At 44.5% G+C, this 72,089-nt stretch overlaps 2 protein-coding genes across 2 annotated transcripts; both read left to right on the forward strand.

The window, feature by feature from the left end:
* The first annotated feature begins 51,711 nt into the window (after nucleotides 1-51,711).
* LOC123426794 (putative pentatricopeptide repeat-containing protein At5g08490) lies at nucleotides 51,712-55,249 on the forward strand. The gene is given in 3 exon segments (XM_045110683.1): nucleotides 51,712-54,445; nucleotides 54,447-54,683; nucleotides 54,927-55,249. Coding segments are annotated over 3 exon segments (2,853 nt in total). The 5' UTR covers nucleotides 51,712-51,848; the 3' UTR covers nucleotides 54,946-55,249.
* On the forward strand, nucleotides 54,967-59,421 carry LOC123426795. The gene is made up of 5 exons (XM_045110684.1): nucleotides 54,967-55,053; nucleotides 55,639-56,565; nucleotides 57,326-58,110; nucleotides 58,378-58,763; nucleotides 58,940-59,421. Exons 3-5 carry the CDS (start codon nucleotides 57,464-57,466, stop codon nucleotides 59,071-59,073), a joined length of 1,167 nt encoding a protein of 388 aa, XP_044966619.1. The 5' UTR covers nucleotides 54,967-55,053; nucleotides 55,639-56,565; nucleotides 57,326-57,463; the 3' UTR covers nucleotides 59,074-59,421.
* Nucleotides 59,422-72,089: the final 12,668 nt, after the last annotated feature.

Raw genomic sequence — 72,089 nt, forward strand, 5'->3', positions numbered from 1 at the left:
TTAATTTGCATCTTGCGGATTCTACTGTCAAGAAACCCATGGGAAGGATCGATGATGTTCTTATTGTTGCAAATAAGAACTATGTACCCGTGGATTTCATTGTACTTGACATAGATTGCAATCCTTCATGTCCCATTATTCTTGGTAGACCTTTCCTAAGGACTATTGGTGCTATCATCGATATGAAGGAAGGGAATATTAGATTTCAATTTCCCCTAAAGAAGGGCATGGAGCATTTTCCTAGAAAGAAAATAAGATTGCCTTATGAATCTATGATGAGGGCTACTTATGGTTTGAGCACCAAAGATGACTATACGTGATTCCATCACCTTTTGCCTAGCTAAGGGCGTTAAACAATAGCGCTTGTTGGGAGGCAACCCAACGAATCTATCCTTTTTCTTTCTGTTTTATGTTTTCCACACTTTCATAATTCTGTTATGATTGTGTTTTTTGTGTTCCTTTTTGCGTTTGTGCCAAGAAAAGCCATTATGATTAGTCTTGGGGATGATCGTTTGGTCATGCTGGAAAAGACAGAAACTTTCTGCTCACGAAAAGAATTTCAGTTTTGTTTCTGTAAGAGCTTTTGAGTTGATTCTTTTTTCTGCTGATTTCAACTCAAATTCTTCAGACTGTCGTAAGTTTTCAGAATTTTTGATGTAATATAAGTGTATGAAGTATACAGATTGCTACAGACTGGTCTGCTGTTAACAGATTCTGTTTTTATTGAGTTGGTTGCTAATTTTGATGAAACTATGGATAGTATCGGGGGATATTAGCCATGGAAGATTGAAAATACAGTAACCCAACATAAACATAAGTAGAATTTAAGTTTTCTACAGTACCTAAGGAAGTGGTGGTTTGCTTTCTTATACTAATGTTACCACGAGCTTCTGTTTAAGTTTCGTGTTGTGAAGTTTTCAAGTTTTGGGTGAAGTTCTTATGGACAAAGAGATAAAGAGTGGCAAGAGCTCAAGCTTGGGGATGCCCAAGGCACCCCAAGAGATTCAAGGATACCGTTAAAAGCCTAAGCTTGGGGATGCCCCGGGAAGGCATCCCCTCTTTTGTCTTCAATCCATCGGTAACGTTACTTGGGGCTATATTTTTATTCACCACATGTTATGTGTTTTTGCTTGGAGCGTCTTGTATCATAGGAGTCTTTTATTTTTGTTGTGTCACAATCATCCTTGTTGCACATCTAGAGAGAGATACATGCACTCACCGTGATTTTATCGAGCTTCACTTATATCCTTTGGTTAGACAATTCAGCTCACATGTGCTTCACTTATATCTTTTGAGCTAGTTGATTTTGCTCTATGTGCTTCACTTATATCTTTTAGAGCACAGTGGTGCGTGGCTTGGTAGTTGATCTATGCTATGATAGTAGTCTCAAAAACGGTAGTTATCCAAAGGGATATGAAAACTTCCACCTTAATGTGCATTGAGTAGTTGGAGAAGTTTGATTCATTTCAATTAGTTTTGAGTTGTGGTTATGGTAATATTGAAGTTATATTAGTGAGGTGTTGTGGATCTAGAAATACTTGTTTTGAAGTTAGTGATTCCCGTAGCATGCACGTATGGTGAACCGCTATGTGATGAAGTCTGAGCATGATTAGTTTATTGATTGTCATCCTTTGTGTGGCGGTTGGGATCGCGCGATGGTTTATACCTACCAACCCTTCCCCTAGGAGTATGCGTTGAATGCTTTGTTTCGATTACTACTAAAACTTTTGCAACAAGTATATGAGTTCTTCATGACTAATGTTGAGTCCATGGTTTAGATGCACTTTCACCTTCCACATCACTATCTTCTCTAGTGTCGTGCTACTTTTGCCGGTGCACCAAAACCACCATATAGCCTCCCTCAAAATAGCCACCATACCTACCTACTATGGCTTTTTCAAAGCCATTCCGAGATATATTGCCATACAACTACCACCATGACATGTGCCACCACTCCTACATTGCCATTGCATGATCGTAAGATATCTAGCATGATGTTTCCATTGATATCTATGCCATGCTAGATCATTGTCACGGTACACTACCGAAGGCATTCCATATAGAGTCATTATCGCTCTAAGTTTTGAGTTGTAAGTGTGATGATCATCATTGATGGAGCATTGTCCCATGTGAGGAAATAAAACAGGCCAAAGATGCCCACCAAAAAAAGAGGCCAAAGATCCCACCAAAATAATGAGAGAAAAAGAGAGAAGGGACAATGCTGCTATCCTTCCACACTTGTGCATATTAAGCACGATGATCTTCATGATTGAGAGTCTCTCGTTTTGTCACCACCATATAGCTAGTGGGAAATTTTCATTATATAACTTGGCCTCTATATTCCAATGATAGGCTTCCTCAAATTTGCCTTAGGTCTTCGTGAGCAAGCAAGTTGGATGCACACCCACTAGTTTTCTTTAAGAGCTTTCACATACTCTTAGCTCTAGTGCAGCATTTCTATGGCAATCCCTACTCATTCACGTTGATATCTATTGATGAGCATCTCCATAGCTCATTGATATGCCTAGTCAATATGACCATCTTCTCCTTGTTTGTCTTGCAACCTCCACCACACTCCACACACACTTATAGTGCTAAAACCATGGCTCACGCTCATGTATTGCGTGAGAGTTGAAAAAGTTTGAGAAAGTGAAGGTGTGAAAACAATTACTTGGCCAATACCGGGGTTGTGCATGATTTAAATTCGTTGTGCAAGGATGATAGAGCATAGCCAGACTATATGATTTTGTAGGGATAACTTTCTTTTGGCCTTGTTATTTTGAAAGTTCATGATTACCTTGCTAGTTTGCTTGAATTATTATTTTCTCCACGTCAATAGCAAACTATTGTTTTGAATCTAATGGATCTGAACATTCACGTCACATAAGAGGAGTTACAAAGGACATATATGTTAGGCAGCATGAAAGCATCAAAAATTCATTCTTTATCACTTCCCTACTCGAGGACGGGCAGGAGTTAAGCTTGGGGTTGCTTGATACGTCTCAAACGTATCTATAATTTTTCATGGTTTCACGTTGTTATGTTGTCAACTTTGGATGTTTTTTTTACCTTTTTTATCTTTTTTGGGACTAACTTATTAATTCAGTGCCAAGTGTCAATTCTTGTTTTTTCTGTGTTTTTGACTCTTTTCAGATCTGATTTTGGAACGGAGTCCAAACGGAATAAAATCCCCGAAATAAATTTTTCCAGAACGGAAGAAGATCGGGAGGCTTGAGGGCCAAGGCAGTGGGCCCACAGGGGGCCCACAAGCCCTGTTGCCGCGGCCAGGGGGAGGTCGCGGCAACCAAGCTTGTGGCCCCCTGGCACTCCCCTGCCCTAGGTCTTTGGCCTATAAATTCCCTAAAAATCCAGAAAAATCAGGGCATCCACGAAAACACTTTTCCGCCGTCGCAAGCTTCCGTTTCCGCGAGATCTCATTTGGAGACCCTTCCCGGTGCCCTGCCGGAGGGGACTTTGGAGTTGGAGGGCTTCTACATCAACATCATCGCCCCTCCAATGACTCGTGAGTAGTTCACTTCAGACCTACGGGTCCGTAGTTAGTAGCTAGATGGCTTCTTCTCTCTCTCGGATCTTCAGTACAAAGTTCTCCATGATCTTCATGGAGATCTATCCGATGTAATCCTCTTTGGCGGTGTGTTTGTCGAGATCCGATGAATTGTGGATTTGTGAACAGATTATCTATGAATTATATTTGAGTCTTTGCTGATTTCTTATATGCATGATTTGATATCCTTGTAAGTCTCTCCGAGTCTTGGGTTTTGTTTGGCCAACTAGATCTATGATTCTTGCAATGGGAGAAGTGCTTGGTTTTGGGTTCATACTGTGTGGTGACCTTTCCCAGTGACAGAAGGGGCAGCAAGGCACACATCGTGTTGTTGCCATCAAGGGTACCAAGATGGGCTTTTCTCGTAGATACGAGATTGTCCATCTACATCATGTCATCTTGCTTAAGGCGTTACTCTATTCTTTTGGACTTAATACACTAGATGCATGCTGGATAGCGGTCGACGTGTGGAGTAATAGTAGTAGATGCAGAAAGTATCGGTCTACTTGTTTTGGACGTGATGCCTATAGATATAATCATTGCCTTAGATAACGTCACGACTTTGCGCGGTTCTATCAATTGCTCGACAGTAATTCGTTCACCCACCGTCTACTTGCTTTCATGAGAGAAGCCACTAGTGAACACTACGGCCCCCGGGTCTATTCAAAACTATCGTTTCCACTTTCTCTTTTACTTTGCTTTGTTTTCTTTGTTGCTTTCAGTTTTCACTTTGCAAACAATCTATAAGGGATTGACAACCCCTTCATAGCGTTGGGTGCAAGCTTTTTGTGTTTGTGCAGGTACTTGTGATTTGACGCAATCCTTTCTCAGGTTCGATACCTTGGTTCTCAAAACTGAGGGAAATACTTGCCGCTGCTATGCTGCATCACCCTTTCCTCTTCGAGGGAACACCAACGCAAGGCTCCAAGGCTGCGGGGGAATCCTTTGCATATTTGCCAAGGAAGTCTCTAAAGGTGTAGCCGTAGCTAAAGGATTCCTGGCGCCGTTGCTGAGGAGTATCAAGACAAGTCTCCCGTCAACACGCTTGTTTCTGGCACCGTTGGAAGATCTTTTGTTGCAGTAGCACCTATCATTGAAATAATTGCCTCCTGATATTGCCATGAAACCCAAACACTTTCCCCTCCTAGCTAATGTTGTATTGCTAGGTAGGCATGCTTTATCTTCTAATGTTAGCATTGCTAGTTGCAGGTGCCAGCTGTCTCATGTGTTAACATGAGAATTGATATCACTATGTTTAAATCTGTTATTTAATTAATGCACCTATATACTTGGTAAATGACGGAAGGCCTAGCCCTTTGCCGAGTGATTTGTTCCGTTGTTGCCGCCTTAGTTTCCGGCTACCGGTGTTTGATTCCATAACTGATCGCTCCTAACACATTCCGGGTTGTTATGGGGACCCCCTTGATAAATCGTGTAGTGTTAAGACTTGTACGGCAGGACCCAACATTGGTTTTAATTTGCTAATCACTTAATAATAATTTGCATAGGGAATAGCTACCCCGAGGAATTAATCAACAACCCGGGCCAGTGCTCCTCATGAGTGTTGGTCCAAACTAGAGCACCGTGCGGGGCCATCCCGGGGCAACTCGGGAGATTTCTGTGGCCACCGTATGCGTCGCTTATCCGGCGTGTCCTGAGACTGAGATACGCGGCTCTTATCGGGGTCGTCGACACGTCGGGAGGTCCTGCTAGTCTTGTCTTACCTTAGCGATATATCTTGCGTATAGGAATCCCGGTGAAGCTTTGGTTCTCCCCAGAGTTGAGGTTTTCCTCTAAGGAATCCGATGAGATCACGAGATTCGTGATAGAGGATTACTTTGCGGCCCATGACCGTTTGTGATGGACTAGTTGGAGCACCCCTGTAGGGTTTAATCTTTCGGAAAGCCATGCCCGTGGTTATGTGGCAACATGGATTATTTGTTAACATCCGGTTCTAGATAACTTGAACTTAATCTAATAAAATTGCCAACCGTGTGCGTAACCGTGACTCTCCCCTTCGAAGACCTCTCTTCGATCGGGAACACGGTGGGGTTATGTTTGACGTAAGTAGGTGTTCAGGATCACTTAGTGCTCACCTAGTATTCGACCGCTCGCGTAGACCACCACATCTATATCTTTGTTCTACGTAAGTTAGCCACCATAAATGCTTAGGATGCTGCAACCTAAATACTGAACCTTCCTCACCTTATAACTTGACTAGTTTCGGTACCAAGGTCATAGATTGTTGAGTCCCTGTTGCTCACATATTACTTCAACACCCCAACAGGTATAGGTACGCCCGACACAGGTGATCCAGATGGCACGCAGTTGGCGTGGCAGTACGATGAGGAGAACGACCGCCTGTACGTGAACTATCCAGAAGACTGAGGCCGTGGTCGTGATACTGGGCAAGCATGCGGGATAGCATAGCCTTTTCTTATGTTATGTAGTCTGTAGCGGAACTACCTTGTCTGAATAGATGTGTGGATGTAAACTCTGATATTATCTATGTGAAATGGCAAACGATTCACTATTTGTCATTCTTTAATTATTTATGTGATATGTTTATCTTGCTTGCGAAACGCATAGATGCGCTTCTTTCCATTTTGGGGCATCGCCCCCTAAATCGGAAAGGACCGCATCTTAGTTGTTGCAAGTTGGTCATCAGAGCCTTACGACCATAGGAGCCTTTGTGTGATCGTATTAGGCCGAGTCGAGTCTAGTAAGATGTTTTGAGTCTTAGTTATATCGGAGAGTAGGTTTCTTTTTCTCCTCTTCCATGCTCTGGTGAGGTTCTCGACTTAGGAAATCTTAATTCTACTCCTCTTCTCGCTCAAAAGTTTTTTTAGGATCACACGGGTATTTTGAAATCTATATGATATCGATGTGACGGAGTTCTATCTTGGTGCCTCCTGTCTGCCTTGATTTCTTCCGGGGAGTTGAGCTCCAGGGGATTCGTGTGCACATCGCCATCATTCAAATTTCTGACTATCTCAGAACGAAGGATGTTCGTAATTACTTCAATACTAGTAGTGGTGAGATAACCCCGATGTCCCCGGTACTGGTGCAGATTGTTCGGGAGTACTGCCATACTTTGTATCGTTGTGATCACGAGGGTCTGTGTTAGATGAAGGTCCGAGATTCTAGTTATGTGTTGACGGATGTGATACATTGGAAGTGTTAGTATAGGAGTTGTGTGTGTATTACAACTTGTATCCGTGTACCAGATTGCATGACCAGAAATTTCGGGAATTCATAGGTGGGATATCAAGTAGTGACTTATAGGACAATCTTCCTACACATGCATGATGTGAGGTTGGGATTCGACATTCAGTGGGTACGTTTGTTCACGGTCGTCTTACAGCGGTTCTCGTTGTGTCTTAAAGAGTCCTTGTAGCTTGCTACGACTCGGGGATAATTCGTAAGTTGTATGCAATACCTTGCACAGGATGGCTACTGTAAATTCGAGCCCGTGCGATCTTATCCACGAAGATATCAGATAAAATCTCGATCATATGTTTGTTCTGAGCAGTTCTAGCTCATACTTGTTTCAAGTGGTCTTAATCAGAATTTTGTCGATAGTCACTTTGAGGAAGTGATACGTCCATTTTGCATCATGCTTTCATGTTGATATTTATCGCTTTTTGGGCTGTTATTTCACTTCACGGTACAATACTTTTGCCTTTTCTCTCTTATACTGCAAGGTTTACTTGAAGAGGGAGAATGCCGGTAGCTGGAATTCTGGCCTGAAATTGGAGCAAGTTTGACATACCTATTCTGCGCAACTCCAAACGCCGTAAAAATCAACGAGGATTTTTTTCTGGATTTATAAAAAATACTGGGCCGAAGAAGTGCCAGAGGGGCGCGAGCAGGTGGCCACAAGCTTGCTAGGCGCGGCCACCCCCCTGGTCGCGCCTAGGGGGCTTGTGGGCACGCAGCTGGCCCTCTGGCCCCCCTCTTCTGCTATATGAAGGGTTTCGTTCGGGAAAAAATTAGGAAGAGGCTTTTTTGAGGATTCGCCGCCGCCACGAGGCGGAACTTGAGCAGAACCAATCTAGAGCTCCGGCAGGACGATCCTTCCGGGGAAACTTCCCTCCCGAAGGGGGAAATCGTCGCCATCGTCATCACCAACACTCCTATCATCGTAGGGGACTCATCACCATAAACATCTTCATCAGCACCATCTCATCTCCAAACCCTAGTTCATCTCTTGTAACCAATCTTCGTCTCGCGACTCGGATTGGTACTTGTAAGGTTGCTAGTAGTGTTAATTACTCTTTGTAGTTGATGCTAGTTGGATTATTTGGTGGAAGAGTTTATGTTCAGATCCTTGATGCTACTCATTACCTCTCTGGTCATGAATATTATTATGCTTTGTGAGTAGTTACTTTTGTTCCTGAGGACATGGGATAAGTCATGCTAATAGGAGTCATGTGAATTTGGTATTCGTTTGATATTTTGATGTGTTGTATGTTGTTTTTCCTCTAGTGGTGTTATGTGAATGTCGACTACATAACACTTCACCATTATTTGGTCCTAGAGGAAGGCACTGGGAAGTAGTAAGTAGATGATGGGTTGCTAGAGTGACAGAAACTTAAACCCTAGTTTATGTGTTGCTTCGTAAGGGGCTGATTTGGATCCACTAGTTTAATGCTATGGTTAGACTTTGTCTTAATTCTTCTTTCGTAGTTGCGGATGCTTGCGAGAGGGGTTAATCATAAGTGGGATTCTTGTCCAAGTAAGGCCAGTACCAAAGCGCCGATCCACCCACATATCAAACTATCGAAGTAACGAACGCGAATCATATGAACATGACGAAAACTAGCATGACAAAAATTCCCGTGTGTCCTCGGGAGCGTTTTTCCTCCTATAAGACTTTGTCCAAGCTTGTCCCTTGCTACAAAAGGGATTGGTCCACTTTGCTGCACCGTTGCTACTTTTGTTACTTGTTTCTTGCTACGAATCATCTCACCACACAATCACTTGTTACCGATAAGATTAGTGCTTGCAGATATTTCCTTGCTAAAAACCACTTGTCAGATCCTTCTGCTCCTCGTTGGGTTCGACACTCTTACTTATTGAAAGGACTACGAATAATCCCCTATACTTGTGGGTCATCAAGACTCTTTTCTTGCGCCGTTGCCGGGGGGTGAAGCGCTTTTGGTAAGTGGAACTTGGTAAGGAAACATTCATATAGTGTGCTGAAATTTATTGTCACTTGTCACTATGGAAGCTAATCCTTTGAGGGGCTTGTTCGGGGTATCTTCACCTCGAACAGAAGCACAAAGAGTTGCTCCTCAACCTGCTGCACCTACTGAAAATATTTGCTTTCAATTTCCTTCGGGTATGCTTGAGAAACTACTTGCTAATCCTTTTACACGAGATGCAACATCACATCGAGACTTGCATCTAATCTATGTAGATGAAGTTTGTGGTTTATTTAAGCTTGCAGGTTTGCCCGAGGATGAGGTCAAGAAGAAGGTCTTTCCTTTATCTTTGAAGGATAAGGCGTTGACATGGTATAGGCTATGTGATGATACTGGATCATGGAACTACAATCGGTTGAAATTGGAATGTCATCAAAAGTTTTATCCTATGCATTTAGTACATCGTGATCGGAATTTTATTTATAAATTTTGGCCTCGTGACAGAGAAAGCATCGCTAAAGCTTGGGGGAGGCTTAAATCAATGTTATATTCATGCCCCAACCATGAGCTCTCGAGATAAATTATCATTCAAAACTTCTATGCTCGACTTTCTCGTGATGATTGCACCATGCTTGACAGTTCTTGTATCGGTTCTTTTATGAAGAGAGATATTGACTTCAAATGGAATTTATTGGATAGAATTAAATGCAACTCTGAATATTGGGAGCTTGAAGAAGGTAAGGAGTCAGATATGAATTTGAAGTTTGATTGCATTAAATCCTTTGTTGAAACAAATACCTTTAGTGATTTTAGCGCTAAGTATGGACTTGACTCTGAGATAGTAGCTTCATTGTGTGAATCTTTTGCTGCTCATATTGATCTCCCCAAAGAGAAGTGGTTTAAATATCATCCTCCTTTAGAAGTCAATGTAGTTAAACCCAATCCAGTTGAAGAGAAAGTCATTGCCTATAATGATCCTATTGTTCCCAGTGCTTATATTGAGAAACCACCTTTCCCTGTTAGGATAAAGGATCATTCTAAAGCTTCAACTGTGATACGTACAGGCTACATTAGAACACCTACACCCCGTGAGCAAATTAGAGTTGAACCGAGCATTGCTATTATCAAAGATCTTCTGTCCGACGATGTTGAGGGATATAATATTCACTTCTGTGAAGATGCTGCTAGAATTGCTAAACCTCACGCTAGAGACAAACATAGGCCTGTTGTTGGCACGCCTGTTGTTTCTGTTAAGATAGGAGATCATTTTTATCATGGTTTATGTGACGTGGGTGCTAGTGTTAGTGCAATACCTCAATCCTTATATGATGAAATCAAAGACGAGATTGCACCTGTTGAGATAGAACCTATTGATATCACTATTCAGCTTGCCAGTAGAGATAATATCTGCCCTGTGGGAATTGTTAGGGATGTTGAAGTCTTGTGTGGTAAAATGAAGTATCCTGCTGATTTCCTCGTTCTTGCTACCACCCAAGATAGCTTTTGTCCTATCATATTTGGCAGACCCTTCCTCAATACCGTCAATGCTCATATTGACTGTGAGAAGCAAACTGTCACTGTTGGCTTTGCAGGTGTGTCACATGAGTTCAATTTCTCCAAGTTTGGTAGACAACCTCATGAAAAGGAGTTGCATAGTAAGGATGAAACTATTTCCTTAGCTTCTATTGTCGTGCCTCCTACTAATCCCTTAGAGCAATACTTGCTTGAGCATGAAAATGATATGCATATGAATGAAAGGGATGAGATAGATAGGGTTGTCTTAGAACTATATCCTATCCTTAAGAATAACTTGCCTGTTGAACTTCTTGGGGATCCACCCCCACCAAACGGTGATCCTTTGTTCGAGCTTAAACAGTTGCGTGATACTCTTAAGTATGCTTATCTTGATGAAAAAGAGATATATCCTGTTATTATTAGTGCTAGCCTCTCAGATCATGAAGAAAAGAAGTTATTAAAAACTCTGAGGAAGCACCGTGCTGCTATTGGATATACTCTTGATGATCTTAAGGCCATTAGTCCTACTCTATGCCAACACAAGATTAAAACTGATCCTGATTTCAAACGAGTTACTGGTCGTCAAAGGATATTAAATCCTAAGATGAAAGAAGTAGTAAGAAAAGAAATACTAAAGCTCCTGGAAGCGGGTATGATCTATCATGTTGCTCATAGTGATTGGGTGAGTCCGGTGCATTGTGTCCCTAAGAAGGGAGGCATTACCGTTGTCCCTAATGATAAGGATGAATTGATCCCACACAGGATTATTACTGGCTATAGGATAGTGATCGACTTCAGGAAATTGAATAAGGCCACTAGGAAAGATCATTACCCTTTGCCTTTTATCAACAAAATGCTAGAAAGACTGTCTAAACACACACACTTCTGCTTTCTAGACGGTTATTCTGGTTTCTCCCAAATACCAGTTGCACAATCTGATCAAGAGAAAACCACTTTCACCTGCCCTTTCGGTACCTTTGCTTATAGACGCATGCCTTTTGGCTTATGTAATGCACCTGCCACCTTTCAAAGATGTATGATGGCTATATTCTCTGACTTTTGTGAAAAGATTGTCGAGGTTTTCATGGATGACTTCTCCGTTTATGGGTCTTCCTTTGATGATTGCCTCAGCAACCTTGATCGGGTCTCGTAGAGATGTAAAGACACCATCCTTGTCTTGAATTGGGAGAAGTGCCACTTTATGGTTAATGAAGGCATCGTCTTAGGTCATAAAATTTCTGAAAGAGGTATTGAAGTCGATAAGGCTAAGGTTGATGCGATCGAGAAAATGCCATACCCCACAGATATCAAAGGAATAAGAAGTTTCCTTGGTCATGCTGGTTTCTATAGAAGGTTCATTAAAGACTTCTCTAAGATTTCTAGGCATCTTACCAATCTCTTGCAGAAGGACATTCCTTTTGTTTTCGACGATGATTGTGAGGAAGCCTTCGAAATACTTAAGAAGGCTTTGATAACCGCACCTATTGTTCAACCACCTGATTGGAACTTACCTTTTGAAATCATGTGTGATGCTAGCAATTATGCTGTTGGTGCTATTCTAGGGCAAAGAGTTGATAAGAAGTTGAATGTTATTCACTATGCTAGTAAAACTCTAGACAATGCCCAAAGAAACTACGCTACTATGGAGAAGGAATTTTTAGCAGTCGTGTTTGCATGTGAAAAGTTCAGGTCTTACATAGTTGATTCCAAAGTCACTATTCACACTGATCACGCTGCTATTAAGTACCTCATGGAGAAGAAGGACGCTAAACCTAGACTTATCAGATGGGTTCTCTTGCTACAAGAATTTTATTTGCACGTTGTTGACAGGAAGGGTGCTGATAACCCCGTAGCAGGTAACTTGTCTAGGTTGGAGAACGTTCTTGATGACCCACAACCTATTGATGATAGTTTTCCCGATGAGCAACTGAATGTCATCAATGCTTCCCGTAGTGCACCGTGGTATGCTGATTGTGGAAACTATATCGTTGCCAAATATATACCACCTAGTTTCACATACCAGCAAAAGAAGAAATTCTTCTTTGACTTGAGACATTACTTTTGGGATGATCCTCACCTTTATAAGGAAGGAGTAGATGGTGTTATTAGACGTTGTGTACCTCAACATGAACAGGGACAGATCCTACAGAAGTGTCACTCCGAGGCCTACGGACGACACCATGTGGGAGATAGAACTGCACACAAGGTATTACAATCAGGTTTCTATTGGCCCACTCTCTTCAAGGATGCCCGTAAGTTTGTCTTGTCTTGTGACGAATGTCAAAGATTAGGTAATATCGGTAAATGTTAGGAAATGCCTATGAACTATTCACTCGTCATTGAACCATTTGATGTTTGTGGCTTTGATTATATGGGACCTTTTCCAAAATCCAACGGGTATACTCACATCTTAGTTGTTGTTGATTACGTCACTAAGTGGGTAGAAGTTATCCCCACTAGTAGTGCTGACCACAACACATCTATCAGGATGCTTAAAGAAGTTATCTTCCCTAGATTTGGAGTCCCTAGATATCTAATGACCGACGGTGGTTCACATTTCATTCATGGTGCTTTCCGTAAAACGCTTGCTAAGTACGATGTCAACCATAGAATTGCGTCTCCCTATCACCCTCAGTCCAGTGGTCAAGTAGAGCTAAGCAATAGAGAAATTAAACTAATTCTGCAAAAGACTGTTAATAGGTCTAGAAAGAATTGGTCTAAGAAGCTCGATGATGCACTGTGGGCTTATAGAACTGCCTATAAGAATCCCATGCGCATGTCTCCGTACAAAATGGTGTATGGTAAAGATGTCATTTACCTCTTGAGCTAGAGCATAAAGCTTATTGGGCAATCAAAGAGCTCAACTTTGATTTCAAACTTGCCGGTGAGAAGAGGTTATTTGATATTAGCTCGCTTGATGAATGGAGAACTCAGGCATATGAGAATGCCAAGTTGTTTAGAGAAAAGGTTAAGAGGTGGCATGGTAAGAGGATACAAAAGCGTGAGTTCAATGTAGGTGATTATGTCTTGCTATATAACTCTCGTTTAAAATTCTTTGCAGGCAAGCTTCTCTCTAAATGGGAAGGTCCCTATATTGTTGAGGAAGTATATCGTTCTGGTGCTATCAAGATCAACAACACGGAAGGTAATTGTCCGAGAGTTGTAAATGGGCAGAGAATCAAGCATTATATCTCAGGTACTCCCATAAATGTTGAGAGCAATATTATCAATACCATAACTCCGAAAGAATACCTAAGGGATGTTTATCAACCTGTTCCAGACTCCGAAAACGAAGAGGTATGTGATTCGTAAGAAAACAGACTCCAAAACTTTTCCAGTAGGAATTTTTCTCTGTTTTGGAATATTTGAAAAAATAGAAAAATTAGAAAAATTGCCAGGCGCGGGCCCACCCCCTGGCCGTGCGTGGGGGGCTTCTGGCCACCTCGTGTGCCTCCCAGACTCCATTTTCACGCGGAGTACTCCTTCTGGTCTAAAAAAATCAATATATATTCTCCCGAAAGGTCTGACCCTCGTATCGCGCAAATTTCCTCTTTTTTCGTTTCGAGCCTGTTTTCTGTCGGAGATTTAGAGCAAGATGTCGTCCTAGGAATCTGTGGGGGAGAACAATCTCCCTCAATTCTATGGATAAGTACATGCTGATCTGAAAAGGATGGAGGTCATGGAGGCTAAGGAAAGGCTACCTAAAGAAACCAAGGGCAAATCAAAGGAGAAGAATCAGGCATGGGATGAAGTGCAATCTTTGCTCAACATGGAAGAAGTTGAAGAAGTGGATTTCCAACAACCCTACATCCACCTAGTGTCTCCATCCTTGATTGAACTCTTGAGGTTTTGTGAAACAACTCGTGCTCGCAATACTTTTATCACTCGTGAAGTTGTTTTGCTGGAGAAACATATCGCAGATCTCCAAGGTAAAATCAAAGATTGATGGCCCTCTTGGAATCAAAGGTTGCAACAACTCCACCACCATCACCTCCAAAGGAAGACAACTGAGCATGGGTATGGGCAATCCTCTTGGCTTGTGCCAAGCTTGGGGGAGTTGCCCCGGTATCGTATCACCATCACATCTTTTGCCTTTACCTTTGTTTTAGTTTGTTCCTTTTCAGTTTTCTTTTTCTCTAGTAGTTTAAAAGTCTTAGTGTTTTAGTCTTGAGTTTTGCTTTGTGTCACCACCGATGTATTCGAGCTCGTGAGCCATATAATAAAGAGTGTCTTAGTTGAAGGGCTTTGCCTCTTGCCATGATCAAAATAGTGAGAAAAGAACAAAAGCATGAAAGATCATGTAATGATCTTATGGGAAGTGATGTCTTCACATATAAAAAGAATGTTGATTGAAACTTGTTGAGGGTAGACAAACGTAGACCTTGGTCATTTTTGCAATTAATAGGAAGTGATAAGGAAGGAGTGGTTCACATATAAATATATCATCTTTGACACCATCTATGATTGTGAACACTCACTAGACTATTGCATGCCTAGAAGTAGATGTTGGACAAGGAAGACAACATAATGAATTGTGTTTGCTTGGTTCCAAACAATGTTATATGATTAGAGATCCCTTAGCATGTGACGATTGCTTCCACCTCATATTAGCCAAAACTCCCGCAACAAGTAGAGATACTACTTGTGCATCCACAAACCTTCAACCCAGTTTTGCCATGAGAGTCCACCATACCTACCTATGGATTGAATAAGATCCCTCAAGTAAGTTGTCATTGGTGCAAGCAATAAAAATTGCTCCCTAATATGTATGATCTATTAGTGTGTGGAAAATAACCTTTGTACGAACCTGTGATGAGGAAGACATAAAAGCGACAGACTGCATAATAAAGTTCTTTATCACAGGAGGCAATATAAAGTGACGTTCCTCCGCACTAAGAGGACACGCATCCAAACCTCAAAAGCGCATGACAACCTCTGCTTCCCTCTGCGAAGGGCCTATCGTGTACCTCTACTTTTAGCCCTTGAAAGAGTCAAGGTGATCTTCACCAATTCCTTATTTTTCCTTTATCTTGGCTAACGTCATATGCTAGGGAAGGATCTATATTCATATGTCAACTTGGAGGTGAGTATTCATGAATTATTATTGTTGACATTACCTTTGAGGTAAGCAGTTGGGAGGCAAACCTATAATCCCCTATCTTTCTCTGTGTTCAGCTGAAACTTTGATCTCATGAGTATCACGTGAGTTGTAGCAATTGTAGAGAACGAAAAGATGATTGAGTAAGTGGATTTTCTTTACAAGCTCTTATTTGACTCTTTCTAATGTTGTGATAAATTGCAATTGCTTCAATGACTAAAGGCTATCGGTTGTTACTTCTTGGTAAGGTTCTTGATCCATGCTTTACTTTGTGAAGGAATTATCACTTTAGCATGAGAGATTATATGTTGGTTTTGCTGTTCTGATCTTGATCATGATGCCTGCATGTTCGTATCTTGTATTGTTGACACCTCTCTCCGTAAACATGTGGTCATATTTATTGAGTTCGGCATTCGCTTGAGGACAAGCGAGGTCTAAGCTTGGGGGAGTTGATACGTCCATTTTGCATCATGCTTCCATGTTGATATTTATCGCTTTTTGGGTTGTTATTTCACTTCACGGTACAATACTTATGCCTTTTCTCTCTTATTTTGCAAGGTTTACTTGAAGAGGGAGAATGCCGGCAGTTGGAATTCTAGCCTGAAATTGGAGCAAGTTTGAGATACCTATTCTGCGCAACTCCAAACGCCGTAAAAATCAACAAGGATTTTTTTTCCGGATTTATAAAAAATACTGGGCCGAAGAAGTGCCAGAGGGGCGCCAGCAGGTGGCCACAAGCCTGCTAGGCGCGGCCACCCCCCTGGCCGCGCCTAGGGGACTTGTGGGCACCCAGCTGGCCCTCTGGCCCCCCTCTTCTGCTATATGAAGGGTTTCATACGGGAAAAAATCAGGAAGAGGCTTTTTCGAGGCTTCACCGCCGCCACGAGGCGGAACTTGAGTAGAACCAATCTAGAGCTCCGGCAGGACGATCCTGTCGGGGAAACTTCCCTCCCGGAGGGGGAAATCATCGCCATCGTCATCACCAACACTCCTCTCATCGGAGGGGACTTGTCACCATCAACATCTTCAACAACACCATCTCATCTCCAAACCCTAGTTCATCTCTTGTAACCAATCTTCGTCTCGCGACTCCGATTGGTACTTGTAAGGTTGCTAGTAGTGTTAATTACTCTTTGTAGTTGATGCTAGTTGGATTATTTGGTGGAAGAGTTTATCTTCAGATCCTTGATGCTACTCATTACCTCTCTGGTCATGAATATGATATTGCTTTGTGAGTAGTTACTTTTGTTCCTGAGGACATGGGATAAGTCATGCTAATAGTAGTCATGTGAATTTGGTATTCGTTCGATATTTTGATGTGTTGTATGTTGTTTTTCCTCTAGTGGTGTTATGTGAACGTCGACTACATAACACTTCACCATTATTTGGGCCTAGAGGAAGGCATTGGGAAGTAGTAAGTAGATGATGGGTTGCTAGAGTGACATAAGCTTAAACCCTAGTTTATGCATTGCTTCGTAAGGGGCTGATTTGGATCCACTAGTTTAATGCTATGGTTAGACTTTGTCTTAATTCTTCTTTCATAGTTGCGGATGCTTGTGAGAGGGGTTAATCATAAGTGGGATGCTTGTCCAAGTAAGGTCAGTACCCAAGCGCCGGTCCACCCACATATCAAACTATCAAAGTAACGAAGGCGAATCATATGAACATGATGAAAACTAGCATGATAGAAATTCCCGTGTGTCCTCGGGAGCGTTTTTCCTCCTATAAGACTTTGTCCAGGCTTGTCCCTTGCTACAAAAGGGATTGGGCCACTTTGCTGCACCGTTGCTACTTGTGTTACTTGTTGCTTGCTACGAATCATCTCACCACACAATCACTTGTTACCGATAATTTCAGTGCTTGCAGATATTTCCTTGATGAAAACCACTTGTTAGATCCTTCTGCTCCTCGTTGGGTTCGACACTCTTACTTATCGAAAGGACTAAGATTGATCCCCTATACTTGTGGGTCATCAGGAAGCATTCTTACTATTTTGTTCGAGTGCAATTGCTAATATTCCAGTTCAGATATTCATGCCTTTTTGATTCAGCTTTACCTTCAATTTATTCTGTGGGCTAATGTGTTGTCCATCTTCAGGATGGCTCCACCTACTCGTCAGAATCCGGGTCGTGAGGGTGCTGAGATGCCGCCACCACCCCCTCCTCCAGAAAATCCTCCGCCACCGCCGCCTCCTACAGAGGTTTGGCAAGCGGTGATGGCTGCTACAAATGCAAACACTCAGATGCTGATACAGTTGTTGCAAGAGAGGACTAATCAGAAGCAAGGCAACTTCAACCATGGTGGCAATCAGTTTGCTAATCTGAGTCAGTTCTTGTCAAATCAGCCGAAGACCTTCACGTCGTGTGACCAGCCGTTTGACGTTGAGGATTGGATTCGGGACATGAACAAGCACTTTGAATGCAGCAATGTTCGTCCAGAGGATTTCATTAAGTTTGCAACATTCCAGCTGAAGGGGCAAGCATCTATCTGGTGGTAGTAGTTGAAGGATTCCAGGGGTGCCAGAGTGATCACTTGGGATGAGTTCTGCAGAGACTTCAGGTCCCACTACATCCCATCTAGCTTTGTGGAGGAGTTGTGTGAGAAGTTCAGGCGCTTGAAGCAAGGTGGTAACTCCGTGTACAAGTACAACGTCGAGTTCCACGAGCTAACCCGATATGGCTTGCAGGACATTCCAGATCAGAAGAGCAAGATCTATCAGTTCAAAGGTGGTTTGAAAGAGGATTAGCAGCTAGCCCTCGCTTTGCACGATCGTGAGGAGTTCGATAAGTGTTAGGGCATATTTCTCGTAAGTGGTTTTAGTGATTGATGACAATTGTTGTGCGGACTAATCTTGTGTCCTGAGCATTTCAGAATATTCTCTTCTAGGCACAAGATGAATCGACGCCCCTCGGAGGTTCTCGAAGACGGATTTTCTTCTACATTTCTCTTCCTAGTTTGAGTCATAGGAAAGTCTTCTTACCAAGAGGGGGTCCGCGTCGGAAAGGTTTGGGTGGAATCCTCACGCACACACCTCATGCACCCACCCATATTTTGGCTTCAATGGAGCACCAATGTGTTTTCTATGCCTATGCGAAAAAGGGTAAGCGGTAGTACCGCTGATAGTACCGCTCTCAGATCGGTAGTAAAATTTTACTACCGCTCCAGGAGCGGGACTACCGTCCCTGGTGCGGCAGTAAACTTGTACTACCGCTCCAGGAGCGGTACTACCGCCCGAAGTACGGTAGTAGTTTTTTACTACCGCTCCAAGGGCGGTACTACTGCCCTCAGTGCAATAGTATTAATTTACTACCGCACCGACGGGCTTTTTTCTCGCATACTTTTCCACGGAGGTGGTGGTGGGTAGTATCCCGGTACTATCGTGGTTGGTAAGAAGCTGAGCAGTAGTACCGCTCCCAGGAGCGGTAGTACCGCTATGGGTAGCGGTAGTACTGCTCCAGGAGCGGTAGTACCGCTCGTGCATTTATGTGGTAGGTGGGTAACGGGTGGATCTGCCCCCCCCCCCTACTATATAAAGGCATCTTCTTCTTCCTAGAGCTTACCTTCAACCCCTCTAAGCTCCATTGTTGCTCCACAAGCTCATTTTAGCCCGATCTCTCTCCCTAGCCAATCAACCTTGTTTATTTTCTAGGGATTGCTTGAGAAGGCCTTGATCTACACTTCCACCAAAGGATATTTGATTCCCCCTACTAATCCCTTGCGGATCTTGTTACTCTTGGGTGTTTGAGCACCCTAGACGGTTGAGGTCACCTCGGAGCCACATTCCATTGTGGTGAAGCTCTGTGGTCTTGTTGGGAGCCTCCAAGCTTTGTGTGGAGATTGCCCCAACCTTGTTTGTAAAGGTTCAGTCGCCGCCTTCAAGGGCACCTATAGTGGAATCACGGCACCTTGCATTGTGTGAGGGCGTGAGGAGAATACGATGGGCCTAGTGGCTTATTGGGGAGCATTGTGCCTCCACACCGCTCCAACGGAGACGTACTTCCTGTCAAAGGGAAGGAACTTCGGTAACACATCCTCGTCTTCATCGGTTCCACTTGTGGTTATCTCTTACCTTTACTTTGTATTTGTTGGTGTTGTAGAGTATCTCCTACGTGCTTCTTTACTCGTTGCTAAGTAGCATCATATAGGTTGTCCTCCTAGTGTCATGTTAGTGAACCTTTATGATTGCTACTCCTTATTTATTTAGAAAAGCTAAAAATTGGTAGTTGCCTATTCACCCCCCTCTAGTCAACCATATCGATCCTTTCAATTGGTATCAGAGCCACGTCTCTTTATTAAGGGTTTCACCACCCAAAGAGTATGGAAGGCGAAGAGGGAGTTCCCCATGGGCAACCCGAGGCCATGGACTTGACTTCGGTCACAAGGGACGACTTGAATACGGCTATGGCCGCCCTCAAGACGTCCTTGACGAACGAAGTCAAGACCATGCTTAAAGAGTTAATTGAGGGAATTAAAAGTTCACCCGAACCGGCATTGGTGGTTAAACCCACCAACACCGATTCAGAGGCCAATTCCTCTAAGGAAGCGGCTAAAGGTATGCGACCTTCCTCATCTCTCTAAAAGGATGGGACTGGAACCTATGCCTCAGTTCCACCTCCCATTGTCTATGGAGGACCTGTTCCCACACCGCGTCTTAACCCTGTTGGTCCTCCTCCTAAGCTTGTTAAGGGTGATTTTGATAACTGGGTGTTTTCTATTAAGTCTCATTTGAATCACAGCTCAACAAATTTATGGAGAATCATCGAGCAAGGCTACTATCCTCATGACCCAAGCAACCTCACTCCAAGAGAAGAAGCGGACAATCAATATAATCACTTCGCATTGTTTATTCTACAGTCCGCAGTACCGCCTGAAGATCTTCCTCACTTGTGCCCCTTCTCTCTGGCCAAGGACTGTTGGGAGCACATTATGGTGCTATACAAGGGAAGCTCTAGCATTCAACGGTCAAACTATGAAGTGGTACATGATAAGGCCGATGAGTTTGTAATGAAGGAAGATGAGGATCCTCGTGATCTCTATTGGAGGGTGACTGCTATTGTTGTTGCTCTCAAGGATCATGGGAGCAAGGATGTGGATGACACATGGGTCAAGCGCAAGTTTCTCAAGGCCATCATGCCTTTCAACAAAGCCATGTCATCAGTTGTTAAAGCATATATCTCCATATGTGGTTTTGGTACTTGATGACAATTCCTATGGACTAATGGTTGCCTTAAGTTACATTGATAGGATTTGTCCATAGGCACTTCTTGAAGTCCATCTGTTGGGTTCAAGGAGTTTATATGATGACCAATATGGTATTCAAGGTATTATCCAAAGAATGGTCATAGAGACACATGGTTGATCAAGATCTCAGACAAAGAGTAAATCAAGATGATCAACACACAAAGCGTACAAGATGTACCGAGAGGGATCAAGTGATCCCATGGTATGGTAAGCATTGTCCATTACATGTTTTTGTACTAACCCATGGTCTTCGTGAGAGTTCTATGTGGGGGTTAGGTGTGTTTCCATGGGCTTGCGTCAAAGGGAAGATCTCATACAACCCATGAAGTATAACGTCAAGTTGTGATCGTCATCAAGATTGCGATGTGCAAGTTCAAGTGGATCAGCACGAAGATATCATGCTTGAAGCTTGCCGTCCATTGTGGTGGCAATGGACTTGTGAAGATATGCTGAAGAGTGGCTCACCCATAGTGAGTATGGGGGAGCAATCAACTAGTCTTCATCAAGCCAACACAATCAAGAAAGGTGGTCCATCTTGAGGAAGCCAAGATCATCATCATCTAGCTCAAGAGGACGAGGTGCAAGGTATAGGTTTGCCCTTGATAGGTTTTCTGGTTAGGATAGATTGATGTACTATCAAGGGGGGCTCTCAAGTGAGTAGCTTGATCGTATCGTTCGTTGAGAGCTCAAACCATTTGCATCCTTGCATCATACTTCTTGGTTCTTGTTTGGTGTTTCTCTTTGTGAGTTTTAGAGCTTATGGTCATCTTCATGACAAGCTCGAGTTCATCGAAAACGGAGTCCATATGCATCTACTATGATGTTTTCGATGTTGGAGTTTTTGCCGGTTCTTCATCCATAGAGATCTCACATCTCTATATCTTTGGCATATTCATAACCGCATGGTCTTGAGATAGCCCTTGTCGTCCTTCTCGCTGTTTGGATAGCCCTTGTCGTCCTGAATCCAACAAGCTTGGGTTTGCTCGATTCGGAGCTCGTATGCGAAAGTTATGGCTGTTTCAGTGGCGAGCGGTAGTACCGCTGGACCTAGCGGTAGTACCGCTAGAGTTGGCGGTAGTACCGCTAGAGTTGGCGGTAGTACCGCTGGCCCTAGCGGTAGTACCGCTGGCTGGCGGTAGTACCGCCCCTGGTCAGCGGTAGTACCGCTCCAGGAGCTTAGTACCGCCTGCCTAGCGGTTGTTCGTGGACGGACCTTTTTGCGAAGACTTTCTTGGCGGTGGTAGTGCCGTTGCACTACTAGGGGCCCAGCGGTAGTACCGCTGGAGTGCCAGCGGTAGTACCGCTGCAGCCAGCGGTAGTACCGCTAGCTGGCGGTAGTACCACTGGAGTGCCAGCGGTAGTACCGCTGCAGCCAGCGGTAGTACCGCTGGAGCTCGGGCAGAAAGTGGGGGTAACGGTCTGATTCCTTCCCCCACTATATAAAGGGGGTCTTCTTCCCCCTTGGTCTTATCCATGCGTTGAGCTCTTGTTCTACCTCCATTGTTGACATTCTTAGAGCTTGATTACTCTCTATCCCTCCAATGATTCTTGCTTGTTCTTGAGGGAAAAGAGAGAGGAGATCTAGATCCACATCTCCACCAATCACTTTCTCCTCTATGTGAGGGGAACCCCTTGGATCTTGATCTTGGAGTTCTTTGTGAGCTCCTTGTTCTTCCTCTCATATTTCTCCATAGCTTTTGTTGTTGTGGAGGGATTTGAGTGTGAGGGACTTGACCACTTCGTGTGTTCTTGCCATTGCATTAGTTGCATCGGTTTGAGTTCTCCACGGTGATACGTGGAAGTGAGAAGTTGAGAAGCTTACTACCTTTGGTACTTAGTACCCTTGATATTGTTCTTCGTGGATGCTTTGGCGTCCTAGAAGCTTGGTGGTGTCTCGAAGCTCAATCATTGTGGTGTGAAGCTCCGGGAAGCGTCGGGGTCTCCAATTAGGTTGTGGAGATTGCCCCGAGCAATTTGTACGGGTGCCGGTAACCGCCCCCAAGGGTTGCCACGTGTACGGGTTCGGTGACCGCCCCCAAGGGTTGCCATTTGTACGGGTTCGGTGACCGCCCTCAAGGGTCCCTTAGTGGAATCACGGCATCTTGCATTGTGCGAGGGCGTGAGGAGATTACGGTGGCCTTAGAGGCATCTTGGGGAGCATTGTGCCTCCACACCGCTCTAACGGAGATTAGCATCCGCAAGGGTGTGAACTTCGGGATACATCATCGTCTCCCCGTGCCTCGGTTATCTCTTACCCGAACCCTTTACTTATGCACTTTACTTTGTGATAGACATATTGTTTATTGTAATATATCTTGCTATCACTTAGTTGTTTATCTTGCTTAGCATAAGTTGTTGGTGCACATAGGTGAGCCTAGTTGTTTGTAGGTTTTGTGCTTGACATATTAAACGCTAGTTTTATTCCGCATTTGTTCAAGCCTAAACCTTCACTATTTTAAAGCGCCTATTCACCCCCCCCCCCCCCTCTAGGCGACATCCACGTCCTTTTCATCAGTCATTCGCCAATGACGAGATTTCCACTCCTTGTCTTCCAGTGAGGTGTTGGATGAATTCATTGCAATGTCAATCATGAATGAGACCGCTAACAATGCACTTGCTCGAGTTCGGTCAAAGACAGCTTCACCTAACCTTGCTTTGAAGGCAAAGGCTTCTTCTGAAGAAGAAGGGGAGGATGACGAAGAGGAGAGCTGCCCTGAAGACACTAAGTATGCTTATCATGAGCACATGGCTCTTGCGTCAAGGCAATTCTGGGGCAACAAGAGGAACTCAATGTTGGGGAACGTCGCATGGGAAACAAAAAATTTCCTACGCGCACGAAGACCTATCATGGTGATGTCCATCTACGAGAGGGGATGAGTGATCTACGTACCCTTGTAGATCGTACAGCAGAAGCGTTAGTGAACGCGGTTGATGTAGTGGAACGTCCTCACGTCCCTCGATCCGCCCCGCGAACAATCCCGCGATCAGTCCCACGATCTAGTACCGAACGGACGGCACCTCCGCGTTCAGCACACGTACAGCTCGACGATGATCTCGGCCTTCTTGATCCAGCAAGAGAGACGGAGAGGTAGAAGAGTTCTCCGGCAGCGTGACGGCGCTCCGGAGGTTCGTGATGACCTTGTCTCAGCAGGGCTCCGCCCGAGCTCCGCAGAAACGCGATCTAGAGGAAAAACCGTGGAGGTATGTGGTCGGGCTGCCGTGGAAAAGTCGTCTCAAATCAGCCCTAAAACCTCCGTATATATAGGTGGGAGGAAGGGGAGGAGGCAGCCTCAAAACCTAAAGGTTTGGCCGAAATTGGAGGTGGAGGAGTCCTACTCCAATCCTACTTGGAGTAGGATTCCACCTTCCCACTTGGAAACTCTTTCCACCTTGTGTTTTTTCCTTCTCAAACCTTATGGGCCTTAGTGGGAACTTATTCCAGCCCACTAGGGGCTGGTTTATCTCTTCCCATAGCCCATGAGACCCCTTGGGGCGTGACACCCCTCCCGATGGTCCCCGGCACCCCTCCCGGCACTCCCGGTACACTACCGATGAGCCCGAAACTTTTCCGGTAATGCACGAAAACCTTCCGGTAACCAAATGAGGTCATCCTATATATCAATCTTCGTTTCCGGACCATTCCGGAAACCCTCGTGACGTCCATGATCTCATCCGGGACTCCGAACAACATTCGGTAACCAACCATATAACTCAAATACGCATAAAACAACGTCGAACCTTAAGTGTGCAGACCTTGCGGGTTCGAGAACTATGTAGACATGACCCGAGAGACTCCTCGGTCAATATCCAATAGCGGGACCTGGATGCCCATATTGGATCCTACATATTCTACGAAGATCTTATCGTTTGAACCTCAGTGCCAAGGATTCATATAATCCCGTATGTCATTCCCTTTGTCCTTCGGTATGTTACTTGCCCGAGATTCGATCGTTAGTATCCGCATACCTATTTCAATCTCGTTTACCGGCAAGTCTCTTTACTCGTTCCGTAATACAAGATCCCGCAACTTACATTAAGTTACATTGCTTGCAAGGCTTGTGTGTGATGTTGTATTACCGAGTGGGCCCCGAGATACCTCTCCGTCACACGGAGTGACAAATCCCAGTCTCGATCTATACTAACTCAACGAACACCTTCGGAGATACCTGTAGAGCATCTTTATAGTCACCCAGTTACGTTGCGACGTTTGATACACACAAAGCATTCCTCCGGTGTCCGTGAGTTATATGATCTCATGGTCATAGGAACAAATACTTGACACGCAGAAAACAGTAGCAACAAAATGACACGATCAACATGCTACGTCTATTAGTTTGGGCCTAGTCCATCACATGATTCTCCTAATGATGTGATCCCGTTATCAAGTGACAACACTTGCCTATGGCCAGGAAACCTTGACCATCTTTGATCAACGAGCTAGTCAACTAGAGGCTTACTAGGGACAGTGTTTTGTCTATGTATCCACACAAGTATTGTGTTTCCAATCAATACAATTATAGCATGGATAATAAACGATTATCATGAACTAAGAAATATAATAATAACTAATTTATTATTGCCTCTAGGGCATATTTCCAACAGTCTCCCACTTGCACTAGAGTCAATAATCTAGTTCACATCACCATGTGATTCCAACGAATCCAACACCCATATAGTTATGGGGTCTGATCACGTTTTGCTCGTGAGAGAGGTTTTAGTCAACGGTTCTGAAACTTTCAGATTCGTGCGTTCTTTACAAATCTTTATGTCATCTTATAGATGCTGCTACTACGTGCTATTCGGAAATGCTCCAAATATCTACTCTACTATAGGAATCCGTTTCACTACTCATAGTTATCCGGATTAGTGTCAAAGCTTGCATTGACGTAACCCTTTACGACAAAATCTTTAACCACCTCCATAATCGAGAAAAATTCCTTAGTCCATTAGTTACTAAGGATAAATTTCGACCGCTGCTAGTGATTCAATCATGGATCACTCTCTGTACCTCTCAACATACTTTGAGTCAAGGCACACTTCAGGTGCGTTACACAGCATGGCATACTTTAGATTCTACGGCTAAGGCATAGAAGACGACCTTCGTCTATTCTCTTTATTCTGCCATGGTCGGGTTTTGAGTCTTACTCAAATTCACACCTCACAACGCAACCAAGAACTCCTTCTTTGCTGGTCTATTTTGAACTCTTTCAAAAACTTGTCAAGGCATGCATCTTGTTGAAACTTCTATTAAGCGCTTTCGATCTATCTCCATAGATCTTTGATGCTCAACGTTCAAGTAGCGTAATCCAGGTACTCCTTTGAAAACTTCTTTCAAACAACCTTGTATGCTTTACAGAAATTCTACATTACTTCTGATCCACAATATGTCAACCACATATACCTATCAGAAATGCTATAGTGCTCCCACTCACTTCTTTGGAAATACAAGTTTCTCATAAACCTTGTACAAACCCAAAATCTTTGATCATCTCATCAAAGTGTATATTCCAACTCCGAGATGCTTGCACCAGTCCATTGAAGGATCACTGGAGCTTGCATACTTGCTAGTATCTTTAGGATCGACAAAACCTTCTGGTTGTATCACATACAGTGTTTGCTCAAGGAAACCATCGAGAAAACAATGTTTTGACATCCTACGTGCAATATTTCATAAATAATGCATCAACAACTAACATAATTCTAACAGACTTTTAGCATCGCTACGAGTGAGAAAGTCTCATCATAGTCAACTGTTTGATCTTATCGAAAACATCTTTGCGACAAGTCGAGCTTTTCTTAATAGTGACTTATCACCATCATCGTCTGTCTTCTTTTAAAGATCCATTTTTACTCAATAGTCCTATGACCATCAAGTAGTTCTACCAAAGTCTACACTTTGTTTTCACACATGGATCCTCTCTCGGATTTCATGGCTTCCAGCCATTTGTCAGAATCTGGGCCCACCATCGCTTTCTCCATAACTCGTAGGTTCACTGTTGCTCAACAACATGACCTCCAAGACAGGGTTACCGTACTACTCTGCAGCAGTACGCGACCTTGTCGACCTACGAGGTTTGTAGTAATTTGATTCGAAGCTCAATGATCATCATCATCAGCTTCCACTTCAATTGGTGTAGGCGCCACATGAACAACTTCCTGCGCCCTGCTACACACTGGTTGAAGTGATGGTTCAATAACCTCATGAAGTTCTACTACCCTCCCATTCAATTCTTTCGAGAGAAACCTTTCCTCGAGAAAGGATCCGTTTCTAGAAACAAACACTTTGCTTTCGGATCTGAGATAGGAGATGTACCCAACTGTTTTGGATATCCTATGAAGATGCATTTATCCGCTTTGGGTTCGAGCTTATCAGACTGAAACTTTTTCACATAAGTGTCGAAACCCCAAACTTTCAAGAAACGACAGTTTAGATTTCTCTAAACCTCAGTCTATACTGTGTCATCTCAACGGAAATACGCGGTGCCCTATTTAAAGTGAGTGCGGTTGTCTCTAATGCATAACCCATAAACGATAGTGGTAATTCGATAAGAGACATCATAGTATGCACCATACCAGATAGTGCGTGGCTATGACGTTCAGACACATCATCACACTATGATGTTCCAGGTGGCATGAACTGCAAAACAATTTCCACATTGTCTTAACTGTGTACCAAAACTCGTAACTCAGATATTCATTTCCATGATCATATCGTAGACAGTTTATCCTCTTGTTACGACGAACTTCACTCTGAAACGGAATTGAACTCTTCAACATTTTAGACTTGTGATTCATTAAGTAAATACTCCTGTATCTACTCAAATCGTCAGTGAAGTAAGAACATAATGATATCCACTGCGTGCCTCAGCACCCATTGGACTGCATACATCAAAATGTATCACTTCCAACAAGTTACTATCTTATTTCATCTCAATGAAAACAAGGCCTTGCTCATGTGGTATGATTCGCATGTCACTAGTGATTCGAAATCAGGTGAGTACAAAGATCCATCAGCATGGAGCCTCTTCATGCAATTTATACTAACATGACTCAAGTGGCAGTGCCACAAGTAAGTGGTACTATCATCATCAACTCGTATCTTTTGGCACCAATATCATGAACATGTGTAACACTACGATCGAGATTCAATAAACCATTGAAGGTGATTATTCAAGAAAATAGAGTAACAATTATTCTCTTTAAATGAATAATTGTATTGCAATAAACACGATCCAATCATGTTCATGCTTAACGCAAGCACCAAATAACAATTATTTAGGTTTAACACCAATCCCGATGGTAGAGGGAGCGTGCGACGTTTGATCATATCAATCTTGGAAACACTCCCAACACATATCGTCACCTCGCCTTTAGCTAGTCTCCGTTTATGCCGTAGCTTTCATTTCGCGTCACCAATCACTTAGCAACCGAACCGGTATCCAATACCCTCGTGCTACTAGGAGTACTAGTAAAGTACACATCAACATCATGTATATCAAATACACTTCTTTCAACTTTTGCCAGCCTTCTTATCTACCAAGTATCTTGAGTTGCTCCGCCTCAGTGATTGTTCCCCTCATTACAGAAGCACTTAGTCTCGGGTTTGGGTTTAATCTTGGGTCTCTTCATTAGTGCAGCAACTGTTTTGCCGTTTCACGAAGTATCCCTTCTAGCCCTTGCCTTTCTTGAAACTTTAGTGGTTTTACAAACCATCAACTATTGATGCTCCTTCTTGATTTCTACTTTCGCAGTGTCAAACATCGCGAATCGCTCAAGGATCATTGTATGTATCCTTGATATGTTATAGTTCATCACGAAGCTCTCACAGCTTGGTGGCAGTGACTTTGGAGAACTATCACTATCTCATCTGGAAGATTAACTCCCACTTGATTCAAGCGATTGTCGTACTCAGACAATCTGAGCACATGCTCAACGATTGAGCCTTTTCTCCTGTGCTTTGTGGACAAAGAATCTTGTCGGAGGTCTCGTACCTCTTAACAAGGGCACAAGCATGAAATCACAATTTCATCTCTTTAGAACATCACTTATGTTCCGTGACGTTTTACAACGTTTTCGGCGCCTTGCTTCTAAGCCATTAAGTATTTTTGTACTGAACTATCGTGTAGTCATCAGAAACATGTATGTCGGATGTTCACAGCATCCACAGACGACGCTCGAGGTGCAGCACACCGAGTGGTGCATTAAGGACATAAGCCTTCTGTGCAGCAACGAGGACAATCCTCGGTTTTACAGACTCAGTCTGCAAAGTTTGCTACTATCAACTTTCAACTAAATTTTCTCTAGGAACATATAAAACAGTAGAGCTATAGCGCAAGCTACATCGTAATTCGCAAAGACCATTAGACTATGTTCATGCCAATTAGTTCAATTAATCACATTACTTAAGAACTCCCACTCAAAAAGTACATCTCTCTAGTCATTTGAGTGGTACATGATCCAAATCCACTATCTCAAGTCCGATCATCACGTGAGTCGAGAATAGTTTTAGTGGTAAGCATCTCTATGCTAATCATATCAACTATACGATTCATGCTCGACCTTTCAGTCTCATGTGTTCCGAGGCCATGTCTGCACATGCTAGGCTCGTCAAGCTTAACCCGAGTGTTCCGCGTGCGCAACTGTTTTGCACCCGTTGTATGTGAACGTTGAGTCTATCACACCCGATCATCACGTGGTGTCTCGAAACGACGAACTGTAGCAACGGTGCACAGTCGGGGAGAACACAATTTCGTCTTGAAATTTTAGTGAGAGATCACCTCATAATGTTACCGTCGTTCTAAGCAAAATAAGGTGCATAAAAGGATTAACATCACATGCAATTTATAAGTGACATGATATGGCCATCATCACGTGCTTCTTGATCTCCATCACCAAAGCACCGGCACGATCTTCTTGTCACCGGCGTCACACCATGATCTCCATCAACGTGTCGCCATCGGGATTGTCGTGCTACTCATGCTATTACTACTAAAGCTACGTCCTAGCAAAATAGTAAACGCATCTGCAAGCACAAACGTTCGTTATAAAGACAACCCTATGGCTCCTGCCGGTTGCCGTACCATCGACGTGCAAGTCGATATTATCTATTACAACATGATCATCTCATACATCCAATATATCACATCACATCGTTGGCCATATCACATCACAAGCATACCCTGCAAAAACAAGTTAGACGTCCTCTAATTTTGTTGTTGCATGTTTTACGTGGTGACCATGGGTATCTAGTAGGATCGCATCTTACTTACGCAAACACCACAACGTAGATATATGAGTTGCTATTTAACCTCATCCAAGGACCTCCTCGGTCAAATCCGGTTCAACTAAAGTTGGAGAAACCGACACTTGCCAGTCATCTTTGAGCAACGGGGTTACTCGTAGCGATGAAACCAGTCTCTCGTAAGCGTACGAGTAATGTCGGTCCAAGCCGCTTCAATCCAACAATACCGCGGAATCAAGAAAAGACTAAGGAGGGAAGCAAAATGCACATCACCTCCCACAAAAACTTTTGTGTTCTACTCGAGAAGACATCTACGCATGAACCTAGCTCATGATGCCACTGTTGGGGAACGTCGCATGGGAAACAAAAAATTTCCTACGCGCACGAAGACCTATCATGGTGATGTCCATCTACAAGAGGGGATGAGTGATCTACGTACCCTTGTAGATCGTACAGCAGAAGCGTTAGTGAACGCGGTTGATGTAGTGGAACGTCCTCACGTCCCTCGATCCGCCCCGCGAACAATCCCGCGATCAGTCCCACGATCTAGTACCGAACGGACGGCACCTCCGCGTTCAGCACACGTACAGCTCGACGATGATCTCGGCCTTCTTGATCCAGCAAGAGAGACGGAGAGGTAGAAGAGTTCTCCGGCAGCGTGACGGCGTTCCGGAGGTTGGTGATGACCTTGTCTCAGCAGGGCTCCGCCCGAGCTCCGCAGAAACGCGATCTAGAGGAAAAACCGTGGAGGTATGTGGTCGGGCTGCCGTGGAAAAGTCGTCTCAAATCAGCCCTAAAACCTCCGTATATATAGGTGGGAGGAAGGGGAGGAGGCAGCCTCAAAACCTAAAGGTTTGGCCGAAATTGGAGGTGGAGGAGTCCTACTCCAATCCTACTTGGAGTAGGATTCCACCTTCCCACTTGGAAACTCTTTCCACCTTGTGTTTTTTCCTTCTCAAACCTTATGGGCCTTAGTGGGAACTTATTCCAGCCCACTAGGGGCTGGTTTATCTCTTCCCATAGCCCATGAGACCCCTTGGGGCGTGACACCCCTCCCGATGGTCCCCGGCACCCCTCCCGGCACTCCCGGTACACTACCGATGAGCCCGAAACTTTTCCGGTAATGCACGAAAACCTTCTGGTAACCAAATGAGGCCATCCTATATATCAATCTTCGTTTCCGGACCATTCCGTAAACCCTCGTGACGTCCATGATCTCATTCGGGACTCCGAACAACATTCGGTAACCAACCATATAACTCAAATACGCATAAAACAACGTCGAACCTTAAGTGTGCAGACCTTGCGGGTTCGAGAACTATGTAGACATGACCCGAGAGACTCCTCGGTCAATATCCAATAGCGGGACCTGGATGCCCATATTGGATCCTACATATTCTACGAAGATCTTATCGTTTGAACCTCAGTGCCAAGGATTCATATAATCCCGTATGTCATTCCCTTTGTCCTTCGGTATGTTACTTGCCCGAGATTCGATCGTTAGTATCCGCATACCTATTTCAATCTCGTTTACCGGCAAGTCTCTTTACTCGTTCCGTAATACAAGATCCCGCAACTTACATTAAGTTACATTGCTTGCAAGGCTTGTGTGTGATGTTGTATTACCGAGTGGGCCCCGGGATACCTCTCCGTCACACGGAGTGACAAATCCCAGTCTCGATCTATACTAACTCAACGAACACCTTCAGAGATACCTGTAGAGCATCTTTATAGTCACCCAGTTACGTTGCGACGTTTGATACACACAAAGCATTCCTCCGGTGTCCGTGAGTTATATGATCTCATGGTCATAGGAACAAATACTTGACACGCAGAAAACAGTAGCAACAAAATGACACGATCAACATGCTACGTCTATTAGTTTGGGCCTAGTCCATCACATGATTCTCCTAATGATGTGATCCCGTTATCAAGTGACAACACTTGCCTATGGCCAGGAAACCTTGACCATCTTTGATCAACGAGCTAGTCAACTAGAGGCTTACTAGGGACAGTGTTTTGTCTATGTATCCACACAAGTATTGTGTTTCCAATCAATACAATTATAGCATGGATAATAAACGATTATCATGAACTAAGAAATATAATAATAACTAATTTATTATTGCCTCTAGGGCATATTTCCAACACTCAAGACCCAACTTCACCAAGAACAACTCAAGTGGGTTCAAACCCAAGCAACGATTGAGGACATGCTATAACTGCGGTAATGTGAGCCACTTCGTGGTGGAATGTCCCTATGAGAAGAGGGAAGAAAACGGAGGCAAGCTCATTCGCAAAGACAAAACAAAGTCATTCCCAAGCAAGAACAACTTTGTCAAGAAACCCCATCCAAAGGGTATGGTGGCACTTGAAGAGTACCCCTTCAATGATGATGATGATGATGATATGGTGGCAACTGCGACTGTCGCTATCGCCACCCCTTCTCCCAAGAATGTGTCTCTCTTCAACGCCCCCAATGATAATCACATCGCCAAGTGCCTCATGGCCAAAGGTATCAATCAGGTAACACCCAGCATTAAGACCAACATCACTAGTGCTCCCTCATTGTTGAATTGTGTTGATGATAGTGATGTTGTGGAACTTAATGAGCATGATCTTGACAAATTTATGTGCACTATCAAAGGAGACACCAAGAGGCACTTTGTTGCCCTTTTGGAACAACTGGGTGAGGCTAATGACCTCATCGAGTCTCATGAGGAGACCATCTCCGAGATGCAAGGTCATAGTCGTGACTATGCCGATGAGATTGCTGAACTTTCTATTGCACTAGAAAAGGAGCGCACTCTTCATTTGGCTCCTGAGGAGTCATACAACGATGATTGCGCTAAATTGCAAAAGAAACTAGATCATGCTATTGTTCTTACTCGTATGCTTAAGTCTGAAAAGGATGCTCTTGGGGTTGACCATGACAGACTCAAAATGGAGTTTGACACACTTGACAAGGCTCACAAGGTCTTGAAAGGTAGTAATTCCTCCGTGAAAGAGTCTCATGATCAACTCCAAGCAAAGCTTACCAAGGAAATCTCTACTTGTCCTCCTTTTGTTTTAATTGATAATGCTTGTACAACTAACCCTTGTTGTGAGCATGTACATCTTGTGGAGGAAAATGCCAAGTTGAAGGATAGACTTGAGAAGGGCCTTGTGTCATGCATCCAAGGCAAGAAGAGCATGAACGACCTTTTGAGCAATCAAAAGGGTGTGGTAGGAAAGGAGGGGCTTGGACTTACATCTATGTCTAGAAGAAAAAGGAAGAACATGAACAACCGATCCCCCACCCTCATGGACATCTTTGTCAAAGAGGGCGAAGGGACTCAGGAGGTGAATAGGAACAAGGTGGAAAACGGGAGCATCGAGAAGGGCAAAACCATTCCTACCAACACAGCTGGCAAACTAAATCCTTCGTATGTTTTATGTCGTGCTGGTGATGGGCATGTTTATGCCAGATTTGTTGGTTCTTACTATGAGTACATTGAATGTGCTATTTGGGTTCCTAAGACCCTTGTCTCTAACATTAAAGGACCCATTCAAAAATGGGTACCTAAAACCAAGCCTTGATCTATTGCAGGAGTTTGCTTCCAGTGGGGTGTCATGGTTGCTCGATAGTGGGGCAACAAATCATATGATCGGAAGCAAGGACTTAGTGGTGCATGTGCATCCTTCCCCATCTATGCCCACCCATGTCCAATTCGCCGATGCATCATCGTCAAAGGTATTGGGATTTGGTAAGGTGGTCATCTCTCAAGAGTTATCTATTGAGAAGGTCATGCTTGTTGAGTCCTTTGCTTATAATTTACTTTCAGTTCGTCAACTTGCAATTATGGGCTTTTCCACATTCTTTAATCTTGATACTGTGGTCCTTTTGTGGAGCAAGACTCTTAAAGTAGCTTATGTTGGACATGTCGAAAATGGTCTCTATGTGGTGAACTTTTCAAAGCGACCCACTAAGACTGCGACGTGTCTAATGGCTAAAGTTGATGTGGGCTGGCTTTGGCATCGCCGACTAGCTCATGTCAATATGAGATCTTTGCAAAGTCTCCTTAAAGGGGACCATATTTGTGGACTAACAAATGTAAGTTTTGCCAGAGATCATGCTTGCAGTGCCTGCATTGAAGGAAAAATCCATGAAATTGCTCATCGTCCAACGACTCTCATTTACCCTAAGAGACCGTTGGAGCTCCTTCATATGGATCTCTTCGGTCCCCCATCATTTGATAGTCTTGGGGGCAGAAAGTACTGCTTGGTGATTGTTGATGATTACTCAAGATACACCTGGGTATATTTCTTCAAGAGGAAGAGTGAGACTCAACAAACTGTTATCAACTTTGCTAATGAAGCTCAACGACAACATGAAGCAAAGATTTTGATGATCAGAAGTGACAACGGCACCGAGTTCAAGAACTACACCTTGGATGAGTTTCTAGGTGATGAGGGAATAAAACATCAATATTCGGAACCATAAACCCCTCAACAAAATGGTGTGGCGGAAAGGAAGAACCGGACACTGATGGACGCTGCGAGAACAATGGTGGCGGAATTCAAATATCCATATAACTTTTGGGCCGAAGCCATCAACACAGCATGTCATGCGTCCAATCGGCTCTATATCCGCAAAGGCTTGAACAAGACCCCATATGAGATTCTCACCGGAAACAAACCCAATCTCAAGTACTTCCGGGTATTCGGGTGTAAGTGTTTCATTCTCAAGAAAGGTGCATGTTTAGCTAAATTTGATTCTAGAGCACATGAGGGCATCTTTGTTGGTTATGCTACAAACTCTCATGCTTACCGTGTCCTCAACAAGTCCACTAGACTCATTGAGGAGACGTGTAACATGGAGTTTGATGAAAATAATGGCTCCCAAGTGGAGCAAAGTGGTCTTTGTGATGTAGGTGATGAAATTCCTCCCCAAGCCATAAGAAGAATGGGGATTGGTCAAATACTCCCCATTGAGGAACCCCTTGTGGCCGAAGGAGAAGGACAATGCTCCACTCAAGTGGAGCCATCATCTTCACAAGTCCCACACGCTTCCGATGAACAAAGAGAAGACCATCAGCAAGTTGAACAAACTCAAGAACAAGACCAATTGCCTAAAGATGGTGACGTGTCCCATGAGGTACAAGCACTCACCCAAGGTTCCGAACCTGCTCAAGATCAAGATCAAGTGCAACCACATGATCTAGACCAAATAGAAGCACAAGATCAAGACCAAGAGCAACCACAAGAACAAGGACAAACTAGTGAACCTGCTCAAGTCAAAGATCAAGTTGATCAGGATGCTGTCTCTCAATTCCCTTCCACGGCGCCTAAAAATGGTACTGGTGCCAAGGGAGGATCAAAACGCAAGGGCAAGCAAAGCAATCAAGTCTATGTTCCCCAGTTATCCAATGAAGAACTCTTGGAACGTCGCGCATCCAAGATTGCGAACAAGCTGAGAGTCAAGTCACATCTTATGAAGAATGTACTTGGTAGTTTGAAAAGGGGAGTATCCACCCATCAACAAATTTGGAATTATTGTGAGCATCACGCGTTTGTTTTGTATTGTGAACCTCAATAGGTACAGGAAGTGCTCGATGATGAGGATTGGCTTATGGCCATGCATGAAGAACTCAACAACTTCGAGCGCAATCAAGTCTGGGATTTAGTGCCAAGGCCAAAGGAGGAACATAATGTCATCGGGACCAAATGGATCTTCAAAAACAAGCAAGATGCCAATGGGATTGTGATTCGAAACAAGGCAAGATTGGTGGCTCAAGGCTACTCCCAAGTCGAGGGTATCGACTACGGTGAAACCTTTGCCCCTGTTGCTCGTCTAGAATCCATTCGCACGCTGCTTGCATTTGCTTCTCATCATAATTTCAAATTACAACAAATGGATGTGAAAAGTGCCTTTCTTAATGGTCCTTTAAATGAGTTGGTCTATGTCAAACAACCCCCGGGGTTCAAACATCCCAAGATCCCCAATCATGTGTACAAACTCAATAAGGCACTCTATGGCCTTAAACAAGCCCCACGTGCGTGGTATGAGTATCTTACTGAGTTGTTACAAGATCGTGGGTTTGAAATTGGGAAGATTGATCCCACTATTTTTACTAAGAGGGTCAAAGGGGATTTGTTCATATGCCAACTATATGTTGATGATATCATTTTTGGTTCTCCTAACGAATCTTTTAATGAAGAATTTGTTGCACTGATGACCGAGAAATTTGAGATGTCTATGATGGGTGAGTTGAAGTTCTTCCTCGGGTTCGAGATCAAACAGGCTTAGAAGGGACTTTCATCAAACAAGCCAAGTACACTCAAGACATGCTCAAGAGGTTTGAGCTAGAGGATGTCAAGCCGGTCAAGTTTCCCATGCCAACAAGATGCAAGCTTGACAGTGATCCCAATGGTAAAGCAGTGGATCAAAAGGTATATCGCTCCATGGTTGGATCCCTTCTTTACATTTGTGCATCTAGACCAGATATCATGTCGAGTGTAGGGATTTGTGCACGGTTTCAATCCACACCAAAGGAAAGCCATTACATGGCTGTCAAACGAATCTTTCGATATTTGGCTCATACCCCAAACTTTGGTCTATGGTATCCCAAAGGAGCAAACTTTAACCTAGTGGGCTATTCTGACTCAGATTGGGCAGGAGACTGTGTGGAGAGGAAGTCAACCTCTCGAGGATGCCAATTCCTTGGTCGTTCACTGGTAAGTTGGTCTTCAAAGAAGCAGAATTGTGTCTCACTATCCTCCATCGAAGCTGAGTATGTAGCAGTTGCAAGTTGTTGTGCCCAGTTGCTATGGATGAGGCAAACTTTAAAGGACTACGGTGTCACTTGTCACAAAGTGCCTCTCCTATCTGACAATCAAAGTGCTATCAAGATTTCTCTCAATCCGGTTCAACATAGTAAGACCAAGCACATTGATATTCGCCATCACTTCATTCGTGAACATATCAAGCTAGGTGATATTGAGATTCACTTCATCAACACTGAAGAGCAACTTGCAGATATTTTCACTAAGCCCCTAGATGAAGCAAGGTTCCGGGAGTTAAGGCATGAGCTAAATATCATTGATTCAAGTAATGTGGATTGAAACTAGGCACTTTGCACCTCACTCTACATTACATCTTGCTCTAGATGTAGGCATGGACATAGGGGGAGTGTTATTCTCTCAATGAACTTTCCCTCCCCCCATTATGCATAAATCAATCGAGTCTTTCACTTTGGCCATTACCAAATGGCACTTGTGCTTCAAAGACGAGATATGGTCATGAACCCAAGGATAATTCTTCGCGGTGTCATACCATTTGTCTCAAACATAGGTGGCCTCGGCCACCGCCCTCTCTGCTGGAGACTCTGTGTTGTTTCTTTTCTTTCGGTGATTCTTTCTTGCTTCCTTGTTTTGTTTTCTCTTGGCTTGATCAAGTTTTTCCACCACCTAAGGAGTAGAGAGTTCATTTTGTGGCTATTTTGTGACTTCGAGCACGGTACTACCGCCCCCAGCACGGTAGTAAAAATTTACTACCGCTGGGGGAGCGGTACTACCGCTCACCAAGCGGTACTACCGCCCCCAGCACGGTAGTAATTTTTTACTACCGCTGTGGGCGCGGTACTACCGCATGTGGAGCGGTTCTACCGCGATGACTGTGGTACTACCGCGCCGCCTTGACCAGGGGACTATTTAAAGGGCTGGGAGGCCTTTCTCTTTTTCCCTCAGCCCCAAGTTCTCTCTCTCTCTCTCTCCTCTCCTCAAAAACTGTCCTAAGGCATCGCCGGATCTCCCTATCCGGCCATCGTCCTCCGATTCCGACCGATGGGACTCTTCCCCACGAGCCATGGACACTGCTACTGCCCCTCATCTGTGCTCTTATGCTTTGTTGTTGATTCAATCTAGGGTTAGGGCATATGGTCTCATGGCACCATGATTGGGATTTAGTGGCAGCTTTTTGGTAGTATGATTCCATGCATAGGCGGTGTGTTTGTCTAGGCGTGCATAGGATCCAGATCTGAGGCTTTAAATCTTCCTTCACAAGTTTTTCCTTTCAAATATGCATAGATCTGTGATTAGGCCGCCCCGTGCGGTACTACCGCCCCTCGTGGCGCGGTACTACCGCTCGTAGAGCGGTAGTAAAATTTTACTACCGCCCTCAGGGCGGTACTACCGCTCCCAGAGCGGTAGTAAAATTTTACTACCGCTCCCCTTTGTGCACACACACTTCTCTCTTGTGTTTTATGGGTTTTCTGGTCCTTCTTGATCTTTGCCTTGACTTGTTTCTCTTTCGTGGTTCCCGATGTTCCAACATGTCTCGCACTGCCAGCTCCAAGCGACCTTCCTCCGATCCGTCTGAAGGCTCCAATGCCCCCAAGCGCACTTTCAAGAAGCCTACTCCAAAGAAGCCCTCAGTCAACTGGAACACCATGCCGCTTGCTGAGTTCCAACACCGTCGCAAGCTCAACCCCTATGCCAACAATAGGGAGACTTTCCCTGGCGGTGAACTGTTTTGGAATCGCGATCAATCTTAATCTATGAAGACGTTCTCAGATCGAATAAGAACCTATATGTCCTGGTGTAGTGGATTGATCTTGATCACTTGAGGAAGGACATGTCTTACTTTGGGGAGGCCATTGCTATGGTGGAACAACTCCAGATTGCGGACCTCATCTCGTTTCACCAGGATTTTGATATTTCCATTGTGGCTCACTTCTTTGCTACAGTGCACTTTCACCATGATGAGGCTCGTACTATGACTTGGTTGACAAATGGAGTGAAGCTGACTGTTACCTGGAAAGACTTCATGGATCTTCTTCAGGTCAGGGATGAGGGCCTCACTACTCATGTTGGCTTGCGCCCCCATGCCAAGCCTCAAGCTGCTCCAAAGGAGAAGCTGCACCCTTACCTCGCTGTGAAGCACACCCCAGCTGGCGAGGTATCCTATGTCATGAACCCCTTCTTGGATGTGATGCACCGGATTTTTTGCAACACACTGTTTCCCAGGGTTGGCAACAAGGACCAGGTGCACTCTTACCTGGTAGACATGCTTCTCATGTGTCAGAAAGCGAAGAATCGTCAGTGTCAGCCCCTTGATGTTTCTCATGTCATGTGGACTGAGCTCTACTCTGCAGTCATTAACCCTAAGGTCCCAATCTACGGTCCCTACATGTTCTACTTCATCAAGGCCACTTGGACCAAGACCTTCCATGGGGCTGAGTTTCTTGCTCCTGATTGGGTCCGCCATGAGCCCATCAGGCTGCGTCAGAAGGACAAATGGGCTAACACCTCCTCTCATCCTGCTGCCCCAAGGGATTCTGATGACGATCTGCCAGGCGCTGAGGATGAGGCCCCTCCAGAGGCTCACCGACAGGGTGAGGGTTCCCACACCTCTGCGGAACCATCATGGGCCACACGGCTCACGGACAGGATGAAGACCTTGTTCTGCATGCAGGCCAAGGGCCAGTACAGGACACATGTTGCTCAGAAGGAGAGTCGCCAGCGCGACAAATTGATCATGAGGAAGCTTGACCTGCCCTTCTCCAGTGGTTCTGAGCGCGAGATCACCCCGAGGCTGAATGGATGGAGAAGCACCGACTTCAGTGGGTTGCATCTGAGGACGACACCGACCATGACTCAGATGAGGAGTATCGTGATGAGGAGGACACCGACTGATGTTTCTACCACCTGGGTCGTAGGGCTCCTCTCTGCCTTTTTGTTGTTCCGATGCCAAAGGGGGAGAGAGTGTAGGATTTGCTCGTTCTCTAGTTTTTCTGGTTATTTGGTTGATAAAACTTTGTTGCTTTCGTTCGCTGCTTTTGCTTTATGGTTGAGACTATGAGTCGTCAGACCCTATCATGATGTGAGATATATGTTTTATCTTCCTTATCTTTTGTCTCAGTATTATCAGTTTTATCCATATTATTATTAACCTGTGAGACATAGTATCTTGTGCCAGTATTCCTTTGCTCACATGTTTTGCCATGCTTCAATATTCTTCATCTCTCGTATGTATGTAGTAAGGATGGCTTAGTCTATATAATCTAGGGGGGTGTTCTCTCTATGGTTAGTTGTTGGTATGCACATACCTAGAGGAAACTAGTCCCCTTGTGATATCTTTGGAGTTTGCATATGCCTATCTCTATTATTCTGTGCAAATCCAACATTGTCATCAGTCCACCAAAAAAGGGGAGATTGCTAGGGCATATTTCTCCTAAGTAGTTTTAGTGATTGATGACAATTGTTGTGCGGACTAATCTTGTGTCCTGAGCATTTCAGAATATTCTCTTCTAGGCACAAGATGACTCAACGCCCCTTGGAGGTTCTCGAAGACGGAATTTCTTCTACATTTCTCTTCCTAGTTTGAGTCATAGGAAAGTCTTCTTACCAAGAGGGGGTCCGTGTCGGAAAGGTTTGGGTGGAATCCTCACGCACACACCTCATGCACCCACCCATATTTTGGCTTCAATGGAGCACCAATGTGTTTTTATGCCTATGCGAAAAAGGGTAAGCGGTAGTAGCGTTGTACCAGCGGTAGTACCGTTGTACCAGCTGTAGTACCGCTGGCACAGCGGTAGTACCGCTCCAGGAGCGGTACTACCATCCCATATGCGGTAGTAAACTTTTACTACCACTCCAGGAGCGGTACTACCGCCCGAAGTATGGTAGTAGTTTTTTACTACCGCTCCAAAGGCGGTACTACCGCCCTCAGTGCGGTAGTATTAATTTAGACCGCACCGACGGGATTTTTTCTCGCATACTTTTCCACGGAGGTGGTGGCGCGGTAGTATCCCGGTACTACCGTGGTTGGTGAGAAGCTGAGCGGTAGTACCGCTCGTGCATCTGTGTGGTAGGTGGGTAACGGGTGGATCTACGCCCCTACTATATAAAGGCATCTTCTTCTTCCTAGAGCTTACCTTCAACCCCTCTAAGCTCCATTGTTGCTCCACAAGCTCATTTTAGCCCGATCTCTCTCCCTAGCCAATCAACCTTGTTGATTTTCTAGGGATTGCTTGAGAAGGCCTTGATCTACACTTCCACCAAAGGATATTTGATTCCCCCTACTAATCCCTTGCAGATCTTGTTACTCTTGGGTGTTTGAGCACCCTAGACGGTTGAGGTCACCTTGGAGCCACATTCCATTGTGGTGAAGCTCTGTGGTCTTGTTGGGAGCCTCCAAGCTTTGTGTGGAGATTGCCCCAACCTTGTTTGTAAAGGTTCGGTCGCCGCCTTCAAGGGCACCTATAGTGGAATCACGGCAACTTGCATTGTGTGAGGGCGTGAGGAGAATACGGTGGCCCTAGTGGCTTATTGGGGAGCATTGTGCCTCCACACCGCTCCAACGGAGATGTACTTCCTGTCAAAGGGAAGGAACTTCGATAACACATCCTCGTCTTCATCGGTTCCACTTGTGGTTATCTCTTACCTTTACTTTGTATTTGTTGGTGTTGTAGAGTATCTCCTATGTGCTTCTTTACTCGTTGCTAAGTAGCATCATATAGGTTGTCCTCCTAGTGTCATGTTAGTGAACCTTTATGATTGCTACTCCTTATTTATTGAGAAAAGCTAAAAATTGGTAGTTGCCTATTCACCCTCCCCCCACTAGTCAACCATATCGATCCTTTCAATAAGTTCTACAACTTGGCGCTCAGGGCTGAGGCAGCTTTGCTCAGGGTGGAGAATTCTAAGAAGCGCTTCAGAGATTCCAGCTTGTCTTCCTCAACTCAGGTGGTTCAGAAGCAACAGAAATATTGGGTGTCTCCTCCTCCTCCTCGGCACACGCAACAGTTCAAGCAATTAGGTGGTCGTGGTTCTTCCCACCCACCCAACCAGCTTTCCAGTAGAGGTTTCAGCAGCAGAAGCAAGGGCCTCCTCAGACACAGTACCGTCAGCCGGCAAATGTTACTTGTCACAAGTGTGGGTAGAAGGGTCACTATGCCAACAAGTGCACTTCTCAGCTGCATCTTCCGCCTCCTCCTCTAGGCAAACCTCCAAGCAATGCTATCGTGAAGTTCAACCCCAGGTCTGCTAGAGTCAATATGGTGAATGCAGCTGAAGCAGACAACTCCTCAGACGTGATTATGGGTAACCTTTCAGTCAATGATTTTCCTCCTAAAGTCTTGTTTGATTCTGGTGCTTCGCATTGCTTTATGTCAAAGTCATTTTTCATCAAGCATGATTTCTCCTCGACAATTTTGGATAAACCATTGGGTGTTGTTTCTCCGGGTGCGCAGATGAGGTCAAATTCTGTAGTTCCTGATATCTCTATCAAGATGGGTGATTATGCTTTTCTGGCCTCTTTGTATGTCTTGGGCAATTCCGACATTGATTTGATCCTTGGTATGGACTTTGGCTATGAACAAGGCATCTATTGATTGTGAAGCTAAGGAAGTGAAGCTAACTCACTCTTCAGAGGACGTGATTATCTTCGCGGTGCGCGATGACACAATCCGTCTATTTTCCTTGAATGAAAAGGGTGAGATTTCTCCAATTTCGCAAGTCCCAGTGGTCTACGAATATGAAGATGTGTTTCTAGAAGAACTGCCAGGAATGGCTCCGCACCGAGAAGTCGAATTCGTTATTGAGCTTGAACCGGGTACTGAGCCTGTGTGCAAACGGCCGTACAAGTTGGGTCCAGAAGAGCTGAAGGAACTTAAGAGGCAACTCGATTAGTAGGAGCGTCTGGGTCTGATCAGACCAAGCTCTTCTCCTTGGGGCTGTGGAGTGTTGTTTTTCAAGAAGAAGGATGGCACGAACCGATTGTGTGTCGATTACCGTCCATTGAACAAGAAGACAATCAGAAACAAGTATCCACTTCCTAACATTGATGAGTTGTTCGAGCAGTCGAAAGGGGCTAAGGTCTTCTCCAAGCTCGATCTCGGGATGGGATATCATCAAATACGCATTCGCGAAGAGGATATTCCAAGGACTGCTATCAGGACAAGTTTTGGCTCCTACGAGTATACGGTGATGTCTTTTGGTCTGGCAAATGCTCCATTGACATTTTGTCGAATGATGAACTACATATTCTCCCCGTTCAAGAATGAATTCGTCTTGTTGTATCTAGATGATATTCTGGTCTTTTCGGAAACTGAGGAAGAGCATGAAAAACATCTCAGACTGGTGCTTGATAAGCTGAGAGACCGTAAGTTATATGCCAAGTTTTCCAAATGTGAGTTCTGGTTGAAAGAAGTTGTCTACCTTGGGCACATCATCTCTGTCGAGGGCATCAAAGTTGATTCGTCGAAGGTGCAGGCCATTGTTGAGTGGGAGCCTCCACAAAATGTGAAGCAGCTTCGAAGCTTTCTCGGGCTTGCAAGCTATTGTAGAAGATTCGTTGAGAACTTCTCCAAGATTGCTAAGCCTCTCTCAAGTCTTCTTCAGAAGGGTGTGAAGTATGTCTGGTCTCCAGAGTGTCAGTTGGCCTTCGACACACTCAAAGAGAAGCTCACCTTTACTCCAGTCTTGGTTCCTCCTGATGACTCCAAACCTTACCAAGTGTTCTGCGACGCCTCTCTTCAATGTCTTGGTGTTGTGTTGATGCAAGACAAGAAAGTGGTAGCTTATACCTCGAGGTAGTTGAAGCCAAGTGAGAAGAATTATCCTATGTATGATCTTGAGTTGGCGGCAGTGGTACATGCTCTGATGACTTGGAGACACCTCTTGTTGGAACGAAAGGTTGAAGTGTTCACCGATCACAAGAGTCTCAAGTACATCTTCACCCAGCCTAACCTCAATCTTTGGCAAACTCGTTGGGTGGAAATGCTCCAAGATTTTAATCCGAGCGTTGAGTACACTCCAGGCAAAGCTAATGTCGTGGCAGATGCTTTGAGTAGGAAGGCTTACTGCAATAGTCTCATTCTAAAGCCTCTCCAGCCTGACCTTTGTGAATCTTTCAGAAAGCTCAACCTTCAGTTAGTACCTCAGGGATTTCTTGCAAATCTTCAAATCTCTCCTACCTTGGAAGATCAGGTCCGAGCAGCACAACTTCTTGATGCAATGGTGAAGAAAGTCAAGATTGGCTTGGCAAAGGGAGTTCCCAAATATAAGTGCTTCAGTGTTGATGCCATAGACATGTTATTCTTTGAGGATCATCTTGTCATTCTGAAAGGTGATCTCAAAAAGGTTATCACGGAAGAAGCTCATAACTCTGTGCTCTCAATACATCCAGGAAGCTCCAAGATGTATCAGGACTTGAAACAGACCTTCTGGTGGACTCGCATGAAGCGTGAGATTGCTCAGTTCGTAAATGAATGTGATGTATGTCGAATGGTGAAATCAGAGCATCAACGTCCAGCAGGTCTTTTGCATCCATTGCCCATTCCCGAGTGGAAGTTTGACCATATTGAGATGGATTTCGTCACCGGGTTTCTGAAGTCCAAGAAGGGTAACGATGCCATGTTCGTCGTCATCGACAAGTTGAGTAAAGTGGCTCATTTTCTTCCAGTCAAGGAATCCATCTCGACAGCTCAGCTTGCAGAGCTGTACACTTCCAGGATAGTGTCTTTGCATGGCGTGCCTATGTTGATTTCTTCGGATCGCGGAAGTATCTTCACTTCCAAGTTTTGGGACTCTTTTTAGTCTACGATGGGTACGAAGATACGATTCAGCACAACTTTTCATCCTCAGACTAGTGGGCAAGTGGAGAGAGTCAATCAGGTCCTTGAGGATATGTTGAGAGCCTGTCTCATTTCTTTTGGCATGAAGTGGGAAGACTGTCTGCCTTTCGCTGAGTTCTCGTATAACAACAGTTATCAAGCTAGTTCAGGCAAAGCTCCGTTTGAGATTCTCTATGGCAGGAAGTGTCGTACCCCGCTCAACTGGTCTGTGACTAGCGAGCATCAGATTCTTGGGAATGACTTGATCGAAGAAGCTGAAGAGATGTGTCGGGTCATTCGGGATAATCTCAGAGTAGCGCAGTCCCGTCAGAAGAGCTACTACGATAGCAAGCATCGTGACATGTCTTATGAGCTCGATGACTTCGTCTATCTCAAAGTGTCTCCTATGAAGGGCACACAACGTTTTGGCATCAAAGGCAAGCTTGCTCCTCGTTTTGTTGGTCCTTTCAGAGTTGTTGGCAAGAGAGGCGACCTTGCGTATCAGCTTGAGCTCCCTTCAAACTTTGCAAATGTGCATGACGTGTTCCATGTCTCTCAGCACCGGAGATGCTTCAAGACTCCCGAGCGCATATTTCATCTTCAAGATATCGACCTTCAACCCGACCTATCCTACCGTGAGCATCCAGTTGTGGTTCTCGAGGCGACTGAGCACAAGACCCGCAACAAGTCCATCAAATTTCTCAAGGTGCAGTGGTCACATCATTCCGATAAAGAGGCCACTTAGGAACGCGAGGATCACCTCCGTTCCGAATTCCCAGAGTTCTTTCAATCCTAGATCTCGGGGCGAGATATTTTTGTAGTGTGGGAGAGTTTGTAATGCCCTAGAGTGTAACTTGCCATATTTGGAACCTTCATGTGTGGGTCCATGATGTCATTGCCTTGTGAGATATATGCTTGTGTTATTTCATGTGATATTACCTTGCCTCCCCTTTGCATTCATGCATCCATGTCATCCATGCCTTCTTGGTGTTTGTTGTTGTTGTGGATCTATGTATGTGGTATGCGTTGTTGATGTGCATGTGATGATGAAGTGGTGTTTGAGATTGGGTTGCAACTATGTTAGCTTTCAACTAGGTTTCAAAACCCCCCTTCTCTATTTTCTCAAGCTCAATTTTATTTGCTCTAACCCTGGTTCAAAAATGTAGATCATTTAGAGTGTTTTCTTGTGGATGTGGTGCTATGCCTAGGGTATTTTAAATCTTTGCCCTAGTGGGGTGTTTATTCACAAAACAGATCATTTAATTCTGTTTTGAAAATATTTAAGTGCTCCAAAAATCCTCTTTTCATTTTATTTTATTGGGTCATAATTCCCTTATGACCAGGGGCATTTTGTTTTATTTTAGGGACATCAGTGTTGGCTGTGTGTTTTAATTTGTCTATGTTTTGTTTTTAAATAGAAAAACCCTAGTGGGTTTTTCCTTTCTTACCTGGCGCCTCCGAGTGGGCCTCCTCCTCCTCGCGCAGTCCACTCCTTTCCCTCTCCTGTGACGCCATCTTCTTCTTCCCCCTCCTTTCCGTCAGTTCGTCAGAGAAAGCGCGAGACAGAGAGCCAATGTCATGGCTCACGGACGTCGAGGCGGCTTCCCTCGCCCTCTATTTAATCCTTGGCGTGTGTGCCCTGGCTAGGGTTCCTCCAAGCCCCCGCCACCTCCTTTCCCATCTTCCTCCTTCCTCTCCCTCGTCAACAGAAGGTAGGCGAGCTCCTCCTCCGCCATGGCCAATCCGTGATGAGCTCGTCGTCGTCGTTGTCGTACCCCTCCGTCCTCTCCAAGCAGTCCAGGAGCACACGAGACCTCAGGGGAGTCCGTTCCCGCAGCTAATCGTCGCCGATCGCCCCTGCTTCCACTACTTCCTCGTCGACCCCTTCCGCTCCGACGACCACCTCCGCAACGGCTTCTTCCTCGACGTCCCCTGCTTCCTCTCCGACAGGCGTGACCTCCTCGACCAGTGGGTGAGCAGAATCACTCCTCCCCCTTCCCCTGTCAGCAGATCGCGCGTAGAGTCGTAGCAGCGCCGCCGTGTTTCTCTCTGTCGCCGGCGCCGCTGCGTGCTTGTGGAGCAGTAGATGTAGGGGATCTCTCGACACGTTTAGGTGTGGAATGGAGTAGTGGGTGATCCCTCTTCCTTCCAGCAACGAGCCCATGTCCAATTTGAAGCGTAGCGCCGGCGGTGACCTTCCCCTGTTCCGGCCACCGTTGGGCTGTAGTAGATCCAGAGGGGGTTGCTCAAAAGCGCAAAGCCCCCCTCTCTGTTAAGTATCGATAGCACAGCGCAGTGTCAGTGGTGTGTTTTACCTTAGCGCAGGTCATGGGTTCGAGCCCCCGCAGCGCACCCCTTTTGCTTAATTGGTTTTTGTGGCACAGTAGCAACACGGGAGAGCATACCCTATTTACCTCATCTGTTCTGTCGAGCCAGAGGTGATAGCCGAGTGGTTATGCTTGCGTGTGGTGTGCAGAAGGTTGTTGGTTCGACCCCCCAAGCCTCCCCTTTTAATTTTGTGTTTTTCTTCTTTGCTGTTCATAGTGTTATTCCTGTTGCTTGCTTGGGCAGCAATATTTTGTTGCCTAAAATATCTAAACCAGTGGGTTTTCCCCTTGCTTAGTTAGTGTGCATGTGTAGGGATTAGTGGTGCTAGTGTATGTATGTATGAGGTGTGTGCTTGTGTGGTGCAAGCACCCAAGTGCTAGTGTAGGTGTGTATGCTTGATGTATGTGTGTGTGTGCATGTGTGTGTGTGACACACACATGCCGAGGGCATGGTTTTGCCCTAGTGAGCACTTGTGTGCAAGCATGCATGTGTGTGTGTTAGAAACTAGCATGTGTAGGAGTGTGTGCTTCAGCACTTGTGATGCTAGCATGTATGTGTGTGTGTGTGGTGGTGTTCTAAGGCACATCAACATGAGGTCTACCCTCATGTGCACCATTGGAGTGGTGAGTGTGTGCAAGTGCATGTGTATGTGTAGAACTAGTGAGTATCACATATGCTATGGCACTATTTGAGACTTTGTGATTCCATGTTGTTTTTCCTTTCAACTTTGTGCCTATTTGTTCTATGCAAGTACCTAGGTATTATATATGTTTTTGGGGTAGAATCATCCCAAGAATCCATTGGTGAAACCAGATTTCACTTTTGGACACTTTCTGGAAATGTCATTTTTCTGTTTTGATCTATGTTTAGAGCTTGGTGCCATGTGGTGTGATGAGCCTAAGAGGATGATTCCTTGATGTGGCAGTAGTGGGTGAACCCCTCTACATCATGGTGGTTTTGTTTCATGATTAGGAGTTTATATGTGCAACTTGTGTCTTGTCAAAGTAGGCATGTGGCTGAAATTGTCAGCTTGGTGAAAATCTGTGATTTTCACTAAGTTTGAGAAACTGCTGTTATTTTCTTCCCTTGTAGTTGTGGTTGCAAAAGTTCATGTGTTGGGAATCAGCCCTTGCAATCAACTAGAGAGTTGGAGCTTTTGTGTTTGTCTAGCTCTTTGTCAATTTTCATGCACTTTCACTTCCTGTAGATATTGTTTTGGGGGCTGTCAAAATGCTTCAGAGCATAAACAGGTGGTGGGAATCTGAGATTTTCACCAAGTCCCTGAAATCTGTTATTTTTGTCCAAGTTAGCACCTGTAGATCTTTCTGTGTGTAACTCCTTTGTATTATCTTCTTGCTCATGCTTGTAGAGATTTTGAATAGCGTTTGCCACATATCTTGTTTGACACATTTGGGTGGTTGTAGGTGCTTTGCATGTTGCTCTCAAACTGTTATGTTGCTGTTTAGGACAGATTGCATAGTTTTGTTGTTTTGAAGCTTGTGAGTTCATAGTTGATGGTGTGGTGAGTTTCTTTGCACCACCCCACCTATACTTGTTTGTTTGATCATGTGGCAACCTAGGAATACCATAAGTGTGCCATTGGAGTGTGCTTGTGATGGATTTGTTCCGTAGGACTCCATTTCTTGTTTCGTAGTTTCCGGTTGATCCGTAGCTCCGTTCTCAACGTTCTTTATATGTTTTTGCATTGTTTTCTCGTGATGCACCTGTTCATGTCATTTTCATGCATGTCAAGATAGCTTAGAGTGAAGTTCTGTCTAGAAGTTTGTCTTTTCTTCTCATGCATATGCAAGTGACTAGATTAGAGATGCATGCTTCATCCTTATCTCACGCATCATGTGTTTGTTGCATCATGTTGTGTTGTTGTTCATTGGCTGTCATTCTTATCTTGGGTAGCACCGGGATCGGAGAGAGAGTACGTGGATTCGGGAGAGTACGTGCAGGACGAACAAGAGCAGTTCCAAGCTGAAGACATCACAGGCAAGATGACCGTGACCTTGATACCGTATCTAGCCTTGTTATGCATAGATTCACGTTTTCCTTCGTTTATGCTCGCTGCCTACCACTGAAATAATTGCCTCCTGATATTGCCATGAAAACCAAACACTTTCCCCTCCTAGCTAATGTTGTGTGGCAAAGTAGGCATGCTCAGCTTCTAATGTTAGCGTTGCTAGTTGCACGTGATAGCCATCTCATGTGTTAACATGAGAATTGATATCATTATTTTTAAATCTGTTATTTAATTAATGCACCTATATACTTGGTAAATGACGAAAGGCCTAGCCCTTTGCCGGGTGATTTATTTCGTTGTTGCCGCCTTAGTTTCCGGCTACCGGTGTTTGATTCCATAATTGATCGCTCCTAACACGTTCGGGGTTGTTATGGGGACCCCCTTGATAAGTCGTGTGGTGTTAAGAATTGTCCGGCAGGACCCAACATTGGTTTTAATTTGCTAATCACTTAATAATAATTTGCATAGGGAATAGATACCCCGAGGAATTAATCAACAACCCGGGCCAGTGCTCCTCATGAGTGTTGGTCCAAACTAGAGCACCGTGCGGGGCCATCCCGGGGCAACTCGGGAGATTTCTCTGGCCACCGTACGCTTCGCTTATCCGGCGTGTCATGAGACTGAGATACACAGCTCTTATCGGGGTCGTCAACACGTCGGGAGGTCCTGCTAGTCTTGTCTTACCTTAGCGATATATCTTGCGTATAGGAATCCCGGTGAAGCTTTGGTTCTCCCCAGAGTTGAGGTTTTCCTCTAAGGAATCCGATGAGATCACGAGATTCGTGATAGAGGATTACTTTGCGGCCCATGACCGTTTGTGATGGACTAGTTGGAGCACCCCTACAGGGTTTAATCTTTCGGAAAGCCGTGCCCGCGGTTATGTGGCAACATGGATTATTTGTTAACATCCGGTTCTAGATAACTTGAACTTAATCTAATAAAATTGCCAACCGTGTGCGTAACCGTGACTGTCCCCTTCGAAGACCTCTCTTCGATCGGGAACACGGTGGGGTTATGTTTGACGTAAGTAGGTGTTCAGGATCACTTAGTGATCACCTAGTATTTGACCGCTCGCGTAGACCACCACATCTATATCTTTGTTCTACGTAAGTTAGCCACCATAAATGCTTAGGATGCTGCAACCTAAACACTGAACCTTCCTCACCTTATAACTTGACTAGTTTCGGTACCAAGTTCATAGATTGCTGAGTCCCTGTGGCTCACAGATTACTTCAACACCCCAACAGGTACAGGTACGCCCGACACAGGTGATCCAGATGGCACGCAGCTGGCGTGGCAGTACGATGAGGAGAACGACCGCCTGTACATGAACTATCCAGAAGACTGAGGTCGTGGTCGTGATTGTGGGCAAGCATGCGGGATAGCATAGCATTTTCTTATGTTATGTAGTCCGTAGCGGAACTACCTTGTCTGAATAAATGCGTGGATGTAAACTCTGATATTATCTATGTGAAATGGCAAACGATTCCCTATTGTCATTCTTTAATTATGTATGTGCTATGTTTATCTTGCTTGCGAAACGCATAGATGCGCTTCTTTCCATTTTGGGGCATCGCCCCCTAAATCGGAAAGGACCGCATCTTAATCGTTGCATTTGTGGGAGGTGATGACTTATTTTGTGTGATTGTGCACAGTATGATTATGAAGGATGATGACAATGGGGCGTCCAATACTTCTGATTTTGAGAGGCCTGAGTAGATGCCCGACTCTCGGAAGAATATGCAAGTATGTTGTCAAATTCTTAGGGTTGCATCGACAACTTTGAGATTGAGCGCATGTGCAACTACAAATTTATCTTGTGGAGCATATTCTCATTTACACTGAAAACTATTAAATTGGTGATGTCATATTTATTTTATGTTTAAACTATGTATTCCATATAACATATATGTTTGAACCATGTATTTTTTATTCAAATCATTTTTTTGTTGAATTGTTGTGTGCTATTGTATAATTAAATGAAATGATGTGTTTGAAAATGAAGAGAACAATAAGCAATTATCGGTCAGGTCTCTAGATCTTTGCAAAATGGGGTCCACCCCCATGAGATCCGCGGAATGGTTAGTGAGAAAGTTTACTTGAAACTTTTGTAGCTTGTCCATAGATGTAGAATTATTTTGACCATCATAGATGTACTATTATTGTGATGTTAAAAATCGAACTTCAGACTTTTAACCATGACAAATCCTGGTAAAAAATTGAACTTGGCAAAGATTTACCATAATTGCTAGGACATTGCCATCATGCGTGATAATTAAATTTGGGAAAATATTACCTTCTACCAGCCGATCGCGCGTGCTCGTCCGTCGGCTTCGTGGCCGTCCGATCGTGTGGCTCATCTGGCTGGGAGGGCGAGCGGCTGGATTTAAGTTTTTCCTGACACATAAATTCCTGAAACAACAAACCAGTTTCAAAAACAACGGCCGCATTCTAAAAATAATTTCTGAAATAACGGACGCGTTACATAAACAATTACTAAAACAATGATGATGTTGCATAAACAACGACCATGTTGCAGAAAATTATATTGCAAAAATTACGGCATGTTGTAAAAATTACGACATATTTTGGTCAATGTTACAAAAATTACGGCATATTGCAAAAATTATGACATCTTCTCATCCATATTAGAAAAATTATGACATGTTATAAAAATTACGACATGTGATCGAACGGCTGCGGATGGCTGCACACGAAGATATGACGGTTATCTTGATGACGAATGTACATATCAATAGGTAGATCGGATGGCTGCAAGCGCGTCATTCGGGTGGTGGCGGATGTTTAATACTGATCCCGCCTAGCAGCCCCAATTTGCCATAAAAATCGTTAGTCTGAGTTCGATTTGTTTGGGTCAAAATAGCCCGTTATGATGATTGGAGATGCTCCGTAACGCTAGGCTCATCCCCTCTCAGGCCCATCATTTCCTCCCTTTGCCAGAGCGCGCGGCTGCGGCCCGCGCCGTGCCCACCTACGTCGCCGCGCCGCAGCAAACGTGCGAAGGCCTCCCATGCCCACGCCGGCACCGCGGCACGCCATTCTCCACACTGGACCTTCCGCTGAGCTATGCTCCTCCTCACAAGGCTGGCCAAACGCGGATGCTGCTCTCCGACGACCTCCCCGCGTGTCGCTCATGCCGCTCTCGGCTGGAACCGGTTTTTCCACACCGGCGACGCGCACAATGTGTTCGGCGCGATGCCTGCACCGGACCACAGGCAGTGCAGTGCGCTGCTCAGGTCGCGCACCGCGAGCGGGGATCACCACGGGTCCGTCTGTCTCGTCCGCGGGATACTCGGGCGGGGCCTCCGGCCCGACAGGCTCGCGTTTGCTGCGGCGATCAAGTCGGCGTCGGCGCTCCCCGACGGCGGCGCCCTGGGGAGGTGCCTCCACGGGTTTGTTGTCAGGCTCGGGAACGCTGCGGGCGTGGCGGTGGCGAAGGCGATCATGGACATGTACGGGAGGTGTGGGGCTCTCACGGACGCCCGCCTGGTGTTTGATGAAATGGGCTGCCCTGACGCGGTATGTTGGAACATCCTGATCACTGGGTCCTCCCGGGCTGGGTTTTTTGACGACGTATTTGCCTTGTTCCGGTCGATGCTTGCGTGTGGTGTAGATGAGAGCATGCCAACTGCGGTCACCGTGGCTGTCGTCATTCCGGTATGTGCAAAGTTGAGAGATTTGACGGCTGGGAGGAGTGTCCATGGCTATGCCGTCAAGACTGGGTTGGAATCTGATACTTTGTGTGGGAATGCATTGGTGTCCATGTATGCAAAATGTGGCGCAGGTGGAATCACGGATGATGTGCATAGAGCCTTTTCTTCAATTCATTGCAAGGACGTTGTTTCGTGGAATTCGATCATCGCAGGATACTCCGAGAATGGGTTGTTCGAAGAAGCACTTGTACGATTTGGTCAGATGATCTCTGAGGGATGTCTTCCGAATTATTCAACAGTAGCTAACATTCTTCCTGTATGCTCGTTCATGGAGTATGGGAGGAACTATGGCAAAGAAGTGCATGGTTTCGTGTTCCGGTTTGGCTTATATATGGACATATCTGTTTGTAACGCGCTGATGACTCATTACTCCAAGTTGTGTGAAATGGGGGTTGTGGAATCAATATTCAGAAGTATGAATTCGAGAGATATTGTTACATGGAACACAATAATTGCTGGATATGTGATGAACGGGTGCCACTCTAGGGTGTTAGGCCTGTTCCATAGGCTTCTGTCTACAGGAATGACCCCTGATTCTGTTTCTTTCATTAGTCTGCTCACTGCTTGTGCTCAAGTAGGTGATGTGAAAGGTGGGATGGCGGTCCATGGTTATATTTATCGGCATCCAGTACATCGCCAGGACACATCCTTAATGAATGCTCTTATTAGTTTCTATAACCAGTGTGACAGATTTGATGATGCTATTCATTCTTTCGCTGATATTTTGGACAAGGATTCAGTATCATGGAATGCAATTCTATCAGGCTGTGCTAACAGAAAAGAACATATTGAGGAGTTCGCCGAACTCTTCTGTGAAATGTGCCGCAAGGTAACTCGTTGTGACCCAGTCACAATCTTAAATTTTATCCGCATGAGTACCTTCTGTGGTGCTAAGAGGGTTCGGGAAGCTCATGCATATTCCTTGCGAGTTGGTTACATTGGGGAAATATCAGTTGCAAATGCTATTCTAGATGCATATGCAAAGTGTGGTCAGCCGCAGGATGCAGATATACTTTTCAGAAACCTAGCCGGTCGGAACATTGTAACAGGCAATACTATGATTTCTTGCTACATGAAAAATAACAGTGTAGATCAAGCTGAGAGAATCTTCAACCAAATGCCTGAGAAAGATAGGACAACATGGAATCTCATGATCCAGTTGTATGCACGTAATAATATGTGTGATCAAGCTTTCAGTCTGTTTCATCAGTTGCAGTGTCCTGATACTGTTGGCATTACAAATATTCTCCTGGCTTGCATCCATTTGAGTTCGGTACAACTTGTGAAACAATGCCATAGCTACATGCTCAGAACATCCCTAGAAGACATCCATCTTGAAGGAGCACTTCTTGATGCATATTCAAAGTGCGGGAATATAACCAATGCATACAACCTATTTCGAGTTAGCCCTAACAAGGACCTGGTCACATTCACTGCCATGATAGGAGGCTATGCAATGCATGGAATGGCAGAAGAGGCAGTGGAGCTGTTTTCTGAAATGCTTACGCTTGACATTAAGCCAGACCATGTAGCTCTAACTGCTCTGCTGTCAGCCTGCAGTCATGCTGGGCTTGTTGATGCAGGAATCAAGGTTTTCAAATTTGCCAGAGATATTTACAGAGTTGAACCGACAGCAGAGCACTACACATGCATGGTTGACCTTCTTGCCCGCGGCGGGCGTCTCCAAGACGCATACAGTTTTGCATTGGATATGCCCCCTCACATGGTCAATGCAAATATATGGGGTTCTCTGTTAGGAGCATGCAAGGTCCATGGAGAGGTCAGAATCGGCCAGCTCGCAGCTGATCACTTGTTCTCCCTGGGGGTTGGGGACATTGGGAACTATATCATCGTGTCAAACATATATGCGGCTGATGAGAAATGGGATGGTGTGGAGCAAGTCAGGAAATTGATGAAGTCCAAGGCTATGAAGAAACCTGCAGGATGCAGCCAGGCACTTGTTTATAGCCAGTGATGTTAGGCACCAAGATGGTTATTTTACCTACGACATGGTTAGATTTTTGTATCAGCAAATCAAAGATGCACAAGCAGGCAAAGAACATTCAGTGACAAGTTTCAATATTAGTGCAATTGACCTGGTCACAGGATTGCAGAAACTTGAATTGGAGTTTTTCTTCTCAAACATTTCTTTGGAGATCTTCCCATCCATAGTATTTATCCTTCTGAGGTATGCAAATACGAAATTACCTAACCACATTACTTGCTTGCATTTTGGTCATTTGCGCTACCATACCGCTTTTGTAAACAAAATGGCATGCTGCCAGACGTGTCCAAGAAAGCATTACTAGATTGAATTTTGTGCACTCACATTTGTCTCCTGACATCCGGCCTGGTTGAACTGTGGATGAACTTGATAACTTTGTATCAATTTCTTCTTATGTTTATGCTAACAAATTCATCCTATTGGCAGAGTTGAGACAAATAAGTAACATGGCTACGGGCCATGACATGCATCTTGGAGTTGAAGCAAGCATCAAATATATCATGTGCCACTTCCATTGGAATTTTCTTAGGCTTTCTACCCAGTACCAATCAAGGTTCAGTCACATCTCATTTTTCATGCCTTACATCACAACAATGTTGTTTGTTTCTGACATTTTGTTGTCTTGTTAATGTTGTATTATGACCCTGAACTACAAAATATGGTTGCTGCTGATTAATTTTACCTCCAGAGGAAAAAGTATTGCTTGTTTTGCTTTGGGTGAGACTTGCAAGAAAGCATTCTTTTTCATATGGGCTGCTGTAACCTTATCCTTAATACTCCCTCCGTCCCGAATTTCTTGTCGGAGAAATGGATGCATCTAGATGTATTTTAGTTTTAAGTACATCCATTTTTATCCATTTCCGCGACAAGTAATTACGGACGGAGGGAGTACTTGTACCTAAATCCTGCATGTATGCCTTACAATTTACCTTTCTGACGATCCTTCCTCTGGTAAACTAGTAAAACTATAATGGCAATCATAGTGGGCAATGGAATTGTTTGCTTTATAAAGTTGTATCAGCATGCACTTTCTGGCTGTCTGGCACGGCTCTTGTCTTAAGAACAGGAGTCGAGATTTGATTAATGAAAGGTGCCCAATGCGACTCCTGAAAGAAGTTTTTTTCTTCTTTTTTTGCAGAAGGACTCCTGAAAGAAGTTGGAACTAATAAACTTAACTCCTTGATGGCAGGTTCACTACTCTGGAGATCTTGGTGACAGTTGCTGACTCACTGGAATTAGGAATTTCAGCAATGTCATTTTTTTTCGGGAAATCTGATTGGAGGTCTGTTAACAGCGTCAACCTGGCCGATGAAGCAACATAAGTAGCTGGAGTGAGGGTGAGAACTCTCATCCAGCTCGCTTGTTGTACTAGGCTGCGGCAGTGCGGCGGGTCGAGATCGTCTGTAGTAGTGCATGGTGCACTAGTGCAGATGACGTGTGGGGTCGGGTCCACTGCACCCACGCCTCTTTGACAATGCAAAGCTCTTTCCGCTGATCTGCTCTTCTGCAGGTACACCATCTTTCTGCTGATCTGCAGATGACGTGTGGCTAATGAAAAAAAAAAAGGACTGCATACACACGCTGCATTCCCAGCCCGTCACGGCCCAGAAGACCTAGGCCCAACCGCGTTTCTGTAGTCAACTCCTTGCCGGGAACGGAAACGCGTACCAAGTCCAGCACGAACTTTCCTTGCCATGGCACGCGCTTTTTACCTCCACCGTCCGAATCGGAAAGAGGACACATCACCACCTACCCTGGCCTGGCCATATATAATGACGGCCTTCCCCTCCCCGCCCACGAGTTTGTTTGTTACCCTTCGCGACCTCGCGGACAGCAGCAGCAGAAGAAAAAAAAGAGATTCCCCCCGCGTTCGCTCTCCGGAATCCTCCCGCCGCCGCCGCCGCAGTTTATGGATTTCGGAAGGAACGCTGCAGCCCGGACTTGTGAAGCGAAGAGCAGCGTCTCCCCCCGCCCCTCCGGTCTGCCCTTCTCACCGGCGCCCTCCACGCCGTGGTTCCGTGAGCTCTGGGTCAACGCCCCCAAATAACAACACCCTTTTGCAGAGGTACGTACGTACGTGCGCCAGCTGGTCTATCTGAATAGTGAATAGCGAGTAGAGATCACGGGGGAAGCTTTAGGCTGCGTGCGGCTGGAGCTTGCGGGGTGGGTTGCCTGTGTTATCAATCTATGCGAATTTCTATTGGATAGCTGTTAAATTTGTGAGGGCTTGTGTCTGGGGGAAGCGAAAGAGGGTTGGACTACCAGAAAAGAAGATTCAGTAAAGGATGGCAGTTTTAGTTTGCAAGCAAGGCAAATCCTGGCGAAAAACTGAACGGAAACGGAGTTGCCCTGCTTGCTAACTGAATTTGACAATCAGTAGTACCAGCTGTGTCAAAGAAAATAACCTCAAGGCTATATTTTAAACAGGACACTGGTTTGTACGGTGCAGTGTGACAGTTTGTACCTTAAACGGTTACTAGAAACAAACATACACAATCATAGGTCTATTTGGAACTTATAAAATCATAGGGCTTACTGTTAGACATTCAAGTCAATTAGTCAAAGGTCCACTTATTTGTATTGTAACTTTTTTCTGTAACTCATGCAAAGACTCGTTGGTACTAATAAGGTTTAATGTGACAAACATGTTAAGTTAAACAGAACCTTGTTATAAAAAGGCAAAAAAAATGGTGTCGAATGTGTAGATCTTGAACTTATTTATTTACTGTTAATGATATGTTGTGTTCCAAGTTTTGCCACTTTTGAACGTTTTATTACAAGGTTGTATTAGATGAAGTGGGTTGACATCTTTGCCCACGTTCTAGGTGGAAATTGGTGGATTTCTTGATTGGTTGAAGGAAGTAAAACGAAGGGGACCCACTACCCAGCATCCTTCCGGCGAGCGTTGGGGTCTTATCTATTTAAGCTAAAACAAGGCCATTCATTGGCTGTCAACTGTAAACATGTATAGACCGAAGATCCCCAATTCGGGGTGGGCTGCTTTCGATCGCAGGTTGCGTGGCACAGCTGATGGAAGGGATGATGTTGATGTCAACTCATTTCCTGCTCTCTCGGGGTCTAGAGGCTTCAGTTCTGCCAGCAGCTCAGCTATAGAAAATAATAATATTCCAAAGGCAAAGCCTTTTGCATCAGTGATTCGCCCCCCTGTTGAATTTGCAGTTGTTGGTAAGGAAAACGGAAATAAGCATTTGACTGATCACACGGTGCGAACAAATTTTGGTGTAAACTCTTCATCTGATAACAAAATTAAGCTCCTGAAGGATGCTCATAGTTGGGCTGACAGTAACTTAATTGAGGACATATTGGCTGGCGTGGATAATGATGTTGGCCAAGCATCTGTTTTGCTGAAATCCATGGTCGCTCCTGACTTTCTGCCAAAGGAGAGTAGAACAACTGTTCAACCAGCTTTTGAGATGAATAAAGCACATGGTTCAGTGTCAGGATACGCTATAGCAGAGAATAAACATTCAAATGAATCACAATTGTTGCCACTGCAAATGAATGTAATCTCTATACCCCAGGAACCTGAATTAGAAGAGTTTGATGATGATTACTTAAACCACCGGAAAGATGCATTGAAGATGATGAGGTATATTCCAAATCCTTGTTTATGTTATGGGTTTCACTAGCTTATGCATACCAAAGTAGGCTGCATTCATGCAAACCCAGACAAATGTAGGTTGAATAAGTGCAAACTTTTGTAGCAACATACTTCTGTAACTCATATCTTGCATGAGCATGATGGTCAGAATTTGAGAGACAGGATTAGCTAACTTTGACCCCTTGAATGTGCTCCACTCTCAAGGTTGAGTCTTTTCATGCGAAACTGACCCATTGTGTTTCCTTTTGGTCATAGGGCTGCCACAAAGCATTCTCAGGCTGCCAGCAATGCATTCTTCAGAGGGGACCATGCTGCTGCCAAGGAACTCTCCCTCAGAGCTCAAGAAGAGCGGTCGGCTGCTGAAAAGTTAAATAATAACGCAGCAGAAGAAATATTTCACCTCAGGAACAGCAATAATAACATTTGGAAGATAGACATGCATGGTCTACATGCATCAGAGGCGGTAACTGCATTGGAGAGGCATCTGCACATGTTAGAGTTCCAGCCACCAGGGAATAATCCAGCTTCAACTGATGAATTATATAAGTCTGAATCCACAATTGCTGTCCGAAATGAGGTTGCACCGGAGAAGGTGGTGGTGTTTCTTCGCCCTAGACAGTCTGTCTTAGAGGTGATCACAGGTAATATATTGTCCCTCTATTACCTTATTTATTAATCATCAAGCTTTGTGATTTATACTCATAACTTCTTGTTACCACAATCATTGCCACATGAGGGCATTGCTACTCTTTTGTAGCTGTACCTTGTGTAAGCAACACCAGATTTAGTGAAATCTTATTTGCTTTGCATCTTACAGGGATTGGCAGGCACAGCAAAGGACAGGCTTCACTGCCTGTTGCAGTTAGGGGCTTCCTTATTGAAAATGGATATCGATTTGAGGAGCTGAGGCCTGGTGTTTTCTCTGTTCGTCCTAAATTTCGCCGCGGGTAAACCTGTGAAGTCTGAACCATTATCAAGTTCTGTTGTTCGGCGAATAAATTTCTATGAAATGTGCTGTCAACGAAATAAAATATAGAAATTTGGGCAACTCGTAGTTCATGTATATTGAATGTGGGAACTAGGCCGACCAGTTGGCTAGTGCTGCGCGACCAGCCTGCCACCCGTGTTCGAGCCTTGTGCTCCGCAGGATATGTTCCTGGTTTATTCTGAATAAAATGTAACAAGTTTTACAGATACTAATATTATTGTGTAGCCACCTGACAAGACATGCATAACTGTATGTAACTGTACAGGATGACAATAATGGTCACAGTGTATTATTATTTGCTTACTGCTGAACCATGGTTTGTGGTTACTCTATGATTTGGATGCCTGGAATTTCTCTTGCCAATTTTTTCTATCTTTTGCTTCATGCAAACATTGCATTGGAGCATGTGCACTGCAAGTGCTTGAAGTGGTGATTATATATAACAAGATATATCCTTTTCGTTTTCTTGCCCCAGCGGTAGGGTGATATTGGATTAATTCGGTACAAATGCTTAAGAGTAGCATTTTTCATGCCCTTGGCAGTTTAGCACTGGATCCAGCTGTCAGACAACTTTATTTTATTCAATTATTAGTTTTACTTAAAATTTGTTTAGTATCGACAATGGACAACATCGAGAAATTCAACTACCCAAATACCAATTCTAATATATTAAAGAAAACAAAAACTGGAGATCATCAAAACTAAAGTGCTTCTACGCGTCCGTCGTTGCGTCTTTTTGTAGAAAACCTCCTGCTTTTTCTTAAAATCAACCTGCAGTCTTAGTTTAAATGATTCCAGAGATAATGTTTTACTGTTTGCGGAAAAAAACTGCAGTTTCCTCGAATCAATCCATAGCCTGGGTTCACTTTTTCTTAAAATCAACCCGTAGTCCTGGTTTAAGTGATTCCAGAGATAATGTTTCACTATTTGCGAGAAAAAGTTTTATAGTTTCCTTAAATCAACCCGTAGTCTGGGTTTAAGTGACTCCATAAAAATTATTTGTTGTTTGTGGAAAATAGTCAAAATACCATGACATTTGGTTTACCACGGTACATATCATACTTTTTTTTAAATAGTAAATAGTAATATCTTTTAAACCGTAACTTTGATTTTTAACATGTTATATATGAAAATTGATTTTTTTGGTAGAATCTGAATACGATGTTATTTCACATGTTAGCCATTTAAAAAATGCCATTTAGGATGTTGCCTTAATCAATAATTCACAATCCGCCTCTCTTTTGTATCGGTGTAGATCCGGATTGAAAACGAACACCTTAGTAAAAATAGATTGAATACGAGAGAAATCATCTGTAACAACGCATGAACGCGTCAGCAAAAACTTGCATGGAAAAAAGGAAAGCAGATTTTTCATCTTATGCGGAGAGACATACGCCTTAGGATTGATCACATTCAAGTATATTGTGATTGTGTGAGCACTGAGACCACCGTCAACGAGTTTAGGAGGAGGATAAGCGGCAACACAGATGGAATGTCGTGTTTGAAAAACTAGATGATCCCCCGCGCGTTGCAGCGGAGAATTAGCCTATAAATTGTTGTAAATAATGTACTTGTCTTATCATGAACATTTTAACTCATTTACCAATTAATTAAATTATTTGATAGAAAATTTTATGAAATGTTATTTTTAAGTATCTGACTAAAATATATGAACTAAACTAAATGAAATCCAACGGATACATGTTGTTCATCAAGATAACATACAATCATGGGTGCCAACCAAAAGTTTACTAATAGCGGTAAATAGTTAACCAACATTGCGTTCTTTTCTAGTGAAAAAGCTTAGCTCATTCGTAATCAATTTGTATTCGGCTAACGGAAGATATGGGACATGTTCATCCTCTATAGTGGAACATGATTTTAGCTCAAAATTTGTACTTCAAGAGGACATGTCATAGGAAGTATGAACAAGTGAGAGTTGCGACTATCTATTTGTTTGATCTGACCTGCACAACTAATACGTCCGTCAAACCAACAACATGCCATGAAAAATACTACTCCCTCCGTCACGGTTTAGAAGGCGTGCATGAAAATTCTCTAGAACCTACATGGTTATTGATTGGCTGTGAAATGAATTAAAAAATAACATGCACACTACGCATGCTATAGAAGTAGTACACCATTGTATTAATTAGATGCTAGGAGTAAATGCAATGCGTCTTAAACCTTATCTATTGTGAAAATGCACGTAAATTTAACCGTGACTTCTAAACCGTGACGGAGGTAGTACCTCTGTTCCTAAATAATTGTAGTTGGAGAAAACTAGATTAGTTCTCTTTAACTATAATTATTTAGGAACGGAGGGAGTATACATTATTCCATTTTTGTATTAAAGAATCGATACAAATTCATGCTATAGTAAGAGGATATAAGAAAGCAGTTTGACCTTGTTCTTTTATTTGTTTTTGGATGAGAAAGGAGAGCGGTGTGTAACTTGATCTTCATCGCCACATCCGGCTATTGCCTGAAACACAACACAATTAAAAGACAACGAACAGTTCATTTTCTCCAAATGAATTTGCACCAAACCGTCAAATCATTAATTATACTATCAACCATAAAATTGCAAAAAGTAATTGGGAGAATGATGAATGTTAATACAAAAATAGAAAAAAGTCAACAGGCTCATCGCTTCTTGTTATGACCGGCGTGCATTATAGCCGACGGAGGCCCATGGGCTCTGGCAGAGCATGACCCACTTAGCGTTACTTCTATTAGCATCTAAAGGGATTATATATACCCATGTAAAAACTCGTTTTGAGATTAAGAAGTAGCAAACATATTTGCTCGACTTTTGTCGGGAAACCCTAAACCCTAGTCGTCCCTGCGACTCCCTCTTTCCCACGCACCATCACGGCGCCCCAGCGCCGTCGGCTGCGCCCCTACCTCGTCAACCCTTCTTTCTGTTGGGGAACGTCGCATGGGAAACAAAAAATTTCCTACGTGCACGAAGACCTATCATGGTGATGTCCATCTACGAGAGGGGATATTCGATCTACGTACCCTTGTAGATCGCACAGCGGAAGCGTTAGTGAACGCGGTTGATGTAGTGGAACGTCCTCACGTCCCTCGATCCGCCCCGCGAACCGTCCCACGATCAGTCCCACGATCTAGTGCCGAACGGACGGCACCTCCGCGTTCAACACACGTACAGCTCGACGATGATCTCGGCCTTCTTGATCCAGCAAGAGAGACGGAGAGGTAGATGAGTTCTCCGACAGCGTGACGGCGCCCCGGAGGTTGGTGGTGATCTAATCTCAGCAGGGCTCCGCCCGAGCTCCGCAGAAACGCGATCTAGAGGTAAAACCGTGGAGATATGTGGTCGGGCTGCCGTGGCAAAGTTGTCTCAAATCAGCCCTAATGTTGGAGCATATATCTCCATATGTGGTTTTGGTACTTGATGACAATTCCTATGGACTAATTGTTGCCTTAAGTTACATTTATAGGATTTGTCCATAGGCACTTCTTGAAGTCCATCTATTGGGTTCAAGGAGTTTATATGATGACCAAGATGGTATTCAAGGTATTATCCAAAGAATGGTCATAGAGACACATGGTTGATCAAGATCTCAGACAAAGAGTAAATCAAGATGATCAACACACAAAGCGTACAAGATGTACCAAGAGGGATCAAGTGATCCCATGGTATGGATTTGTCCATAGGCACTTCTTGAAGTCCATCAGTTGGGTTCAAGGAGTTTATATGATGACCAAGATGGTATTCAAGGTATTATCCAAAGAATGGTCATAGAGACACATGGTTGATCAAGATCTCAGACAAAGAGTAAATCAAGATGATCAACACACAAAGCGTACAAGATGTACCGAGAGGGATCAAGTGATCCCATGGTATGGTAAGCATTGTCCATTATGTGTTTGTGTACTAACCCATGGTCTTCGTGAGAGTTCTATGTGGGGGTTAGGTGTGTTTACATGGGCTTGCGTCAAAGGGAAGATCTCATACAACCCATGGAGTATGACGTCAAGTTGTGATCATCATCAATGGTTGATCAAGATCTCAGACAAAGAATAAATCAAGATGATCAACACACAAAGCGTACAAGATGTATCGAGAGGGATCAAGTGATCCCATGGTATGGTAAGCATTGTCCATTACGTGTTTGTGTACTAACCCATGGTCTTCGTGAGAGTTCTATGTGGGGGTTAGGTGTGTTTCCATGGGCTTGCGTCAAAGGGAATATCTCATACAACCCATGGAGTATGACGTCAAGTTGTGATCGTCATCAAGATTGCGATGTGCAATTTCAAGTGGATCAGCACGAAGATAGCATGCTTGAAGCTTGCCGTCCATTGTGGTGGCAATGGACTTGTGAAGATATGCTGAAGAGTGGCTCGCCCATAGTGAGTATGGGGGAGCAATCAACTAGTCTTCATCAAGCCAACACAATCAAGAAAGGTGGTCCATCTTGAGGAAGCCAAGATCATCATCATCTAGCTCAAGAGGACGAGGTGCAAGGTATAGGTTTGCCCTTGATAGGTTTTCTGGTTAGGATAGATTGCTGTTCTATCAAGGGAGGCTCTCAAGTGAGTAGCTTGATCGTATCGTTCGTTGAGAGCTCAAACCATTTGCATCCTTGCATCATACTTCTTGGTTCTTGTTTGGTGTTTCTCTTTGTGAGTTTTAGAGCTTATGGTCATCTTCGTGACAAGCTCGAGTTCATCGAAAATGGAGTCCATATGCATCTACTATGATGTTTTCGATGTTGAAGTTTTTGCCGGTTCTTCATTCATAGAGATCTCACATCTCTATATCTTTGGCATATTCATAACCGCATGGTCTTGAGATAGCCCTTGTCGTCCTTCTCGCTGTTTGGATAGCCCTTGTCGTCCTGAATCCAACAAGCTTGGGTTTGCTCGATTCGGAGCTCGTATGCGAAAGTTATGGCTGTTTCAGTGGCGAGCGGTAGTACCGCTGGACCTAGCGGTAGTACCGCTAGAGTTGGCGGTAGTACCGCCGGCCCTAGCGGTAGTACTGCTGGCTGGCGGTAGTACCGCCCCTGGTCAGCGGTAGTACCGCTTCAGGAAGCTTTGTACCGCCTGCCTAGTGGTTGTTTATGGACGGACCTTTTTGCGAAGACTTTCTTGGCGGTGGTAGTGCCGTTGCACTACCATGGGCCCAGCGGTAGTACCGCTGGAGTGCCAGCGGTAGTACCGCTAGCTGGCGGTAGTACCGTTGGAGTGCCAGCGGTAGTACCGTTGGAGTGCCAGCGGTAGTACCGCTGCAGCCAGCGGTAGTACCGCTGGAGCTCGGGCAGAAAGTGGGGGTAACGGTATGATTCCTTCCCCCACTATATAAAGGGGGTCTTCTTCCCCCTTGGTCTTATCCATCCGTTGAGCTCTTGTTCTACCTCCATTGTTGACATTCTTAGAGCTTGATTACTCTCTATCCCTCCAATGATTCTTGCTTGTTCTTGAGGGAAAAGAGAGAGGAGATCTAGATCCACATCTCCACCAATCACTTTCTCCTCTATGTGAGGGGAACCCCTTGGATCTTGATCTTGGAGTTCTTTGTGAGCTCCTTGTTCTTCCTCTCATATTTCTCCATAGCTTTTGTTGTTGTGGAGGGATTTGAGTGTGAGGGACTTGACCACTTCGTGTGTTCTTGCCATTGCATTAGTTGCATCGTTTTGAGTTCTCCACGGTGATACGTGGAAGTGAGAAGTTGAGAAGCTTACTACTTTTGGTACTTAGTACCCTTGATATTGTTCTTTGTGGATGCTTTGGCGTCCTAGAAGCTTGGTGGTGTCTCGGAGCTCAATCATTGTGGTGTGAAGCTCCGGGAAGCGTCGGGGTCTCCAATTAGGTTGTGGAGATTGCCCCGAGCAATTTGTACGGGTACCGGTAACCGCCCCCAAGGGTTGCCACGTGTACGGGTTCGGTGACCGCCCCCAAGGGTTGCCATTTGTACGGGTTCGGTGACCGCCCTCAAGGGTCCCTTAGTGGAATCACGGCATCTTGCATTGTGCGAGGGCATGAGGAGATTACGGTGGCCTTAGTGGCATCTTGGGGAGCATTGTGCCTCCACACCGCTCTAACGGAGATTAGCATCCGCAAGGGTGTGAACTTCGGGATACATCATCGTCTCCCCGTGCCTCGGTTATCTCTTACCCGAACCCTTTACTTATGCACTTTACTTTGTGATAGACATATTGTTTATTGTAATATATCTTGCTATCACTTAGTTGTTTATCTTGCTTAGCATAAGTTGTTGGTGCACATAGGTGAGCCTAGTTGTTTGTAGGTTTTGTGCTTGACATATTAAACGTTAGTTTTATTCCGCATTTGTTCAAGCCTAAACCTTAAATATTTTAAAGCGCCTATTCACCCCCCCTCTAGGCGACATCCACGTCCTTTTCACCTAAAACCTCCGTATATATAGGGGGAAGAGGGGGAGCCTTGCCTTGGGGTCCAAGGACCCCCAAGGGGGTCGGCCGAGCCAAGGGGGGGAGTCCTCCCCTTCCAAACGGAATCCAACTAGGTTTGGAAGGAGGACTCCTTCCCCTTTTTCCCACCTCCTTTTTTCTTTCTTTTCTCTTTGATTTTCTTCCTATGGCGCATAGGGCCTTCTTGGGCTGTCCCACCAGCCCACTAAGGGCTGGTGCGCTACCCCCAAGGCCTATGGGCTTCCCCGGGGTGGGTTGCCCCCCCCCGGTGAACACCCGGAACCCATTCGTCATTCCCGGTACATTCCCGCTAACTCCGAAAACCTTCCGGTAATCAAATGAGGTCATCCTATATATCAATCTTCGTTTCCGGACCATTACGGAAACCCTCATGATGTCCGTGATCTCATCCGGGACTCCGAACAACATTCGGTAACCAACCATATAACTCAAATACGCATAAAACAACGTCGAACCTTAAGTGTGCAGACCCTGCGGGTTCGAGAACTATGTAGACATGACCCGAGTGACTCCTCGGTCAATATCCAATAGCGGGACCTGGATGCCCATATTGGATCCCACATATTCTACGAAGATCTTATCGTTTGAACCTCAGTGCCAAGGATTCATATAATCCCGTATGTCATTCCCTTTGTCCGTCGGTATGTTACTTGCCCGAGATTCGATCGTCAGTATCCGCATACCTATTTCAATCTCGTTTACCGGCAAGTCTCTTTACTCGTTCCGTAATACAAGATCCCGCAACTTACACTAAGTCACATTGCTTGCAAGGCTTGTGTGTGATGTTGTATTACCGAGTGGGCCCCGAGATACCTCTCCATCACACGGAGTGACAAATCCCAGTCTCGATCTATACTAACTCAACGAACACCTTCGGAGATACCTGTAGAGCATCTTTATAGTCACCCAGTTACGTTGCAACGTTTGATACACACAAGGCATTCCTCCGGTGTCAGTGAGTTATATGATCTCATGGTCATAGGAACAAATACTTGACACGCAGAAAACAGTAGCAACAAAATGACACGATCAATATGCTACGTCTATTAGTTTGGGTCTAGTCCATCACGTGATTCTCCTAATGACCTGATCCAGTTATCAAGCAACAACACCTTGTTCATAATCAGAAGACCCTGACTATCTTTGATAAACTGGCTAGCCAACTAGAGGCTTGCTAGGGACAGTGTTTTTTCTATGTATCCACACATGCATATAAGTCTTCATTCAATACAATTATAGCATGGATAATAAACGATTATCTTGATACAGGAATTATAATAATAACTATATTTATTATTGCCTCTAGGGCATAATTCCAACAGTCTCCCACTTGCACTAGAGTCAATAATCTAGCCCTCACATCATCATGCGAATTACATTGTAATAAATCTAACACCCATACAGTTCGGGTGTGGATCATGCTTTGCCCGTGGAAGAGGTTTAGTCAGCGGGTCTGCTACATTCGGATCCGTGTGCACTTTGCATATATTTACGTCCTCCCCTTCGACGTAGTCGCGGATGAGGTTGAAGCGTCGTTTGATGTGTCTGGACTTCTTGTGAAACCGTGGTTCCTTTGCTAGGGCAATGGCACCCGTGTTGTCACAGAACAAGGTTATTGGATTCAGTGCGCTTGGCACTAGTCCAAGATCCGTCATGGACTGCTTCATCCAGACAACCTCCTTAGCCGCCTCCGAGGCAGCCATGTACTCCGCTTCACATGTAGAATCTGCTACGACGCTTTGCTTGGAACTGCACCAGCTTACCGCACCCCCATTAAGAATAAATACGTATCCAGTCTGCGACTTAAAGTCGTCCGGATCTGTGTCAAAACTTGCATCGACGTAACCCTTTACTGCGAGCTCTTCGTCACCTCCATACACGAGAAACATCTCCTTAGTCCTTTTCAGGTACTTCAGGATATTCTTGACCGCCGTCCAGTGATCCACTCCTGGATTACTTTGGAACCTGCCTGCCATACTTATGGCCAAGCTAACGTCCGGTCTAGTGCACAACATTGCATACATGATAGAACCTATGGCTGAAGCATAGGGGACGGTGCTCATATGCTCTCTATCCTCATCAGTTGCTGGGCACTGAGTCTTACTCAATCTCGTACCTTGTAAAACTGGCAAGAACCCTTTCTTGGACTGTTCCATTTTGAACCTCTTCAAAACTTTATCAAGGTATGTGCCTTGTGAAAGTCCTATCAGGCGTTTCGATCTATCCCTGTAGATCTTAATGCCTAGAATGTAAGCAGCTTCTCCTAGATCCTTCATAGAGAAACTTTTATTCAAGTAATCCTTTATGCTCTCCAAAAACTCTACGTTGTTTCCAATCAGCAATATGTCATCCACATATAATATTAGAAACGCCACAGAGCTCCCACTCACTTTCTTGTAAATACAAGATTCTCGAACCACTTGTATAAACCCAAATGCTTTGATCACCTCATCAAAGCGTTTGTTCCAACTCCGAGATGCTTGCACCAGCCCATAAATGGATCGCTGGAGCTTGCACACCTTGTTAGCATTCTTAGGATCGACAAAACCTTCGGGTTGCATCATATACAACTCTTCCTTAAGGAAACCGTTAAGGAACGCTGTTTTGACATCCATCTGCCAGATTTCATAATCAAAAAATGCAGCTATTGCTAACATGATTCTGACGGATTTAAGCATCGCCACGGGTGAGAATGTCTCATCGTAGTCAACTCCTTGAACTTGTGAAAAAACCCTTTGCCACAAGTCGAGCTTTATAAACGGCCACATTGCCGTCAGCGTCCGTCTTCTTCTTAAAGATCCATTTGTTCTGAATAGCCTTGCGGCCCTCAGGTAGTACTTCCAAAGTCCATACTTTGTTCTCATACGTGGATCCTACCTCGGACTTCATGGCCTCTAGCCATTTGTTGGAATCTGGGCCCACCATTGCTTCTTCATAATTTGCAGGTTCATTGTTGTCTAACAACATGATTGACATGATGGGATTACCGTACCACTCTGGAGCAGCACGTGGTCTCGTCGACCTGCGTGGTTCGACAGGAACTTGAACCGGAGTTTCATGATCATCATCATTAACTTCCTCCTCAACCGGCATCGCAATGACAGAGGTTTCCCCTTGCCCTGCGCCACCATCTAGAGGGATGAGAGGTTCGACAACCTCATCAAGTTCTATCTTCCTCCCACTCAATTCTCTCGAGAGAAACTCCTTCTCGAGAAAAGCTCCGTTTTTAGCAACAAACACTTTGCCCTCGGATTTGAGATAGAAGGTGTACCCAACTGTCTCTTTTGGGTAACCTATGAAGATGCACTTTTCCGCTTTGGGTTCCAGCTTTTCAGGCTGAAGCTTTTTGACATAAGCATCACATCCCCAAACTTTAAGAAACGACAACTTTGGCCTTTTGCCATACCACAGTTCGTATGGTGTCGTCTCAACGGATTTTGATGGTGCCCTATTTAAAGTGAATGCAGCTGTGTCTAATGCATAACCCCAAAACGATAACGGCAAATCGGTAAGAGACATCATAGATCGCACCATCTCTAATAAAGTACGATTACGACGTTCGGACACACCATTACGCTGTGGTGTTCCAGGCGGTGTCAACTGCGAAACAATTCCACATTGTCTTAAGTGAGCGCCAAACTCGAAACTCTGATATTCACCCCCACGATCAGACCGTAGGAACTTGATCTTCTTGTTACGATGATTTTCAACTTCACTCTGAAATTGCTTGAACTTTTCAAATGTTTCAGACTTGTGCTTCATTAAGTAGATATAACCATATCTACTAAAATCGTCAGTGAAGGTGAGAAAATAACGATATCCGCCGCGTGCCTCTACGCTCATCAGACCGCACACATCGGTATGTATGATTTCCAACAAGTCACTTGCACGCTCCATTGTTCCGGAGAACGGAGTTTTAGTCATCTTGCCCATGAGGCATGGTTCGCACGTGTCAAGTGAATCAAAGTCAAGTGACTCCAAAAGTCCATCGGCATGGAGTTTCTTCATGCGCTTTACACCAATATGACCTAAGCGGTAGTGCCACAAAAATATGGCGCTATCATTGTTAACTCTAACTCTTTTGGTCTCAATGTTATGTATGTGTGTATCACTATCAAGATTCAATATGAACAATCCTCTCACATTGGGTGCATGACCATAAAAGATGTTACTCATAGAAATAGAACAACCATTATTCTCTGACTTAAAAGAGTAACCGTCTCGCAATAAAGAAGATCCAGATATAATGTTCATGCTCAACGCAGGCACTAAATAACAATGATTCAAGTTCATAACTAATCCTGATGGTAACTGAAGTGAAACTGTGCCGACGACGATTGCATCAACCTTGGAACCATTTCCTACGCGCATCGTCACTTCATCTTCCGCCAGCCTTCGTCTATTCCGCAGTTCCTGTTTCGAGTTGCAAATATGAGCAACAGAACCGGTTTCGAATACCCAGGCACTACTACGAGAGCCGGTTAAGTACACATCAATAACATGTATATCAAATATACCTGATTTTTCTTTGGCCGCCTTCTTATCAGCCAGATACTTGGGGCAGTTGCGCTTCCAATGACCCATACCCTTGCAATAGTAACACTCTGTTTCAGGCTTAGGTCCAGCTTTGCGTTTCTTCGTCGGACTGGCAACAGGCTCGCCGCTCTTCTTTGAATTACCCTTCTTGCCTTTGCCGTTTCTCTTGAAACTAGTGGTCTTATTCACCATCAACACTTGATGCTCTTTACGGAGTTCAGACTCTGCGACTTTCAGCATCGCAAACAACTCGCCAGGTGACTTGTTCATCCCTAGCATTTGGAATTCAACACAAAGCCTTTATAGCTTGGCGGCAATGATTGAAGGATTCTGTCAGTGATAGCCTCTTGCGGGAGTTCAATCCCCAGCTCAGCTAGACGGTTTGAGTACCCAGACATTTTGAGCACATGTTCACTGACAGACGAATTCTCCTCCATCTTGCAAGCATAGAATTTATCGGAGGTCTCATACCTCTCGATCCGGGCATTCTTCTGAAAGATAAACTTCAACTCCTGGAACATCTCATATGCTCCATGACGCTCAAAGCGACGTTGAAGTCCCGGTTCTAAGCCATACAAGACTGCACATTGAACTACTGAGTAGTCCTCCTTACGTGTTAACCAAGCGTTCTTAACATCCTGGTCAGCCGTAACAGGTGGTTCATCTCCTAGCGCAGCATTAAGGACATAATCCTTCTTCCCAGCTTGTAAGATTAGCTTAAGATTACGAGCCCAGTCTACAAAGTTGCTTCCATCATCTTTCAACTTAGCTTTCTCTAGGAACGTATTAAAATTCAGGGTGACTGTCGCGTGAGCCATGATCTACAACACAAATATATTCAAAGTGGACTTAGACTATGTTCAAGATAATTAGAGTTTAACTTAATCAAATCACTCGCTAAACTCCCACTCAAAAAGTACATCTCTCTAGTCATTTGAGTGGTTCATGATCCACTTACACTAGCTCAAGTCCGATCATCACGTGAGTTGAGTATAGTTTCAGTTGTAAGCATCCCTATGCTAATCATATCATCTATATGATTCATGATCGACCTTTCGGTCTCATGTGTTCCGAGGCCATGTCTGCACATGCTAGGCTCGTCAAGCTTAACCCGAGTGTTCCGTGTGTGCAACTGTTTTGCACCCGTTGTATGTGAACGTTGAGTCTATCACACTCGATCATCACGTGGTGTCTCGAAACGACGAACTGTAGCAACGCTGCACAGTTGGGGAGAACACAATTTCTTCTTGAAATTTTAGTGAGAGTTCACCTCATAATGCTACCGTCGTTCTAAGCAAAATAAGGTGCATAAAAGGATTAACATCACATGCTATTCATAAGTGACATGATATGGCCATCATCACGTGCTCCTTGATCTCCATCACCAAAGCTCCGGCACGATCTTCTTGTCACCGGCGCCACACCATGATCTCCATCAACGTGTCGCCATCGGGGTTGTCGTGCTACTCATGCTATTACTACTAAAGCTACATCCTAGAAAAATAGTAAACGCATCTGCAAGCACAAACGTTAGTTTAAAGACAACCCTATGGCTCCTGCCGGTTGCCGTACCATCGACGTGCAAGTCGATATTATCTATTACAACATGATCATCTCATACATCCAATATATCACATCAAATCGTTGGCCATATCACATCACAAGCATACCCTGCAAAAACAAGTTAGACGTCCTCTAATTTTGTTGTTGCATGTTTTACGTGGTGACCATCGGTATCTAGTAGGATCGCATCTTACTTACGCAAACACCACAACGGAGATATATGAATTGCTATTTAACCTTATAGAAGGACCTCCTCGGTCAAATACGATTCAACTAAAGTTGGAGAAACTAACACTTGCTAGTCATCTTTGAGCAACGGGGTTACTCGTAGCGATGAAACCAGTCTCTCGTAAGCGTACGAGTAATGTCGGTCCAAGCCGCTTCAATCCAACAATACCGCGGAATCAAGAAAAGACTAAGGAGGGCAGCAAAGC

This window comes from Hordeum vulgare, chromosome 2H (assembly GCF_904849725.1).
Source record: "Hordeum vulgare subsp. vulgare chromosome 2H, MorexV3_pseudomolecules_assembly, whole genome shotgun sequence".
Taxonomy (NCBI): domain Eukaryota; kingdom Viridiplantae; phylum Streptophyta; class Magnoliopsida; order Poales; family Poaceae; genus Hordeum; species Hordeum vulgare.

Excerpts from the sequence above, each read along its gene's own strand:
- LOC123426795 (XM_045110684.1), top strand. The coding sequence starts at position 57,464 with ATGTATAGACCGAAGATCCCCAATTCGGGGTGGGCTGCTTTCGATCGC. Across the intron at positions 58,111-58,377 it reads GATGCATTGAAGATGATGAG|GGCTGCCACAAAGCATTCTC; the intron begins GTATATTCCAAA and ends TTTTGGTCATAG. Across the intron at positions 58,764-58,939 it reads TGTCTTAGAGGTGATCACAG|GGATTGGCAGGCACAGCAAA; the intron begins GTAATATATTGT and ends TGCATCTTACAG.